Here is a 72,089-nt window from a genome sequence, read left to right on the forward strand (position 1 = left end):
AATTGTTTGCTCAATTCAGTTATTTTGCAGAGAAAAACTATCCCATCCTAGGCTCGTCTATCTTTCACATTCAAATTGTAAATATTGACAGTTGAGACATTAATAAACAACCTTGGAAATAAATTCCTAACCTAAATCTTCAAGAGCGATTTAGTTTTTCTTATGTTGTACACCGATAATTCATAACATACGCGGTTAAGGTAAATAATACACAATTTGACACGAATAAAAGCGTGAAAAGTACGAGTTCTCCGACCGTCAACGGATGAGATCCTATATGAAGTGGTATGCCACCATCTTGTCTATGGCGGTTCCAGAGGTCGGTCATGACAATGACATTTGATTTTGGGTTCAAAAGTATGATAAATAGAAATTCATCACTTAGACTCAAAATCCCGGAAAATAACGAATTATGGCCAATTTTATTTATCCATTTTAACCAACCTCGCGACACCACAGATAACATCGCCCCGTGAAGCTACTCCACAAGCAACACTTAAAGGGAAATGCATAACATTCAGGATATACATGGATAGCATTCATGCATATATTCATTCATAGCTTGCATAGCAAGAATGACATGCATAAAATTCAGGTTAAACGTTATGCAGTAACACGGTCCCGAGACGTTAGTCTCAAGTGTTACTTGATGGTTCATACGCTTGATAGCAAGCCTTATCAGATATTTTATCATGTCAATAGACCCTAGCTACATTCTAAGATAACTCTTTCTGGCCGCTGACGTCGCAATTTATGCAAATATTCCATCTAATTTACCGTAAGTTGTGAGAGTGTTCCTTGCAACTGTTCACTCATAGTTGATACCACCACTTAATAAAGAGTTTTAGGATGATATATCGGGTAATTTATTGGGTAATCGACCGCATGAGGAATTAAAAACATGGGAGGCTTCGATAAAATTCCAAAATCAGATTTAGCCTTCGAAAATTGAAAATTTACTCATGAAAAACATAAATGATACATCTCGACAAAACATTATTGAAAGTTTACAGGGACCGGAAAAGGATGCGTGTCCCTTTTGACATGTATAAAGCAATGAAAATGACACTATGATATTACCATTGGATTAAACATGAATATGAAAGAACACATTCTCCTCCAGCCTCGGTTGCGGCGGTGCTAAGTCCTCACCTCCCTAGCAAGAGATCGCGGGTTCTAGTCCCTACTGAATAGGGCGTGACATACTCGTATGACTTAAATTTTTAACTTTTTGAAATAAACCCCGCATTAAATCAGCGAATAAGTGTTATTTTCGGTGCTATATTAAATATAAAATGAAATATTTCGGGCGAATATTTAGGACGCAGTTTTTTTAAAACCAATTACAATGCACCTGATGTGCAAACATAAATCAGGCTTATGCAGGACGAGCTGGGGCCTCCTCTGTATAGTCCGATGGCCAAACGCTAAGACAGGGTGGTATGCAGGCTATAGTGTACGTGACCAGTACCCATTAAAATCGAACTCTAGGGAGTTATACAGTATAGCTTTCTTCCATCTCATTCCTAAGTATTATTCTTCCTTTTATCCCCTTTAATTTCAAACAGGAGAAAGTAGAAACGATGAAGTCGTCACGTCCTAAGCCAAAAGTTATTAATATGTTATAAACTTAACTTCAATTAGAACAATAAATGGGCTCGTTCAGCAATTTTATTTTATTGTGTATTTTATTAGTCTGAAAAATGAAGACACATGTACTTTTCCATTTTTCGATTCATCGCCTATTTCTCGAGGCATTTTCGGCAATGAACAACTTTTGCAATCAGGGATAGCGGTTGATGGCGTCACAAAATCATGCTAAGCGAACCACCGCTTGTCAGCTACTTTATTTTCGGAAAAGGGGACTGTATAGAGGGGTTCCAACTCCATTGCATAAGAGGTCGATTTCTGCTGCCACTTCGGTCACTCCTCAATCGGTTTTTAATTGCGACTGAATTTCGGCGATGAGTGCAGATCGAACAAAATTTTCCATTACATTGTAGTATAGTGTTTGCAATTGAGTGTTATACCACTGAAAAATTATGAGATTGATAATTAACATAACAAGGAATTCATAAAATTATTAATTCTTGAGGTTTAGATCCCTTTATATAAAGAAGGCATGTGCCGATAGTAAATACAAATAAAATATTGTAAAATAGCAACTAACACACTGAAAAAACTAAATTAAAGGTATCACACATAAGTTAACTTAATTAAAAAAATTACAAATACTAGTTTATAATACGTTTTATTGGATATTTTTCAATGTACAATTAATTTTTCTACTTCACCAATGTTTGTATTTAATCTAACCCTCTACTTTTAATATTTTAAAACACGGAAATTAAAATAATTCTCCGAAACGTGTACTTACATGTTTATTATGATAAGGGTGCCTAACCTAAAGACTTCATGTTAATAACAAATAATAAAAGAGGGAAAGAACCAAATTATAATATGTAATCAGGAATATAAGTTGTCGTCTCCAGCTCAAAAAATAGATTACACAGGCCAACAAAAAACATTTTGTTTGAAAACTTTTTTATTTTAATTGCTGATCTTTATAGATTTTTATGTGCCGAATCCAAACCTGGCCTTAGTTTTTTTGTATCGCCCAGAGTTTCCAAGCAATGTGTATCTAATATTTAGTCTAATACCCATTTACGGTATACAGGGAAATCAATGAAACACTGTGTTCAATCATAAAATTGTTTGTATTTACTGTTCACTACATCGTGATAAAATTGTTTGTATTTACTACAAGCGTGATAATACAGGGTTCACTTGTCAACTGCAATTGGTCTACATTTTCTTTCCCTATTTTCCTTGAAGCTTCTTGTGCAGCTTTTTCTGCGATGAATCGCTTGCTGAACTTCTCGGTGAAGTACCAACAGTAATCCCCATTATCTTCGTTAATTAGACCTACTTTTTCAATTTATTATAACTATAAAAAAGCTGTTAAATTCTAAAAATATTGCTTGATTTCATAAATTATACTGTAAAATGTGAATAAATAGTGTGTGATACAACTTTAATACCATCATATTTGGATTCAGCAACTTTAAAAACATATGAATAAGGTATTTTCAGTACAGAAGTTTTTTCATTGTTGTCCTGTGTTATTTCTTAGAGGAATTCTGATCACTTTGGCCATCAGTGACGCGAGTGGCGACTTTTGTAAACGCATTCAAATGCGCGGTGATTGGTAACACGTGGAGGCCGACTTGAGGGTCCTCTTTTGTAATATTCGTGGTCACGCGCTTCGGTCTAACGTGGCTCTTTGTTTTTTACTCATTTATGTGCGATCACTTCCCTCTTTGAAAGGTTCCCACCGAAAGAAAAAACGAACCAAAAATCTCAATTTTATTTTAATACTGCGAGAGAATGGCTAAACGTGGAGCATTTATTTCTCGTCTGAACCTATCTTTCCTTTCCATTCCTTCAATGTATGGCGATCTAGGGTCTGAGTTAACGACCCCATTCTCAAGAGTTCACACAGAGCATATTTCCTGCTAGTATTTTTCTTTCTTTTATCCTATTTAAATTCAAACGCGCGTAAGCACGAATGTAGACGTTGTCAAAATGCTAAAGCGCTGCAATAGCGGGGGCGGCTTAATATGACGAACGCGCACAACCGCCGGAGTCCGAACAAAACGCTGATTACGAGGCGAGGCGAGGAGAAAAGTACTTGGCGCCACCACATTCACGGTTAGAGGGGGGGGGGGGCAAATTTCAAGGGGAGGGAAACGGCGCTGCAAGCGGGAAGGGCTCCCCGCGGGCCTGACATCAAAATGCGAAAGAAATGGGGGCTAGTGCGGCTCACGGACACACGCCAACAAACGGCGCTGCCTCCGCTCCGATATTCTTAACCTTTATATAGTATAAACGCATTTTAAGTAGAAATAGTTTCGCAATCTACGTTATTGTAATGAAATCTTTATTTAAAACACGCAGTCCTTTTCATTTTCATCTCTCCACATTAGCTTAAATACTCAAAATAACATTCGCATCGATAAAAGCAGTAAGAATCCTTAACTACTCTTTTACTATTACACTGTTCTTCAGGTATGATAGAATGTTTCTTCACTACTATCAATATTATTATAATCATTAATGATTTTTTTTAAATATACGAGTATAATTGGTGGTCTTAGTAAGATCAAAATATATTACAAATTAATTTTTCTTGTACAGAGACTTATTTCAGGCTTAATCTGGTGGAATTTAAACATATTATAAAATATAACCCTTACACGAATGATTTCAATGAATTGTGTGCATTTACGTAATATTAAAAAAATATGTTGAAACCGATCGTTGAACGAATATTTGAAGCATTTGTGGAAAGTCAATAGTAAGTTTAAACTAATTGAGTCCCACTGCTAACGAATTTTTATTTTATGACGTTTTTAAAAACTCGCTTTGTTTTGTCATATTGTCCGGGTCAAATCTAGCAACTCAATTTCAACCCACATTCCGATTAGTTATCAACATGAAAATTACAGGATAACTCAGAACTATATGACAATGCAGTATTCTAATACTTTTGTTATGATTTTAACTGTATCTTGATTATTAATAAAAAATGTACATATGTTATGGAGATTAGTCCAAAAAATGATCACCAAAATCCGATGACGGCGCTGCGACCACTTACAAAAAAACGAGAATGATAAAGAGTCATAAGAAATCTGTTTACCAATTGAGCATTGTAGTGGGACATGCGCCCAACGTTTTTCGGTGTATATAAATCAAATTATTTAGAGAGTCTTTCATCCTCAATAGGGTAGTTTCCTTCATGAAAGAAAACGAAAGGCATTGATTGCGATTCGTTTCCCACCATTAGTGTATTCATAATATATAAATTATTTGGTTTTAGAAATCCCAGTTTAGACGAATGGGAATGGTCAATTTTAACCTCATTTGGAAAAGGCCAGATTGGCGCACATGCGATTCCACTCCACGTGACGTCATAGGGACCTAGTTTCTATACGAGTAGATAGGAGTTTTACATCGTCTGAGATTACCAGGGCATGCATGAGGCACAGAGCTCAGGGAATTATCTCTTAATAATCACCTATTAAAACTGCCTACGGTCGGAAAGTTTCCTACGCTTGATAAGGCATTAATAATCCTTATTTAAGCCAAGCGCTACCTGCTAGCAGGGTACTCTGCTACCTGCTGGCAGCCTACGTCGTATCAACGCTCAAAACCTTGCCCCAAGGTCACCTCACTTGCGGCAGCGGGAACCAGAACGACGTCACACGGAGTTTTCCCAGCATTCATACTTATCCGTCGCGTTTTCGCGAGCTTGAAAATTTTCACTTTTCCGTTAATCGCGAAAAATAGATATTGCCATTTAAAAATCTAAAATCGTGAAATGTGTACTCAAAGAGTAATAATTTTTCGATTTAGGCAGTAAAAAAATAAAAGGAAACCACCCTATTTACAAAAAATTGCATTCCTTTTAGGTTGCTATGACAATTTTTTTTAAATTATTTTAATTTTTCATTATTTACCGTAAAAATCTATCCATTTACATTATATACAGAGACCTAAGGAGGGTCTCTGGAAGGACTCCTCGCGGGTCGGGGCCGAACGTCAAAAGTGCAGGGAGTGGGGTTAGTGCGGCAAACGGACACACGCCAACGAACGGCGCTGCCTCCGCTCCTTCTCCGTCCCGCATTCCTCGAGAGAGCACTTTTCGCGGGGAGAGAGATTTGTGTGTGGCGGTGGAGAGGGGGGGATGTAAAAAAAATAAACAAGGGTGGGGGTTAGGGGGTGGTTGGATGAGGGATGGCTCGTGTACGGGCGAGGGAGGGGAGGGGGTGGGTTTTACAAGGGGGTTGAGAAGGGGACAAAGGATTAAAAGTGGAAATTCCTTCTTGGCGGGGAAGCGGTGGGCACACTATCTCATTCGGAAAAAGCAAAAAATCTGCCCGCTGATCCTTTTGTAGTCGAGGCAAGTTGCCGACTCTGCATAGCAATGGAGAGCTCAAAAAAAAAGTATGTCCTCTCACGGCGGCGCATTCATAGGTTTTCAAGTATTTGAAGTTATAAATTATCCCCGGGATTCCACATTATAATTTGTTGCTCGCTCACGGGTTTTTCTAATCGCATCTCCATTGGTGCACATTTTTCCTGTGATGCTCAACGGTACGTGGAAATGCTTAGTATTTTCGACAACTGAAACGATTAAGGATGGCACAAAATCAATTAAACGAAGAAAAGCCGTTTCTTGCAGCTGGAAAAATTGTTTTCAATCCTATTCTTTTCACCTACTTCTCTTTTCATAACCATAGGAATTATAAATCAAGTTAAACCGGAAAAGAGCACGATTAATCGAAATAAGTGCAGCAGTTACTTAAGTTTGTAGCCCACAGACATACGGAGCAAAATTGTTTCACTAGTATTCACCATATACTTAAAGGTTAAGACATCGGCCAAAATTTCCCTTAAATAGTAGATGTATACTATGACCACTTAATTGAATAGGCATGTTTTTATTTTTATTTAGGGCTGGTCAATAGAAAAATATATTATTTCTTCGCATCAACATAACCATCACCATAACATATTACCATCGACATGATATGACCGTCATCCGGAATGGGATTTTATGTAAAGAAATGTGTGCGTGCCAACCATTTAGTGCTGGAATATAAATTATACAACAACAGTGCAACAATAAACAGCACTTGCTTCAACTAGATATTGGATTACAATTTTTTTAAATTTATTTTAGCCCTTACGATTACGGCATTATTGTGGAAGCGATATCGAGAAATTGAAATACAATTTCTTGGAATATTGAATTCCTTTAAAAGTGATTTTTTTACAAAACGACATTACAACGGTTAAAAATCCTCTTTTTTGTCTTTTTCACCATATTAAGTAATTGTTCAAACATGCAATGCCTCTGAAATCTGATAATAACCCAAGTGTCCTCAAAATCATCTATGTTACAATATTTTGACATAAATAGTGTTTTCGGAAGTACATGTTATTATTAGGAGCGAAACATCCATAGGGAAATATGAATGCATTTCACACTTCATGGGGAACCTTTCACTTCATTAAATTTTCTAAGCATCAACTAAACAAAAATAAACCAGATTATTCCAAAACCGAAAGACAAGATTCCAAATAATTTGAACGAAGGGGTGTACCGCATACCATGCTCATGCGGTAAATCATACATCGGTGAAACATACAGATCCATGAAGATTCGCCTGCAGGAACACAAGAGGGCCACACGGAACAAGAAATTCGACCTCTCAGCAGTTGCCGAGCATGCTTCGAGTGAGCCTGGGAATGATATAATATTTGACGAAGCGAAAATCATCGCAAAAGAAAAGAGGGCTGATAAGGGAGGCAATAGAGATCATCAAAACGCCCAAAAATTTCAATAGAGAAGACGAATACAACAACCAATCACGGCGCAGAAGCAAGGGTAACCGGCCAGAAGCAACGCAGCCGCGAGGAGGGAGAGCTGTTATTCACTGTTATTAATTCGTAACCACTAAAGAAGAGAATTACAGATATATGTATCTTATTCCATCATCACAATTTCCGATGCAAAAGGATTTTAACCGTTAAAAAATAACGAATCACTATAATCATTCGTAACCACTAAAGAAGAGAATTACAGATTAATGTATGCATCTTATTCCATCATCATCATTCTGATGTAAAAAATTGTAATATTTTACGAAGCTAACTTATCTAAGAACCAAGCAAAATGAATCACCGAGGATAACATCGTTCCGTTCAATCCAATTTTTAAAATCTACCTGGGTATGCTTATGTCTTAGAAAATCCGCGTACACTAACAAAGGTTAAGGCGCCGCGAGCTATTACTCGCAAAACTATGGTTATTACCAGAGAAAGGCAATGAGATGTTTACATCCAGTGAGAAGGGCAACGCAGGGATACTTCAATGGGCTTGAATACAATGGGGATGAACCCCCTCTCTCTCCATTGTGCACTCTGATCTGCTGACGCTGCACACATCAGTCAACATTCGGCCGCCCAGGGGGCAGGCGTGGCGAGCGAAGACAAGGGGCCATCTATAGGGCGGATAATTAATCTTCGATGATGCTGCTGACAGTTCACGGTGTGGCCACGGATGGCGAGGCAATCGCGATGGAAGAGCTACAGTGGTAGGAAAGAGAAAGAGTGAAACAGGCAGTAGAGGCACTTACTTGTATGGCACTCATTGACATGGCAGATCGGTAGGAGACGCGTCATAATTTCCCCTAGGAGATATTCACATAGATTTAACCTTTAAAAGTGAGTGTATATGGATATATGTAACTGTCTTGGGTAGTATGAAGTGATTTATTCTTTATTTATTTATTTCTACATCTACATCTACATAATACCCTGCGAGCCACCTTTAGGGTGTTTGGCAGGGGGTGACACATGACCAACATGCAGCATGCAAGAGGACCGCCACATGCACACCGCACGGCCATAGAAATATTACGCACGCTAGCAAAATATACATGCTTATTTATAAAAAATTGCTAATTGTGAGTAATTCCTAGAACAAATACATGCAAGGTTAGAACAATGAAAAAACATGCAATGAGTGATCCTAGCGAGCGACGCCATTAATCCTATCAATTGAGACAACGTTGCTATCCTTAATAGTACGAGGGAAGAATGACATTTTAAATCTCTCTGTTTTGCATGCTATTGCTCTTTTTTTATTCTCATGATCACGTCTACTATAGAACGATGGTAAACGATATGATTCACGTCGTCTGAGAAAATACCTTCTTCGAATTTCCTAAGTAAGTTAAGCCTATACTTCGATCTACGCTCATGTAAAGTTTCCCATCCTAACTCGTTTGCCATACTGGAAACGCTCCACTTTTTGTCGTATTTATGAAGTGATTTATGATTTATGGGAGCTCGATCAGTCTACACGAATATTTGCGTCTTATTTTTATATCCATTTATTTTTAAACCATATGGTGCAATGAATGGTGCCGGTTGTAATATTCATTTCTGTGATCAGTCACCCAAACCAGTCCAAAATAAAGTTCGCAGGCTTCAAGTAGATGCGCTCTGCATGCATAGTAAGTTATCAAATGCTATAAAATGGAACATTGGTTTATCTCAGCGAGGCATGGACGTTGACGACAGCAGAAAAGTCAAGAGTGGAAGCATTCAAAATGCGGTGCTATTCAAAATTGATTCAAATATGCAAGGGTTAAATAAGTTACAAGGAAATGTAAAGAAGATGAAATAAAATTCATCTAAAACGCCAACAAAGAAGACGAGGCAACTTAATCGGCCACCGCGCAGGAAACATTGGCCTGACGAAGACATTCATCGAAGGCAAATGGACGTGAAGAAAAGCAAAGGACGATCCAAAATAATAAACGTAGAATAGACTATCCAGGACGTAAAAGAAAAGTTTTGCCTAAAAATTATTGAAATATACTCGAAAAATAATTACACTCCGCAAAGTTTCACTCAATATTTATAATTTATTAGAGTTAATGTGCTTCGTGGGAGAGTCCCCATGACGCTATGGGCAGCGAAAACTGTAATTAATTAAATATAATGGAGCGGAATATTTAAAAGAAACAATTCCTTTCCGGTGATTATGATGAAATTATGTAAAGCACTGCAGGAACAAGTGACTTTGTACGCAGTCACGCGCACGGGTGCAAAGTTAAATACACCAAAGGATGAAGTTCGCCATGAAAAAATATTTGACTTGTCACTTGTTCCTGCAGTGCTTTGAAATTCGTCGTCGCAGACCAGCGACAAAATAAGGGTTTTTCACCCCGACAGTGGCTTAGTAAGCACGATCCTCGCCACATGTGCCACAGTGTGGACTTGTGACGTCAATATCTTGTTCGGTAAAACCCATCCCGAAGTTCGCTCTGAAAAAATGGCTTGGTGGTGTAACTGGTTAACACGCCTGACCGGCAATCGGGAGATCCGGGTTCGAATCCCGGCTGTCAAATATTTTTTCTTGGCGAACTTCATCCTTTGGTGTATTTAAATTATACAAAGTATATCACTAATTTATTTATTATAGAAATTCCTTTATAATAGAAATAAGTACGGCTAGCATGTAGCAAATCAAGAGTGGAGAGCAGCGTCAAACTGATCTTCGGATTGATGATGATGAGATGTAGATAAGAATTTTCTGAATGACGCAACTCACCACCTAAGTTCTGAGAGCGGGCAATAGGTGGACACGCCAGTTTGGCCAACGTGGAGGCCAAAGTGGGGTTAACCCAACTGATCTCATTGCTGTCACCTGGACGGGTCCAGGGGTCGTTGCAGCGAAAGAGTGGAAAGGGGGAGGCATAGAAGAACCCTGCCAGCCCTGATCCGGCCGTCCGTCCACCGCGTCTTTTCAGGTGCCCGCCAGGGGGGGCAGGGGTCGCGTGTCCACCGTTGGAATCCAATTTGGCGAGTCCAGAAAGAGTTTTAGTGCGCGCCCTCCCTCCCTACCAACCACTAATACCATCCGAAATCGCTTTCTAATCAAGGCGGATGCTTCTAATTACAAACGGAAAAGCCCGTTAAGCCTCCCTCCAGATTCAAGACTCTTATCAGGTTCCATCTCCCGAAATGAGATGTCGCGTTTCTTGTTGAATAAGCGGCATAAACCGCTAAAAATATTACACCAATATCTCATGCATCATGGAGAAATCCTCAAAGTTTTCCCCCCGTTACAAGAAACTTTCACAAATTTCCCGATGGCTACAAAACAAATATTTTACCAAATAATTACGAATTTACATTTAATAAAAGTATGGAATAATTAAGTTGAGCTACTGATTTACTTAATAGGCTAACATTTTGGACACAGCGCTAATATAGTGTTAATGAAAATACACAACATTAAACCACACTGAAAAACTTGCTTACGATCATCACATAAATTGATAAAAAAACTTAAGTATTTATGGAAATGATAAAAGTTTGCAAATTTTAACAACAAAAGATGCATTGATAACACGTAATTATACATACTAGGTCATGTTTAGGTAAAATTTCTCATTTGTCGAAAGTCGGCTTGAAATAAATTCCTTTATGGTAAATTTGAAAACTTCTACCATTTCATCGGTGAATATTTTCACAAAATATTCCCTGATAACATTCGTTTTCATTTAGTACTGCATAAGCAAAACCCTTGAAGAGACAGAAAAGAGTTACATATAATAATAGAATATAAGAATAAAATTTAAGTTAACAATATGGAGCTGTAGTTTGAAATCACAGAAAATTGAACATACAAGCATTGGCTAAAATAATTCCCCGATAAGTCCATTATTTCAAGAAGAGACACTAACTTTATTCTGAGTGAGAGTTCGGTTCATATTAATGTTAAATCGACAGGAAAGAGGTATCTGACTGGTAAATTTTTCAAAGCACAGTTATTTTACGACATCGATGTAATATCAACGTTAAAATATGGTGAGCGATTTTAAAACTATTCCCTTTTAGAGACATCGTTGCATACATTATAGTATAATATAATTTATTCTTCCATGCATACATATAATTATAAGCGACAGCGAAGTTTTTCCTCCAGAATATAAAATTTACAGATGCGATCGACGCAATAGAACAGGTGGCGGAGTTTTTATAGCAGTAAAATCACATTTGCACAGCGCCGCCCACGAAATAATTGACAACGAAATAGAAAGCGTATGGTGTACAATTAAACAACGAAACAAAAGGAGTATTCATGTTTGCTCTTTTTATAGACCGCCGAACTCCGAAGTCGATGTTATGTACCTTCTAGAAAATCAAATATCTGCATTTACTCAGAGAGACAGTAATAGTGTAATAGTAATCGGGGGCGATTTTAATCTTCCATCCATAAACTGGGATACTTACACCGTAAAAACGAATTCAAGGAATAGAGAAATCAGCGAGGTATTACTCAACATACTTGCAAATCACTCTCTAGCCCAAGTAGTTGACAAACCTACGAGAGGAAATAAGATATTAGACCTTTTAGCAGTAAGCCATCTTAAGTTGATAAAACAACTAGATATTATTGACGGTATAAGCGATCACCGAGTAATCTTTGCAACGTTAAAAATTGATGTAGTGTCAGCCGTAAAACCTAAACGCAAAATTTACTTATTTGATAAATGCAACTTCACAAAATTTGGCGAGATGCTTAATGACTACTACAAAAAATTCGTAGTTACATCAAAGGGCCAAAGCACAGATGCAACATGGAAACACCTCCTAGAAATTCTGCGCCAAGGAATCAACGAACATATTCCGCAAAAACTGAAGTGTGATAATAAAGAACCTCGCTGGTACAATAACGATGTCAGAAGAGAACTTAGGAAACAGAGAAAACTATACAACTTGTACAGAAAATCCATCACGTCACGTAATAAATCGAGGGAACTTGAAGCTAAAGAAAGTTACGCTGCACAACGCTCAATGACCAAGAAATCAATGCGAACGGCAATGCGAAAGTTTAAGAAAAAAGTACTCGGTGAATTACTCGAAAAAAATCCGAAATCCTTTTGGTCGTACGCGAGAGAGCTCCAGGGAAAACATTCAACCGTAGATTCTTTATTTGATAAAGATGGTAAACTTGTCACCGAAAATATTGACAAAGCTAACACTTTAAATTTCCACTTCAAAAGTGTATACACTACTGACGATACTCAATTCAATTTAGACATCCCATTTACTGAGGAATCGATGGAAGAAATATCTATACAACGTGATGGGATAACTAAACAACTACAATCGATTAAGAATAGTAAATCTCCGGGTCCGGAGGGAATACCCGCGCGTGTCCTCAGGGAGTTAGCTCCACAGATCGCACCTTATTTAGAGATCATATTCAAGAAATCACTCTCCGACGGGAAGTTACCGCCTGACTGGAAAATTGCAAGCGTTACACCCATATTCAAAAAGGGAAACAGGCATGACCCAGGCAACTACCGTCCGATTTCATTAACATCGATTATAGGCAAGATACTTGAGCATATCGTCGTTAGCAATATCATGACTTTCTTGGACAGCCGTAACTTCCTCCATGACTGTCAGCACGGATTCCGAAAAGGTAGATCATGCGAAACACAGCTCGCGCTCTTTCTTCACGACGCTATAAAATCTCGTGAATCGAAAAGACAAGTTGACGCACTGTTTCTAGATTTTAAGAAAGCTTTCGACACTGTACCTCACAACAAACTTTTATACAAATTACAGTCATGCGGATTAAACGAAACAGTTTTAAACTGGATAGGCGACTTTCTCAGAGATCGTAAACTAAAAGTTGTTCTTGACGGAATTAGCTCCGATGTTGTATACGTTACATCAGGTGTTCCACAAGGAAGCGTAATCGGCCCCCTGTTGTTCATTATATACATTAATGATCTCTGCTCCCGCATTAGCAGTAAAATACGTTTATTAGCTGACGACGCTGTCATCTATCGCGAAATTAGTGATCACTCTGACTATGAAATTCTATCATCTGACTTAAACAACGTTCATTTGTGGAGCCAAGAGTGGGGACTCAAACTTAATCTGAGCAAATGCATGGCGGTACATCTCTTGCAGAATTCGTCCAACTCTAACCACGTTTATGCAGTGGATGGCATTAATGTAAAGGCAACAGACGAAGTGAAGTACCTGGGAGTTACGATAACCTCGAACCTCACGTGGGGAACACATATAATGAATATTTGCGGCACAGCCCTGAAGAAATTAGGATTCGTCAAGCGTATTGTGGGAAGATTTTCGGATGAGAAAGTAAAGGAAAGGTGCTATTTCGCTCTCGTCCGACCGCACCTTGAATATGCAGCGAGCATATGGGATCCGGTGCAGAAAGACTTAATCCGCGAACTGAATAAAACTCAAAGGAAGGCTGCGCCTTTCGTCAAAAACTGCTACGGGCGTACAGACAGTGTTACCCAGATGTTAAGCGAGTTAGGCTGGGAGCCGTTGGAGACGCGGAGGCTGCGCGCTAGGCTTAGATTGCTTGAACAATTGAGAATGGATATCTTTAAGAGCGACACAGAGAACATAATATTAGAGCCACACTATATTTCCAGGTCCGATAGAAGTGATAAATTAAGAGAGATGTATTGCCGAACGGATAGATATGCGAATTCGTTTTTCCCCCGAACCATAAAGGACTTTAATAAACGCTAGTCCCAACTTCGTTTGAGTACTTAATTTTTTTAAAGCTGTAAACGGCTGGTGTCCTAACACCCCCTGCCACACGCCTTTTAGGCGGCTTGCGGGGTATTATGTAGATGTAGATGTAGATAATTTATAGGTTATTACATCCATTCAAGGAAGTACGGAAGCCTGTAAGGCATTAAGTCTGTGTTTAGGCTAACTTCAATTTTCATGAACTATGGAAATAAAAACAGAACCAAAACGTAATTTTTAAATTTTTAATTGATGCTGTAATTTAATAAATAATAATAAGTAAAATTAATGCTGTAATTTGTGCTTTAGAGAAACCGTTCATTTATTAGTCTTTTACAAAAGATAGGGAACGGTACAGTGATAAGTATTTGTGGATTTCTCCATTTTCCGGGTTATCGCCGCGTTTCGTGGTCATAGGTGACGACAGTTTCGCCAGGATTCCACCAGGCGTCTTCAGGTCGAAAGTCAGGTCAGGTCACTTCGACCTGAAGACGCCTGGTGGAATCCTGGCGAAACTGTCGTCACCTATGACCACGAAACGCGGCGATAACCCAGAATTCTGTACGCCACGTAAGACTCCGAGACAACGCAGTGATAAATAATTTTTTTCTACATAAAAATAGAAATATTTTCTCCAACTGAATCCCATGCTACGGAGAGTATTTCAATTAAACTCGGAACAAAAGCCTCAACAATAAAAAATACAGCGTTTTCTACAACCTCTATCCCACTTTTTGTGTATTGCTTGTATATCTCCACATAACTGCAAAAGATGGACTAATAATTGCTTCTCATTACGGAAGAACGTTTTATGATGAATATTTTTGAAGGAACTAACCGCGTATTACCCAGTTAAGCACCCTAGTGGAGGCACACGTAAGTAAGTGCGCAAATTCGATGGTAGAAAAATAATGTGTTTTAACCGGAACTCGAACCCGGATGTCTCAAAATTTGCGGCAGGTGTTCTAGCACTTGAACTCCTAAGGGGCCAACAAAGAGCTCCACACGGGGGGATAAGATGCCATTGCTGCTCAAGTGGTAGACGCAAATTCGAGACATACAGGTTCCAAATCCGATCAAGGCGTACCTATTCTTTTTTTCCTTTCGTATAATTCGCGACCGCAATTATGAGATTGAGTGCCTTAGTAGATTTACTTAACTAAATCAACGTTAAAATGTTTAAATAATCAATGCACCATTCACTGGGTGAATAAATTGTTATTTTTCCCAACTAAAAAGGCTAGCAAGGGAGACAATTTAAGCCTAGTACGTTGAAGATGACTACATGATGGAACTTGTAAATGCATGTGCTCTTACAGCTCCGTAGCCTTTCGTCTCCAATGTCTACACTAATCAGGGGTCTGCCACTGGCCCGAAAGGTGCCTAACAACCCTGCCGTTCGCCGGAGCGCCACTTCCGTCGCTTAAGACGGAAGTAAGGAAGAGAGTGCGAGTCCTGGGGCGGTGAAAGGGCTGTGGCGGACACAGTCGGCATCTGAGAGAGGCAGGCGATGAAGCCTCGAGGGTTGTACGCTCAAGAAGCATCCTCATCTCTTCGTTGAGTGGCGTATTTCGACGTGAGGTGAGGGAGGAGGTAGAGACGAAGGGTGCGGGGAATGAAAAATAGACCCTACGTTCATGCATGTCCGTAATTTATGAAAACGTACCTTCTCCACACACAATAAATAGATTTTGATACAGCCCTGGTACTTATACTTCATGAATTTTGTTATGCTCCGACTTGTTGCTATGGGCCTAACCCCATCAGCTAGTCTTTTGCAACCTTCGACCATCAAATTCCATATTCATTCACGACCTACGGCCACTATCGGAGTCACGTTTTTCTCACACTCTCTAATTTAGCCGGCCATCCGTATTTGGGATCGGCCGTTCCCACGAATAGAGGTCCCCTGCTGTCCATATTATTTTCACAGTATATCAGGGGCGGGTACGGTATATATACCGAAATTCGGAGATCATCTCTCTCATTCTTGTCCATTCGCGCTCATCCACGCTGCTTCGCTGACGCTCGCCGACCCTGCGATCTCACCGTCTCGCTGCTCCGTCAACGTCACCTCAGCCGACGCCCTCGGCCAACGCACCGCCCCTGACGACCTCAGTGTACGTAGTTCTCCTGCCAGTAATCTCTTCGCTATGTATTTTGACGAGTGAGCCAAAACGTATTCTTATGTATTTCTAATAATTGGCATTAAATGGACTTCACTCAAAAATAGGTGTGCATATTTTTTATGATGACTGCCTCTGCGGTGTGAGATCCCTGACCCGTTTGAGCTATGCATTGCTACCCCTTTTTCTCAGAGCCGCTTGGTACGCGACAATATTATAAAAATTAAAATATAAAATATGTAAACAAGCATTATTAATGAGAATTCGACTCACGCTGATAACCTATGCTCGCAAATGACTGAACGTGTGGTACGGAGGACGCGATGTGCCTGCCTGTCGTTCGTATGGAAACTTTGCTGAGCGACCAGTTGAAAGAAAAATAAGCCTCTTATCTGCGCATGCGAGGAACTGACCAGTTCCTTTCCGTCGCACACCTCTTGCCCCGAGGATTATTTTGCCATGCTCGAAGACTTCACCCTGGATTGGTACCCGAGAACCCTCAACTTCATCTACAAGCTTATCCACAAGCCACCTCAATATACACGAGGCGGGAGGTGTAAGGGCCGTTTAAAAAACAAGGTGCGCGTTGGAAATATTTGAATACTTGAAAATATTTGAGTCCCTCCTAGCAATCATAAAGTCCTTTACTGCCCATATTAAAAAAGACTTCACATACCTATCCATTCGGTAACATCACTTTCATAACTTTCACTTTAACCTTTTTTGGTCAGTTCTAGGGGTAGGCATGTGGTAAACCAAATGGGCTAGAGCACTGCGGGTTCTAATCCCGGGAGATGTCTTCGTATTTCTCCAAATTAAATCCTGATCGTGTGATCTACATCTACATACTACTCCACAAATCGCCTCAATAGGCATGTAGTGGGTGTGATAGGACACCAGCCGTTTATTATTAAAAAGCAAACGTTCTAACTATGCCTTCAAGGGACGGACTGGGACTCCTTTTTTGATCCCTTTTGCACAACCTTAAGGCGACGAGGACTTAGGGTTGTGCAAAATTCGAGCTCCACCGCCAGTGGCGAGGCCAGGGGGGGTCCGGACACCCCTGAAATATAAAACCACAGTCATTTTCCTCCACGAAAGAAAACAAAATAGCCATTGAAAAATCATAAATTTGCAAAATATTTCTTTAAAAAATTAAATTTTCTCGATTGTGATAAGTTTTAAAATTAGTTAAAAACCTATTACTTCGAACCCTGTTTTTAAACAAATTTCCTCCCTGGTTTTTCACCCCCCTCGAACGAAATTCCTGGCTACGCCACCGTCTGCCGCCTTCATTTTAGTTTCGATAATACTTTTTATTCCACCACCATAAAGACCGATAGATGAAGAAAATTTATTTTAGCCAATATTGTTCGGGGGAAAAACGAATTCCTATCCGTTTGGTAACATATATATATCACTTATTAATCGTTTCTAACGGACCTGATAATATAGAGTAATCCAAAGTAATGGTCTCCGCAACGCTCTGAAAGACTTCCGTTCTTAATCACCCAAGAAAACTAAGTGTAGCACGTCGAATAGCAAAACCCTTCGAACAGCAGCCTCAGTAGTAACTACGCAAAAAAACACCCCTATTTAGAAACGAATAAATTTCCAACATCTATTTCGTTGTGGCGGCGAAAGGGGAGAACATACCTAGAAGGAATCTGAGTAAGAGGCTGAGGGGTGTGGCCTGAAGACCTTCCTCTGCATCTCGGGGGGCGTAATTTGACGTTCGGCGAAGGAAAGAGAAAAGGGGAGGAGATAGAGGGTAGGGAGCATGGTATGTGGGGCTGGAGGAAAAAAAAGGAGATTGCCGGGGGCGGAGACAGTGGTCAGTTGCCTCTCCGTGGGGGCTCTTGCCCGCTATAGGGGTGAGGGATCTACATGTACATAATACCTACCCTGCGAGCCGCCACCAGGGTGTTTGGCAGGGTTCAACAATGACCAGCATGCAAGAGCACGGTCATTTTATGACCACACGGTCATAAAATACTACGCACAATAGCAAGATACAGGGTGTCCCATTTATCTTGACCACCCGAAATAAGTTTTTGTCCAGATGGAAATTCAAAAATGTGTCAAGCAAATGTTCATTAGCCGTCAGGGAGACATTAATCAGCATGCTTGCCTTCCTTGTAGCTTTGCTATTTACAAAGATGTGAACAGCGGAATGCCTTTTTTAAATGGCACTCTATATTTTTTATCCGGCAATTAATTTCCTCTCCTAAAGACTTATCCAAAAATGTAGAACAGTGGACCATTAACATAAACTCAGTGTTATGAAAAATGACTGACTCTCTAGCGCCTAGTGCAGGTACTCGGGTATTGGAACTACTCCACTTGCTGACGTTGACGGTGAACAAATGAAAACATAGTAAAATGCACACCAGTCATAAGAAACTCGTCCACAGTAAGTGGACGTAAGAAGTAAGTGGACGAGTTTCTTATGTTTTCATAACGTTGTGTTTATGTTAATGGTCCACTGTGCTACATTTGTGAATAAGTCTTTAGGAGAGGAAATGAATTTCCGACTAAAAAATATAGGGTGCCATTAAAAAAAGACATACCGCTGTTCATATATTTGTAAATAACAAAGCTACAAGGAAGGCAATCATGCTGATTAATGTCCCCCTGACGGCTAATGAACATTTGCTTGACACATTTTTGAATTTCCATTTGGACAAAAAGTTATTTCGGGTTGTCAAGATAAATGGGACACCCTGTATACGCCTAATACATGCAAGTGGAAAACTTGCAAACGCTTAGTCATTCCTTTAGTAAATACATGCAAGGTTAGAACAATGGAAAAAGATAAACACACAAGGAGTCGTCATAGCAAGTGACACCATTAATTTAATAAATCGAGATACCGTTGCTTGCCTTAATAGGACGAGAAAATAATGGCATTTTATCTCTGTTTCGCAGTCTTTTTCCTTCTCGTGATTACGTCCACCATCGTGAGATGGGAAGCGAAGTATATTTTTTTCACATCGTCTGAGACAAAAATCTTAACTGGACTTAGTAAGCACGTTTTGCCTATATTTTGCTCTCTGCAAAGTTGGTAGCTGTGGTAGAAGCAAGTAACTCCTCGTTATTGATGCACCCGTTTCTCTTGCGGATACGAACCAACGCACGCTTGATCCGATAAACATTCGTTACTGCTACGGTTCATTTACTCGTTTTGGTACGTTCGGTTGAAATATATCGAAAAGTAATCGATGCAAGTTTAGGAGCACCCATTTAAGTAATCGAAGTCAGTTAAAATGTCAGATATATGAGAGTGAACGGATTGGTATGGGAAAAAATAGACAACTGCAATCTTAAATCACAAGATAATGCTGATAGCAAGCATGTATAAGGACCAACATGCCTTTTATGGACGGATTTGGACTCCTTTTTTGATCCCCTTGACTAAGTCGACGAGGACTTTGGGTTGCGCAAAATTCGACCTCTGCGCCTTCTTTTTAGTTTCGATAATTCTTTTTATTACACCACCATAAAGACCAACGGATAAAGAAAATATTCAACCGATGCAATAAAACATTTACCGAGCCGAAATTAGCTCCCATTGAACTGCTTCCATTCAATCACGCAACCTATTCTCATTTTAACCACGGTCAATACGCTTTCTTGCTCACTGAATGGCAATCTAATCCCAAGATGACTTCTAATACCTAACAATATGCAATGATTCCTGGCTAGATAACTTGGCTGACACATGAATTGAAAGACACGACTGAGATTAAGAGAACGCGATATGAAATAAATACTTGAAGGTGCATATCCTATACTTATCAGTGAGGCCAGTGGCTATTCAAGACTTGTAAATCACAAAGAGCAATACTCAGACAGTAGATCATCGCATAAGCTGCACTGTTAGCCTATATTCACATAATTAACGAAAGACATTCGAGAATGGAGAGGTTTAGGGCTTCGATTCTTCAACAAGAGAAAAAAACTTACAGAATTTGACTCGAATGATAACTTGTCCTTTAGACAGTGGGCATAAATTTTATTTTCTTCTTTATCGCCACCGCTAAAGTTTCACTGCAATGTTAAAGGTTCTATTTACACGTCATGTATGTACACGTCAAAATTACTGAATATTTTTAGTTGTGGGATGCATATAACTCTGGGTGAAACAACAGCTGTAACGGAATAAATAGTGTATGCCTGACGATGGAAAATCCAAACCAAATTATTACTCATTAACTCATAAAGTATTTGTAGCACAACGTAAACTAATCGTAGCTTCGGATGAGTGTGTTAAAAATATACAACATACCATTCCCTCTATAACATGTTCGCAGGATATAATTTAGACCACACGAAGACATCTTCAGTGCATATATTTTTGCAGATAGATTCGCAGGATAAGCACTGTCGATATGGAAATACGTCCAATAGTGAATATGATCTCTTAAAATATTTCACTACGCCATAAGGTTCCAATTATACGAATGATCTGTTCCCCTATTGTATTTTGATTATATTTTTCGTTGGTACGACGGACACCAAGGCCATAGGAAAAATCCTGGCAAACCGGTGAGTGCTTGAGTGCGCTCACGTATAAAATAGTTCCTAGAAGAAAGCCTTTCATATGAAAATAATCATTGAAGGACAGGTGGAAGGCCAAGATAAGGCTTCCGGAGATTTGTATGAGGCAATGGAGAGGGATGAAAGATAAAATAATCATTTAAAGCCTGATAGACTAGCTGATTGGAGAACTGAGTGGAGAGCTGCGTCAAGCAAATCTTCGGATTGATGAATATTGATGATGATGATGATGAAAAAAGTTTGCGAATTAGTACGCAAGCGACTCCATGTTTGTGCTATTATTCGATTTTTGGAGCTTCGCTTTATTTCTGTCCAATCCCTTTCACTAGGCCCCTTGACCTCTAAGAAGCTTGGCCTTCAAGAAAAAATTCTATCAAAAATCCTTTCTACCTTTTATATCCGTCTGTAGAGATTATCTTAGACAAAAAAGGGTATGCATACATAGGGAAAACTCTCACAAAATGGAATAATCATCACTAGTCAACAATCCTAGGATTGGTTTGACGCAGCTCTCCACTCAGTTCTCCTATCAGCTAATCTTTTCACACCTACGTATTTCTTCTCTTTCACATCCTTCTTTACCTTTTCCATATATTTTGTTCGATGTCTTCCTTTTCCGTTCTTACCTTCCACTTGTCCCTCGACGACTGTCTTCATCAGGCTACCGTGTCTCAAGATGTGGCCTATAAGGTTGTTCCGTCTTCTTATTATGTTTTTATGAGGCTTCTCTTCTCTCCTACTCTTCTTAGGACTCTTGCATTACTTGCTCGGTCGATTCATTTGATTCTCATCATTATTATGTAGCAGCACATTTCGAAGGCCTCTACCCTTGCTTTCTCCGCGTCTATCATTGTCAATGCCATAGAGAAGCATTCTCCAAATTTAAGTTATGATAAACTGTTTCCTTTCCTCTATATTTGAATTTCCCGCTTCATGTGTACGTTTCACTCACCAAAACATAAAACTACAAGAAAAACGTAAAAATATTCTCGAAAGTTGCCTCCAAAATTTCTGTTGCTGGCGACGTCAATAGGGATCCGGTTCATTAGCACATTCAAGGGGACCCGGTCTTTGAGGGAAGTAATCGCCCACAAGAATAGAAACAAAAATGAATTGCGTGAGGTCTATGCGAGATGCCAATGAGTAGCTAAGAATCGGTGACCCGTTTAGCATTTATCAGAATAGGGTTTTAGAGCGGGTGGATGACGTCACTACCTTGGTCCCAACATACCTACCTCGAGCGGCACAATAATAACGGGGCATTGAGTCACGGGACTTTCATACGAGGGAAATCATTCATGGGAAACTCCGTGACATGTGATTGCTGAGTAGAGTTTATATATGCAGCAGTGTTTCCGCGACTTTCGTCGTTTTCCTTCACTCACCCTCCTCCACTTTCTGTTTCCGTTAAATTCACTTTTGGTCTTACTCTTTTAATTTTTCTTGAGGTCCCCAATCCAATATTTGCTTAAAAGTTGCTTTAAAAGCTTCCATTTTGCCTCGTCAATTACGTATTTTTACGATTCCATCATCTTCATTATTGTATCATTTCTAACTTCATCAAGTATACTATTTCCGCAACTACTAACATATATTTAATATATTGTACTTCATTTTGATATGAACCTAATTTAACCTCTCGGACCATTGATTTCTAAATTTTCCACGTCACGTGATGCATTAAATGGAGTACAGGGGTACACTTGGCCACCCACCCTCATCTAGGGTCGTTCTCCCATAGGCGTACAAAATTATGTCTATGGACTGCCATAAAAAACCAAAACTGTTAAATCAAAACGAAACTGGCATATTATTTCATGTACCCTTTTAATGATTGTTGTGACAAATTAGTAAAGAAAAAATTATATACCCCAAATTTAATGTACACAGACTATGATTCGTTATGTCCGTGGACATTCCCACACAGATATATGAAGAGGTGTTCATTGTATTAACAACCTTTACATAATAATTTATTATCAAATCTATCATTGAACTAGGCACAACAATATAAGCATTCCAAAATAGTGTTTTTGGTTGCTTTTATTTCATATCATTTATCAATAAAAAGCATTCGTCCTACCCAAAAAAGCAATGTTTGTGAACACAGAAAAAAGGGGGAATTACCTTTTCACAGGAGGTGGTGGTAGCCCTGAACAACCAGTGTGTACAGGAGGAGATTGTCAGCTATGTTAGGTTGTTTGAGTTTGTACTTGGTTAAGTGAATGTTTTAACGCTGGAATAAAAATTTAGTTCAGTTTTTTGAATGAGCCAATATCATCAGTCATGACCGTGGAAAAGTAAAAATTAGTAAAAGTATCATCTTTTTCTAATTACAATTGAGATGTGTCAGCTACAGGATGCAAGTTCAATGTAACCATATCTTGCGGACGCCAACGTACTACGGAAAATCAGATCATATAAATAAAATAAGAGAGATAGATTGTAGAACAGACAGATTCCGAATGTCATTTTTTCCACGATCGATAAGAGATTATAACGGCAGCAATAGAACTCGTAAATAGATGGCATGACTTGTAGTGTAGCCTACTAACCTATGTAAAACTTAATGCATGTTTCTGAATTTCTATTCTATATTCTATTTCTAACAGCATATAGTAGTATAGTTTGTTATTATACGGGACGTTTTTTGGACGGTGTGGTGTGCATGTGGGAGTCCAAATGCATGCTGGTGATTGATCACCCCCTGCCAAACACCCTAGAGGTGGCTCGCAGGGTATTATGTAGATGTAGATGTAGATGTCGTAAGGACAATGTCCTAACTTGTTGCCAGTCCCAACTCTAACTTAATTTAGAGGAAATCACTACTTATGTCCGTGGACATCATGCTCGTGAAATCTGCACTTCATGGACATGACAGATGGTAACGGACATGATGGTGCATTATGTCTAGTTACAGAATGTAGGATGGCAAATAAAACAAACTTTTTCTCGTGAGTAAGCACAATATTCCTTTTTTGCTGTGTCCGTGGACTTACATATCATGACCGTAGACACCACAAAAGTAAAAATAAAAAAGTGTAAATATTACTAATGATCTCTGCCACTTACTTAATTAGATTGCATGATTGACAAGCTGTAATAACACAATTTTGGTTCTTATATAAACAAAATTTCATTTTTTTTAAAATTGCCTGAAGAAAATGAGCTGTTTTTGGAGATCAACCCATGATTCCTCACTCTAAAATTCAGAAAGACTTTGTGACGCCATCAACTTGGCAGCGAAATTATCACAGACGTCGAGTTTTCACCCCTAAAACCTCAAGAGGCAGGTGACACATCAAAAAACCGCTAAAATACTGGGCTGCTAATTTTACGAACTGTACCGAAACATTTAAATATAATGGTTAACGAGCCCGCTCCACTGCCTCTTACTTTGCAACAATGTGATCGTAGCGTTAGTGCAAAACATTCAATCTAGATTGGGACTCAAGATAGACGTCGAATATGGCGTCGCGCGCAACGGTGGCTCGCTGAACGGCACCGGCTCTCTCTCTCGACAGCGCGGGAAGCGGAGTATCTATTTTATTTTTTCTCCGGTGCGTCAAACGCTTCGATTACTTCTCCCCGAACGGCGGCACACAAATTTATTCATAATATTCAACCCATAAAGTCGATTTCCTCGCCCAGGATTTCCATGCCAGGTCGTCGTCCCCTCTCACCTAAAACCCACTGTTTCCATATTTTCCTCCTCGGCTGCCTTCGACGCAACGTCAATCACTCGCAACAATATCCCCCCTCCCAATATTACTCCAACCATGGCAACCACGCCACCCCTGCGGTACTTGATTGCAATGCGTGCTCGGAATTTCAAATTCGAACCGTTCCTATGGCACCAAATAGTTACTAGACATGAATATGTGGGAGGGCCAGGGGAGTTGAGGGGTTCAAACCCCCAGAAATGTTTGGAAGATACAGTTTGATGATGTGTACCCCATCTGAGTTAACCTTTCCCCCTGAGATTCCCTATCCCCTCCAATACCCGAACCCGAATAATTTTCTTGCCATGACCTTGTTATGAAGATACCCTAAATATTTACATATAAGATGTCTATAAAAGATATAAGAATGCATTTGAGTGCAACGGATATTCAAGGATTAAAAGAAAAAAAACCTGGAAAACTTGAAGTCTGAAAATAGATGCGTAATTTTTTATCGACGACAGAAAGTCAATCACTGGCTACAATATTCCACATCCACTCCACCAAACCCCTTCCCAACGTTCTGCCATGGCAACCATGACACCTTCACCCAACTCCCTGAAGTGCACTAAAACGCGAGCATATAACTTACATGCGCTTCTGTCAAGTACTCGAGGTTGGTTAACACCGCGTAATCGGCGCACAAAATATTCACTGGGCATTTAGAATAGGTGATTTCCAGAAATGTTTACCGTATATTGGGCTGGGTTCGAAGGCATTGGGTGATTAAATGCGACCTCTGGGGTATTCATGGTAATAAAAATAACTTCTAAATCCCGCGTTATGTTGCGAAATAACTTTGGCTTCATTCGCTGAAAATGACAAAATGCGTTGCCTTTCCAATGAATACGATGCACTTGCATCATATTATCTGAGTTTTGGCCGTCTGTACGCGACGCAGCAGTTACGCGACGAGGTTTGTCACCGGAAGAAACTGCTAAGGTGGGTGGGTGTGAATGGATAACGATTGCATTTCATTAAAAATTTTATTGACAGTCATTTTGGAGAATATAATTCATGCGCGACGATTATGTCACTCAATAAACGCATGACGAATTTTAATGCAGCCCCACCGGGAGACAGGGTGCGATTCTATCGTAGAGTGAACGAAGGCCGGAATGCGTAAAAGTATAACGCTACTACCTAGCATCTAAAGACATTTTATGCATGCGCTTAGAAAAATTTATTCGTATATAATCATCCCGAGAAATCAAAAAGTAAAGGACCTACAAAAATTGTATTCAGGAAACAGATGAAGCAATGGCATATCAAGAGATAAGATGGGGGGAAATACTTTCAGTAATACAGAGAGTTAGAAGCCGAGTAATAGAACACGGTGAGAGTAGAAAAAAAATTGACTGTAGTTACTCTAATTTTTTCGTCTGACTATCAAAAAATTGAAGATTTCATTAGAATATAGCACGAAAACTCACGAATTTTCTAGCAAACACCGTAATATGACTTTAATAAACGAACGGCTGGCGTTTTCACATATAACACCACACGCCTTTTGAAGAGGCCTGTGTGGTGGCACGAAGACGCAGATGCTGAAGCATTCCACCCCATAAATGACTCTAGTTTTGATTAACCATACAATTTTACCCTCGAGCGGGCGCGCCTGATATTCTTACACGACCCGGCGCGTGGCGTGCTTTGTCCACGATATAACACTAGATTTTTATATAAATTTATCTTTATTTGTAGAAATTAGTTCAAGCTTGCACATTTATAGGTGATACAGATATAAAGGTACAGAGGTGGTGCACGGCCCGTCGCGTGACGTAATTTGTACGCCACAGGTGTCGGGACCCTCATGTCGATCTAAAAAAAAGTTATTACAATACTTTTTACTTTAAAAACTCATGCTATACACAATCAAAATGACATTGTAAGAATACACGAGGCCATTCAATAAAATAAAGGCACGAGTTAGAGAGTCGGGCGGCGTACTTTGTACGCCACGGGTGTCGGTTCCTCTTGCCCATCAATGTTTAAATTAAATACAATAATTCGAGCTTTGAAAACTCACACTATAGACAGTCAAAGTACATTGTAAGACTATAAGAGGCCGTTCTAGACCAGAATGTACGTACAATGCTGGAATCATTGGTTTTCGAAGATTGGCGTACTTTATACGCCAGCGCGGCATCTCGAGGGTTACCTACAGCCATTTTCAAGATATCAGGGGAGGACACAGGAAGCATTGTTTAAGGCTACATGGAAACAGACTGAGAAACGTGTGCCCCACCTAGCGCGCATGAAACTGCGTACGTTCCGATTGGTGCGTGAATGATATTGAACACAAGCACGCACTATTGTTTCCGTCCTTCCATGGCGTCTTTTTGGAGACGGAATGGAGTATGGGAGGGGGAGAATAGGGAGGGGGATGGCTGTGCCTCCATTTTCAATCCGAAAAGAATTTGATCGCACATCTGCGAGGAATTGGGTAACACACCGGGAAATTTATTTTCCTCGAAGGAACACAATATGGCGCCCTTCCACTCCCCGTGCACCGATCAGAACGAAACGCAGGCAGCCATCATCTCCATCGCCTTTCCACCCCCCCTCGCTCCATACTTTTCCAACTAAATGTCATTTGTCTTTGAAATTATTTAATATAAAATCCACTGAGAATCATCTCATATTCTGGTAGGCGGCAATTCTAAATGTGTTTTGAGTAGTACATAACAAGGCGTCCTTATACACGGCCAAAGTAGATAAGTGTCCTAGTACTTGATATCCCTACAAAATTAATCGGTACTATCCATTTCAGATGCACGAAGATATTTCAAAAGTAAAAATCGGGCACGAAGTACTAGCGATTATTACCATCTTGCCTGAAATTCGATAAGGCTTGCAATAGCGGGTACAAGGAATCGTCAGTGGACAAAGACAGAGCTAGGAAACGCGAGTACAAAGTAATCACTACTTAGTACAGAATAACAAAATATATCAGCATCGGTTGTAATCGATACCTAAGTTGAAAGGGAAAGATAATTACAACGAGAGATAAGTTATGACAAAATAACTCCCCCACGTTTACCTACCTAGTCTTTTCATCGCATATAACCCGACAAGTACCAGACGTGAGGTGAATTCTTCTCGGGTTTCCAACCGAGTCATGCCTTCTGCTGCCGACGTTTCAATGGCCAACGCCGCCACCGTCCTCCGGGTTTTGAGGGGAGGGCAGTCAACATCAACGCTCTGAAGACGATGACGGAGTTAGCCATTGGAACGTGGGCAGTAGAAAACCTGACTCGTTTGGGAACCCGAGAAGAATCATTAATTCACCCAAAAAGAGTTTAATCCTGCTGAGGTATTAAAAAATGGGAATATTATAGGTCTTCTGTAGTTTTCAAACTATCATAAGTAAAAGTTGTTTAACTTAGTTTATTAAAGCATTTTAACTCTACTTTGAGGCGATATTTTAAATAAATGATTGCACTTTGCAAGGGTAAGCGTATGGTATTTGAAAGAATGTTTCAGTTGCTAACATAATATCTAAAGAGGATATGTATTACCAACCCGATTGAACCATTTATCTCACAACTGGACAAAACCAAGTAATCTTTAGGAAGAAAAGCTTTTTCCAAACCTCACTGCGGAAATTAGATAATGGCATTCAAATCCATCGAAAGTGTACCACTAATGTCAAATTTAGGTGACGAAAATATTTTTTTTTAATTAACCCACAGATACTATTTATCCACAGCATTGGAAAATGTACTTGCGTTTCCATCACTTAAATACAATTACGCCCTCTCCAAGAACCTCTGTACGGAGAACTATGGAATAAATGCTTCTCATGTTCCAAATTTGGGTCGAAGATCGGAGGAATGAATTTTCATATTGATCTTTTCACTCGGGGAGAAATATTAATGAACTCTATCATTTTCAGTTTTATTTTCGTCAACCTCAAGTTTATGAATACATTTTTACTTCACTACGAAACGACGTTTAGAAACAATTATTTCTTTAACGGTAAGAGTTTGGCATTTGAAATGTTTTAACGCAGATTGTTCATCATTCTAGGGCATGCAGTGAATCCATTATAACTGAGTAACGAAACGTCCTTACTCCCTTGACAATCATGAGGCTGCATCCTGGGATTTCATATTTTTTCCATTCTTTTTCTTCTCATTCCAGAATTTTTTTCTGTCGCGCAGTATTTGGGTGACAATGAAAACAATTGCCGTCGCTGCATAAATTTCCAGAACCTCCGACAGCTGTTTTAGCTTATTGTAAATCTTGGGACAGCTTAATTAATAACAGAGGCAGTTTATTTTGCTCTCTCCTATGAAAGCCATAATTCCTCCCTCCCCCCCTCTCCCTCTCTCTGGGTCTGGCCGTCTAATAAATTGTCTGCTCTATAAACAACAGGGCTCGTGATCTCCGCAAACTCCGGGAAAGGTTCAACCAGAGAAATCTGCATCGCGTCGAGCTACAGCGAAAGTTTCCTTGAATATTAACTCCTTGAGAATAGTTGTAGAAACAACTACCTTTGTTTCCCCTATTCAAATATTTAGTATGGAGTGCAAAAATTCACGAGCTATGAGAGAAGATTGTTTAACCTTTTCACGCAGGGCTGAGTATAATGGCTTAATACTTATTGTTCTCAGTGATTGTGTTTTAGGCTTAGCTTAGCTGCAATAATTTTTAGATAATATTGTACGGAATTTCATAATTTCATTCGTATCAGGAAACAACGAGGCCCTTAGAAATACTTTACGTTGGTGTCCCATAGGAATGATTGTTATGAAATCATAAGTACGAATAGGTTAAAAAGGTTAGGAGGTCTGGATTAAAATCTCCCTCCATGATTCTATCTTCAACCAAACCTGAAGAAGAGAAAAGGTACCTCCACTCTTGTGTTGCCACTTGACGATTTTGTAGACTTCCAATTGCGTAGGAAAACCTATAGATGAATTTATACCGACGCGTTGCGACGTAGGAGTAGAATTTACTCATTTGTAATCAATTTTATTTAGAAAAGAATAGAAGTAGTCCTGGAAAAGTTATAAAGTCAACTCATTTCATAGAAAGTATATGGTCGTGCAAACTTGTATAAACTTAAACCTGAGTGAAATCTGAATTCAGAGTAAATTTAACTTATATACGGAAGATATATGCACATAAAGTAAATGGGAACATTGATTAATGGAAATTTAAGCAAACGATATAAAATTTTAAGTAAAAATCATTCTAATCCACAGTAATCCAAACATACTCGCATGAGCTTTCGTAAATTCAAAAGAGACGGTAGTCATGAACTATACAACACTATGCTGAGTCTACTGTTTTTTTTATACGGAGATTTCTATGCCCGATAAACTTTCATTGAGGTTCCCCATATAATTTCTTTCAAGTAAAACGCACCGAACACCGATCAACGTTGTAGAACATCCTCATATTAACGGCATTAATGACGAGTTGGTAATTTCCCAAACTTTTCACTATGCCCAACAAGTTTCAACAGCAACTATGTCATTTTCAAGGGTAAAACTTCATTATTTTAGTAGGAAATAAGTTCGGATTGTATTTTGAATTCAAATCGTGAGAGTGTTAAGTGATGGAGATAACTTATTTAAACTTTTACTGTAATATCAAACAATACATGTCTTGAAGAGTTTCATTTTTTGGTTTCCTTCCGTGCAACTTCGACCGTAAATTTTTAAGCTTAAGAGGCCGGACTATCACCACGTTTACCAGCCGATCTCAGATCGGTCTAGCCGGCTCGGTCCGGGTTAGTAAACGCAGCGGCCCGACCAGGCCGGCCTGTAAGCGGGCTGGCTCAGTCCACTTTCGAAACCAGTCTGAAATCTCAGATCGAGCCGTAGAGCTCGGCCTGACTGGTAAACGATTCGAGCAGATCAGCTCCGTTGCGTATTTCGTTCCTTCTTTGTCATCCCATAACAGACAAAATGCAATCGTAACTCTTCAAGAGCACGTTTGGTTGTTGTGATTCATTGAGTTGGCGAGGTGAGAAATAAGATTTTAGAAATGAGTTTGGAAAGGAAGAGGAACGTATGGAGCGAGCAGGAGACGATGCATTTAATAAATTTAATCAAAGAAGAGGACATTATGCGTCTTCTAGATGGAAAGAGGTAAAATAATTGATAATTTGTTAACGTGCTGCATGTGCACAAATGCCGGTGTTCCCTCCTCCTTCGGGTTACAAAAAGCTGGTACCTGCTTAAATTCGCCGAGAAAATTTCCAGGTTATGACTCCATAGCAATGCCAATATCGCTGACGATTCCATGACTGAAAAAGCTTACTGCGATTTCCACAATGACAACAAGCAATGACAACAAAACCACTTTCCAAACAGAATCGATGGGTGAAGATCGATGCTATGAAACAATCGATACGTCAAATCCATGTTGGTAAACGCAACGCGCCGAGTCAGCTCACTTTCTAATTTCAGCTCGGTCTGAGCTCAGACCGATCTGAGATCGGTTGGTAAACGTGGTGTATATCTTCCATGCGATTGAGTTTTTTTATTATGGATCACCGGAGAGTAGGAAAAGTAGGTATGAGCGCAGTAATATAGTTCCAATAGCTGAAATAGTGAGTACAAATAACCCTTTCGGCATTTACTATTCACCAAGCAATGCCAAGAAGAACTTTTAATTTCGAATGAACAATTCTCATGGGTAAAGAAATCCGTAGCATATTCAGCGAAGAAAAAAATCAGGATATGAAGCCCAAGAACACGTATATAGTACATAATTTGTTAAACCAAGGGGCAAGAAATGAAACACGACATCCGCATTTAGTAGGTACTCCCCACAAGCGCTGAGGTAAGTCTGTCAAGCGCAAAAATCAGAGTTCAGCTTGGCTGGTGCTAATGGTAAGCCTGGAAAAACACTTTGGTATATAGAGCGAACGCACCGTTGTAAATGGATAAACAACCTTTCCACATCGACTCTGAGATTCTAGCCTATTCCCGTTATACAACTCGTGTTTTGTCTGGGCTCAATTGCCAATTCCTCTTGGTATACGTTTAACATTTGTAAACATTCTAACGGGAAAACAAACATAACGCTACCTGAGTTATGTTGCCCCGGAGATAACAGAATTAGCGTAACGATCGAGAATAGGCCCCTACGTTAGAGTCGACTGGAGCAAAAATTCACTTCAAAGAAAATATTTCTAAAGTACATGAAAACCTGCATCATAATATCATACTATGCAAAAAGATGGTACGTGCAACGGGAGATATATTAGCGATATTGAGTTAAAACATCATTTTTAAAATTTTTATGCCGCCTGGCACAAGTGAAATTCTCATTCCCGTAATCCTATAAAATATACATTCAATTTCCTGTGATGGATTCCCGACGTGTCGGATGGTAAATTGAACCTCATATCTTATAAAGAAATAAATTTTAATATTCCTCCATACATCCAAAATTATAATGGATTCTCTGGTACACGTGAATTTATAAAAATGGTTGACCACTGTATAGATACTTACATACTCCACAAATTTCTCAGGCCGGTGTTGCCCAATTCCATTCTCACCTGCAAAATAAATGAGAAAATATAGTTGCATTAGTTTTGCGGTAATATTGAAGAAGAATAAGCAATTAAGCATCACTGCATAAAGTACTGGACATTCTGATATTTCCTTTCCATAAGGAATAAGATGCAAGGAAATCCACGACTACTTAATAATGAATGAAGGGCTATACGAAGTGAAAGAGAAAAAAGAAAGAAAATATTTGCTAAATAAAAATATTGAAAACTTATTCAATTACACACCGGTTGTTCGGTACAGCGTCGACAAGTTTCAACACTCCCATGTCATTCCCTTTCCATTTGCTATCATGGAGAATCGTAAATACACTTATGTTTACGGAGTTGAGGAAGATGGAGGGGGGAGAAAACGAGGGTTGTAGAGGAAACTTAGAATTAAGATGGTATGGAGGTCAGCCACGATTCTGTGGGCTGGGGGTAGACGTGACTAGATATTTTCTGGGACGGATGTTTGTCCAACAGTTTGACATACGTCATGGCTTCAAAATTCTCAATAAAAGTAGTTTAGCACCTTTTCCAGATAAACGTAAGTTATCCCCTAATAATTCAGAAACATGAGTAAAATTTAAAAACTTTTTTGTAAGCTCATTTGATCTTTACCAAAAAGGCGATGGAGGCCATTGCAGAACGTCCCATCCGACGGACGGAGTGATCAGGGACGCCGACTAACAAAAAATATTGGGGGGGCCCTAACCGGGGATCTTACCCCGGGAAATTTTATAAGAAGTGAGTTTTAAGTTTTTTAAGTATGTTAGAAGAGTCGTATGATCAACATTAGGACCCTTATAACTCAAATCTCGATATCTGGTCACTCCGGGGAAAATCGACAAGACTGACACATTTTTTCCTCACACCCATAACGAATTTTTGAGGGGGCTCGGACCCCTTCAAGCCCCATGGAGTCGGCGCCACTGGGAGTGTTGTACTTGAAGTACCCTTCACAAGGCACATGAGGCAGAGATCGGGCAGTCACAGAAAATGTCAACCACGGTGCGGATTTGAACCTGGACACCCCTTAAGGTAGGAAGCCAGCCCACTAGTCTCCACACCAACCCGGTCGCCAAGAAAGGAGCAAAAGCAGTTCAAAAATAGGTGTCTCCTTCAAAAACCGCAGCTCAGGAATCAGAGGTCCTACATTCGTTATCGCCTCCCATTTTTTGCAAATTTGAAGGGCGTAATATTTCGCGAGGATTGATCTCTTTCCACAAACATGATCAATACCAGCTTTCCACTATCTATTTTCCCGAATTTTACCTGATTTCCACTCCGAAAATTTGATTTCCCTGACTCTATATCTTCCGCAAAACACTTTTTTACAGGGAGTCGGTCAATGTATACAGAAAGGTTCATTAGAATATCACATTTTTTCATTTCAGAAGTGTAACATACTCATAAGTAAAAATATAATTATATCCTAACAATTTTTCCTTAAAATCTGAGATCGTTGAAATCGCATAAGGAATCACGAAAAACAAAACATATTCTTCTGTTTGCAGCCATTGCAGCAATCTGATAAACGTTTGCGCTTACCTCCGCAACCGTCTCAGTTGGTAACTTAGCCCTATGCGCCTTCACGTGAGCTAAATTTTGCGCCAACTGCTTTCTCTTTGCTTTCACATTTTTCTTTTTCTGAACGCAAACAAAAGAAAATGCCCACCTCACCGTACAAATACACCAAGGTTCAACTATTGTATTCACCTCTATGCTCAGCCTCACAAGTTTTTCCCTGACTTGTATCAAATTTCCCTGACACATCCCCGACTTCCAGCTCCGAATTTAATTTCGCTGACTTCTGTGTTTTCAGTGGCCGGTACCAACTATGATACGTAATGCGGGGTGGCCGGCTGCGAGGACGAGTGTGTGAGTGAAGGTAAGACGAGGAGAGGGAGAGAGAGATAGATAGAGAGAAAGGCGGGGGTGGCGGTGGGGTGGGGTAGACAAGTGAGGCGAACACAATGGAGAGGAGCGCCTAGCGATAGGGGCGCCTCTCGCGTCCCAAAGAAAAAACATCAATAAAACAGCACTTCCGAAACGCGAAAAGAATGAGCGCGGGATCCATTTAATGCTCTCTCGGGAAATGGCTGCGCGCGAGCAAGATGGATTATTTTTTCTCGATATCTCCGCCATTATTTTCCCTGCTCCTTACATCCGGAGGGTAGGGGGTGGGGGTGCGTAAACCCCCATCTTTCCACCCTCTCCCTCCCCCCCGAAGGCGCCCCTTTCAGCCTTCTCCATCCGGATGATGTTAGAGAACAAACTAGGAGTCAGCTCTTCCTGGGATTAATTACACGCTCCGCCGTGGCGACGACGGCAGCGCTTCTCTCCTTTGAGATGTGGCGGCGGCGGCAGGTACTACTCTCGGAGATGTGTCAACACTGCGCAAGCAGCCGCGCAGTTTGTTAGAAACTCTCGCCATGGCGACCGAAGATGGTATATGGAGCATAAACTAATCAAATGGTGTCGTTAACCCACACCGGAAATTGCAACTCAATAAAAGGATTGGGGAGATGGAAGAAAAATATGAGATACAAGGTAAAAGATATTCCCTCCTTCAGTTTAGCTCCCGTAAGATAAAAATATAAAGGACGGTGCCGCTCGGTTCCCGTGTAAAAAATATGATGAAAGATGCCGCTCATTTTCGATTATTTGTTGAAGCGAATAAAGAGTTGGTTCATTTACCCGTTCAGGAAGAACCTTTCAATGAATAAAGGAATCGTTCATATTATTGTAAAAAAACAAAGAAACAAGTTAGGACCATACTCAACAGTAACGCAGCGAGGGGGGGGGGTTTGGGGGTTAACAACCCCCCCAGAATTCAGAGAAATGCTTTATTTTTAACCAAGTTACTTAATTGGATTGATATTACTAACAGAATAGTGTAAGGATTAATAATATGGATGTAATATCCCTCAGAAAGCCGCAAAACTCACCATCTTGGGCAATTTATCTTAAAATTCCGCAATTTATTAATCTCACACCTACCGCTTATCCTGGTGGATATTCCATACTCCCACACACCCCGGTATTGGTTGCACCTAAGTCCCCCCCCCCCCCCAGCTTTAATTCCTGGCTGCGCCCCTGACACTCAAGACCACGAAGCAAATGAGAAGTGGCAATCTATTCAACATGAGACAACTTATCTGTGAAAAGGTTACGGCAGCAGATTTTTCACTGTGTATACGGTGTCGGATATATTACACGAAAAAAAATGTGGGTACATTTATTATTCAAACTATCACGGCAAATACATGACAGAAAATTGGTGCCCGAGACAATTTTCGGGCTCCACATACCCACCGCCGTCTTGTGCTTCGAGCCTTAAGTCCCTCAATCAAAAACGCTGACACTGTGAGAATTTCCCCATACCATAAGCGTTAAGTATCGTGTGTTTAAATTCACCGGCGGAAATTGGCACAAAAAGTTCCTTCCCAAAAAGCGTAGGGTAAATCGACGTCTTTTCGGTTGCCGACAATTTCATTTTGAAGTAGGCAAGCCCCAGTCTATAAAAGACCCCTCTTTTACAAAAGGAAATGTTCATCCACGACGAAAAAGATAAGGCAGATAAGGTCTTATCTGATTCAAAAAAGGAGCAAAAGGCACAGTTGTAAAGTCAGACTCCGTAGAAACTGGCTATCTCGAATCGTGAGGAGATACCACAAAAATATGGGTGAGCAGAATCATTTCAACTGATCCTTAAAGATTAAAATAATGAAACCCATTGAGATGTAAAACTTTAAAATTTCACTCAATATTTGAGACGAAAAATCATCTGAATGAAGTGGATGCGCAGAAATACTGAAGTTTTCCTGGTTCGCGTCATATGCTCTGACTTCGATGGGGAAAAATTTCGGCTTATCCTCCAACAGTCGTCTTGATATCTTAGATATTTCAAGATAGCTGGCCGACTTAAAGACAATCGATGTGATTTTAGGGCAACCAGTTTAACGAAAAAAACTTCAAATTCAATGACTAATGCAAGTATAAGGCTTTGTTGTGCTTCAAAATAAAAAAAAACAATGGGAATCCAGTAGATAGGAATCTTCATGAATCTTCAAGACCTGGCGTCACAGAAACCTTTGCAGTAGCCTAAGTACCAATCGCCAATGACAGGTAAATACGAATCACCTCAGCGCTCGAATTAGAATAAAAATATATATGTGCTGAAAAAAGTATCATCTAGCAGGAAATTGGAGAATACTCACTCTGAATTTATCGCAACGGATTAAAACAACACTTCTGGCGTAGGACGTCCAACTGTCCTCATGTACGCACATTGGATGGAGTTAAAATTTAGGCGTCAGAAGAAGTCAAATATCATGGACCACCAATGAACTCAAAATTACCGTGAGGAACACATTTAAGAAACATTTGTGACAGAGCAAGGGAAAATTTAGGATTTGTGACGCGCGTTTAGGGAAGGTCATCCCACGATAAAATGGAAGATAAGTGCTTCTTCGCACTTGCTAGGCCGCACCACGAATATATATAGCAAGTCCATGAGATCCGGAAAAGAAATATTAAATCAGTTCAGCACATAGAACTCAAAAGAAAGTTGCAAGATTATCCAGTAAAGTTCTGCTAGCGATAAAAAGCGTAAGCCGTACGCAAATTAGGCTAGGAGCCGATAGAGACTTGGAGGAGGATTCGAGCTATTCTTAGATTACTTTGGCAAATAACGACGGATTTCATTCTGACTACGCGTAGAAAACCACATTTGAAACCACTCTTCAATTCCATGTGCGTCAGAAACAATAAATTAAAAGAGATATTTTACTGAACGCATATGTCTAGGAATTCGCTGTTATCCAGAAAAATAAACGATTTTAATAAATACTGGGTCAAACTCCGCGAGTGAAAAATCTCTCACCAGACGCACCTGTATTTTTGCTTTATTTTGCAGTAATTGAAGTCCTATTACCAGTTACAATCTAGGGAACAGTAAAGGTTAGCATATAAATACAAAATTTTACATATTTTTTTATTTTTCGTACATCTCATGATGTTGGAGCCTTATTTGATTAATTAGCCATTGTTTTAATTCTCTGGAGAATTGGTAAGTAAAAGAGTATATTGATTCATCGCCAACTTTGTAACAGTGTAATGGCTATCTTAAGATTTGAATGCATATATTTAAAACTGGGAGACAAAAATCTACCATTTAGTTTGAACAAAAGTTATATAGGTCATTACTAAATTTATAGCTGATATAAAGCACAGAGGTTGAAGTTTGTTTTCAATATTCATAAATAAATTCACAGGATCAAAATATACTTGTCGTAACGGTTTAAAACATTAATAATCTCTTCAATTCAGCAGTCTTCTAACGAAAAAAAGGTACTTATTTATTAAAAATTTTGTGTAAAGTCTTTGCTCTAAAAGTCGCAGACACGAACCTATCCTCGTACAAAACCAGAAGAAGGCACGATTTACACTTCAGCTCGGAGGACGGCGGTCGTAAGTCTCGGTGAAGCAACAATTCAAGGTTAAAAAACAATCAATCAGGAGAAGACGCCGTGAGGCAGAGGGCGCACGTCACCACGACAACGAGGAAAGGATTCTTCGGACACTTGGGAGGCGGATACGCGCCGATCAACTCAGATTAAGACAAACGATGCAGCCGCTCGGGTTGGGCCGAAGACGGCTCCACGCAGCGAAGGGGAGACCGTAAAGATAGACCGAGGAAACTGCGGAGGAGACTGCGTCAGAAGGAAGAATATGCGTGAGAATATTCCTGTGATCATGGGTTCCGGAACTCCACCGCGTTGTTTTCTGTCTGACGTCGACTGCCTCCGTTGTCATGGGTTTCTGACCGGAAGATGCTGGTGAGTGTACCGGCGATACTCACGTCATCAGAAATCACAGAATACGGTGGAATCCAAGAAACCATGATAAAATCTACTACTCGCAGCGGACAATTTCGCAAGAATAAAATTATAATATTTTCCGTCAAAATGTTTTTAATTATATAATAGTTTTAGAGCTTATCTCCATGCCATGTGGATAATTTCGGCCGTCGCTTTGCGGAAGTGCCCAGCACTGATGAAATGAACTTCAGAAAGACTTGTCGCAAATAATTTCATTTGCTCCGCCAGAATCAGCGCCACAGTGTCACTCCCTTGAGAATGACACATGATTGCTGCAAATGAGTGTGCACACAAAATTACGGCGAACAAGTACAAAGTTAATTTTTTCCGTGCGTGATTTATTGACTATTACCTCATACCTGACTAAAACATTGAATTTTATGATTGAAATTTATAATATATACCAAAGGCTATAAGTTATTATAAATTTGAACATCTACGGCACCATCCACAGTAAATGGCAACTAGATTTACCTGATACCCTCCCAATTTCGAGGTCTCTGACGGGTAACTCCCTAAAAAATTACGCTATCGTCATAATAAAACATAATTTTACAATGTACTTTTATTTGATGCCAACCGATCCCTGTTTTGGCACCTCAATACCATTTCCCACGGTTCTAAGCTTCTGAAACCCGGGTCGATTAATATGGAAATAAGTATCTAATTTACACCTGTGTTCTACCATGAATTAAATAATTATAAAAAGCATCACCTGAAACGTTTTTAACGTTAGTTCCGCTTCCAACTTGAAACTTTCAGGGTAACTTGACTACCTACACCCTGGTCAACATTTGCCTGTAAGTCAAATGTGAAGATTTTACCGCAATATTTTTTCTGTTGCAATTGATGTATTTGATGTACAGGAGAATGATAACTAACACAACTACAAGAGTCAACTAAATTTGTACTTAGCTAGGTGCGTATCTGCTAATCAAAGGTTATGAGGTTCAAATTTCGTACTTCGCACACCTCTTTACAAAAATCTTCGAAGTGCGAGGTTGCTAAGAGACAGTAATCTCATCTGAATGTGTAAATTTCACACGCCTCAGCTGAGTTTGGGGTGAAATCTACCATAACCTTTTCAAACAGACCAAATAATTATAAACCTTAAATTAAAATACATGAACTTTCAGGCGTTAGAATGGTATCATCTTGACTGTTGACTTACTCTCACGAAGATTCACAAGACAGCATGCATCACAAAATGCACTCACGCGTATCTGTTATTTCAACTGACCTATGATCATTCCATCATCACTCCTTATCGTGCATTTTAAATAATGCATTACGTGCAAACTGAATTAGTAAATAGGTTTTATTATTGAGTAAGGTATCCATATAACTAGTTATATCAATCCATTTACTTCGTTTGGTTATTGAGACAATTTTAATACGATTTATTTAATTGCATTCCTTTTCATAAAATTTTCATTTCCCACAACAATACTGGAGTAAAGGGTTCTCAGTGATACCTTCGGTCACTGGTGACTACGGAGTCACTTGAAGTGCGCATTTACTCTGAGAGCCTTCCAAGCTTAACCGCACGGAACAAGGTAAATTCAAATTTTCACGAAATAAGTAAAACAGCTAGGGATTCTCGACCACCGGGGGGGGGGTGGGGGGGAGCGCCATAAATTTCGGTCAAATATCGAATTCCAATGGCCTTGAGGCGATTTAAGAGAAGCCCACGCGATGTGATTGGCCTGTAGGACAAAACAACAGCGATTTCTTAGTGTGCGCTCGCCTCCTTATTTGAATGCTATCTTTTATTCATGCACCTCTGCTCCCGGCTAAGCCCAGGAATCGCGTTCGCTGGAAGAAGTAGGAGCTGTGGGCTCGCAAGGGGAGATGTTGCGTCTCAAGCCTTTTGATCGACCATCGCCGATCACCTGGCCCAAGGCGCCATCGTCAGAATACCTATCGAAACACGAACCACCCCCCCCCCCAAAGTTCACACTGAAAATTACCTGGTTAGAACTTATCCCAATGATTTTAATGTCTTTTCTATGTTTGAGCCCTATTTACTATATTTAATTTGATAAAGAAACACCTCTCTCAGGCATAATCAAAGGGTCGTTCAAGAAATAATATGCACTCTTGCCGGTAGAAAAAGGACAACAATTTTCAATGCTCAGTGAGGAAATCTTAGTTCTCAGTGTACACTCCTTTCTTTACGGTCCACCAAAATCCATGTTTTCTGTTAAAGGTCACTAAGGAAAGCAATTCTTGGCTCCCGCTAAGGTTATTGCATCATCTTCTTCACCTACCCAGGGATTCAACCAGAGGGTTACTTTGGATAGATGAGAGTAAAGCTCACCCCAGACTTAGCCACAGGTGTGTGAATTTAACACATTCAGGGAATGGGGGGGGGGGGGCAGTTGCTTTCCTTGCTTCACCTGAAACATGGTAATTTTGTTTTTGGGGTGCCAAACAGGTTCGCCAGGGATATGAACCCGGAACCCTTCGGTGAGCACCCAAGTTCTTTACTCCTTTATTTTCTTTGCGCGAGCTTTATCCAACCCTTAGAGACGAAAGAACCAAATTATACCTCAAGAAAATAAATTCTGGTTACTATTAGAGGACGCCATATAAAGTTAGTGAAAAAATTACCGATTTTTGCAACGATTGTTTTCTATCACTTATTTTTTATGCAGCCAGGCAATGCACAACCCTTAGCGCAAAGAACAGGAATAAATGCCAAAGGGGTTATGTTCCGGTTATTATAAACGGTTGTTCACTAACGTTAGTGAATAAACTTGCGAATTTTTCAAGCTATTTTTTGTTACCTTCCTATGGATAGCAAATTTGATAAATAAATAAATAAATTTTAGCTTCCATGGCTTACCCTTCGCGACGACAAAACTGGTATAAATGCCCAGAGGGTTATCAGTAGTGGCCGACGAACCCTGGGGTAACGACGAGTTTTCATGTAAATTTCAGTTTCGCCATCTAGAACTCTTCGGCTCAACACTTCCTTCTACGTCCCTCAGAACTCTCGTTTGCGTAATCCCGGCTTTCTTACAAAACACAACCACTCCTTCCTCACCCCCCAAACAACCGATTCCTCATTTTTCTCAGAATATATTTCCATCCTCCACGTATCCCTACATACGAGAATAATTGGAAAGTGACGTAGAAAAATGCAGTTTAAACAAAAGGACGCGTAAACAAAAAGGACTCGTAACTTCACTTCAGGTCATCTATCGTGCATAGCATTTTCTTGTTAGTATCTTAGGGATAGTTCTACGAGGGGAATTCAGTAAGTATTGCAATAATTTTTTTTTCTGGAGCAGGGATAATTTTATTCAGCATTAAAATACACCACGTTATTCCCGAATCTTTAGCTTCACAACAATTTTTTTCATCCCAAACTCCATGCAATGCTTGGCTTGCTAATGCAAGGCTTGATGCCGCCTCGAATGGAAGGCACGCATGCCTGGTCAGTTCCGATAGATCCGGATTTAGAATATACCGGAAGACGTTATTAACTGTAAATCTGTAGATCAATTAGAAATGTAAATGTAAGTTCATTTACCTGAAAATTTATAATGAATTTATATTAATACCATTTCTGAGAAGAATTTGAAAAATATTCTGATTAATATGGGTAGGGTAATGAGTAAATATAAACTGAAAATAAGCACGAAGAAAACCAAGATATTAGTATATAGCAGAAGAGAAGAAGTCAAGACTAACATTAAAATAGGGAAGCAAAAACTGATAGAGGTGGATGAATTCGGTTGTTTGGGAAGCGAGATAACTAGTGACGGGAGAAGTAAGAAAGAAATTATCAGCAGAATAGCTCAGGTGAAGAGAATATTCCACCAAAAGAGAGACCTGCTTACAGCGGCAAACATAAATACGGAAGTTAAGAAGCAATTTATAAGAACCTACATTTGGAGTATGCTCCTATACGGAAGTGGGGCATGGACAATGACCGCAGCGGAGAAAGCAAGGATAGAGGCCTTCGAAATGTGCTGCGACAGAAGGATGATGAAGATCAAATGGATCGACCGAGTTAGTAACGAGGAAGTCCTAAGAAGAGTAGGAGAGAGGAGAAGCCTTATGAAAACCTTAACAAGAAGACGGAACAACCTTATTGGGCACATCTTGAGGCAAGATGGCCTGATGATGACAATCGTCGAGGGAAAGGTGGAAGGCAAGAACGGAAAAGGAAGACCTTGAGCAAAATATGAGGAACAAGTAAAGAAAGATGTGAAAGAGAAGAAATGCGTAGGTGTGAAAAGATTAGCTGATAGGAGAACTGAGTGGAGAGCTGCGTCAAACCAATCCTAGGATTGTTGACCAGTGATGATGATTAATACCATATATTATTAATTTTGTTAAATTGTATTATGACTTTTTCTTTTATTTTTCTCTGTCGAGACTTATTGCACATAATGTATTACGTTCCATAGAACAAGATACTAGGACAATGAATTAATTATTATTATTATTATTCTTTATTCCACAAGATTTACTTGGAGGTCTGCCAGCGTCGGGCCTTGCCAAGATGCTGCCTCAAGTTACAATTCATTTAAAAACAATCTAACTGTTCTATCCAGTATTACAGATTTTTGAATGTTATATATTGTGCTTCTTTTAATTTTTAATTGTTCAATTCCAAAATTGAGTGATGAATGTATTATTCCTGTTGATGAGATTACTATGGGGATGATGGTGACCACGTCCTGTCTCCAGATAGTTTTTATTTGCCTTGCGAGGTCTTGATATTTTTGTTTCTTTTCCTCGTATTTCTTCTTAAGGTTGTGGTCAGCCGGAACTGCTATTTCAATTATAAAGGTCTGCTTTTCTTTTTTTTTTAATCCAGATTATGTCCGGTCTGTTATGCTGGACAGGTTTGTCTGTGTAAATTGTGTTGTCCCAGTATTTACCTTCTATCAGCATCTATCAGTATCTATTCTTCTTCTTCTTCGGTATTATTATTATTATTCCATTGGTTGATGTCGGAGCTAACGTCGTACTGCCGCAATAACTTCTTCATCACCCCCTCAGCGGCGATGATGAAACACGCATAGCCCAATGGCTCACCGTGCTTTTGTCCATTGCCACATAAAGATATGCTTCAAGGGCCTATGAATATGTGAGATATCCTTGTTTACCGCCAAAAAAACTCAACCACTGTCCGTTGCTTGGAACACACCTACGTTACAGATGTCATTTTAACAGTTCATAACAGCGCGGCCACCTGCCGGAGGGAATAAAAGGGGAGGAAAACGTTATAACCATGGGCGACTGGAATGCCGCGGTCGGAGAAGGAAGGGAAGGAAAGATTGTTGGACCTTTTGATTTGGGTAAAAGAAATGAGAGAGGTGACCGAGTAATAGAGTTCTGCTCCCGATATCGTTTAATAATAACAAATTCATGGTATCAACATCATCCACGCAGATGTACCTCAACGGAGCCGCGATGCGGGGTAGCGCCCTGGGGGGTGTATTGCATTACGATGGTCGATATCTCGTAAACGCTTAAAGATAGGTCAAAACAAACTTTAGTTTTACGTTTTAGAAGGTCTTTACTTTTACGTTTTACATAGAAACAGCACTTTTTCATCCCCAAAAATCTCAATTGAGGGTCCTCAGTACTTAGGGCCCTTGGGACACGGGTTGCCGTTACTTTAAAGTAACCAAATTTTAACACATGAATATGAACCTCATTTGGATCATTTTGAGACTAGGAAAACATAAATTTTCTCAATTCTGAAAAATAAGGGCCGGCCTAATTGTACGTGGAAAGCACCATATGGACAACGAAGACACCATATTGATTATCTGCTGGTGAAGGAGAGATTTAGAAACCAAATTAAAAAAAGCAGAAGCTATGCCGGACCGGATATTGACAGCGACCACAATTTAGTCTTATCGCTTTGTAATTTAAAGTTTAGAAAGCTTCAAACTAAGCATACAGTTAAATGGGATGTAGTAAAGTTTAAAGAAAAAGGAGCGATTTCCTTATTCAAAGAACAAAAAAATAAACAGAGAACTGAGAAGCCAAAGACTATTAACGAAGAATGGGAAATTATAAAAAAAGAGAGAGCAGACAACAGCAGAAGTAGTATCAGGCAAGCGGAGGCAGGAAACAATGGATAACTGCTGACATCGTACAAAAAATTGAAGAAAGAACAACATTAAGAAATAAAAATACAGTCGAAGCACAAATACAGAACATGGCTCTCAGAAACGAAATAAACACAGAAACCATAAAAGCAAAAGAGGCCTTCTGGGAAGGAAAATGATAAGAAGTCGAAGGACATATGAAACGTAATCAAATGGATTTGGCTCATGAAATAGTGAAGCAATTCTTTGGAAATCATAAACCTAGAGGCAATTGACTACGAAACGAAAATGGCAAAATAATTTATGAACAAGATTAATTGGGAAAAATGTGGAAACAGTACATAGAGGAGTTATATGATACATGACAATAAGTACAAGCATAGTGATAGAGAAGGAAGGTGAAGTCAATCAAGAAGAGGAAGGAGACAGCATACCGAGGGGAGAATTTGAGGAAGCACTATCTAAACTCAAGAATAATAAAGCGCCTGGCATAGATGACATACCAGCAGAACTCTTGAAGATGCATAATGCAAATCAGCCATCAGATGTGAAGAATACCGCATATTGAGCCTTGTCCTACGTACCTTTAAAATACTGACTAACATTGTAATTGAAGATAAGGTTGAAACTCTCCTCAGCGAAGACCAATTTGGATTTAGAAAAGGTCGATGGACCAGAGATGCAGTATTTTTCATTAGAATAATGCCAGAAAAAATACTGAGGAAAGACAAGAACACTTACATAGCATTTGTCGATCTTGAAAAAGTTTTTTATAGTGTAGATTGGAAGCAGCTCTTTACGAGAATGAAATAAGCGAAGATAAATTAGAAAGACAGGAGAGTTATTTATAGAATTATTTAGAGTATCTATAGAGAAGAAATTGCAGGGCTGAGATGTGCACAATAGGAACAGCAGACCAAAATAAGAAAAGGAGTGAGACAGGGATGTTCATTGTCACCTGCGCTATTTAACTTACCTACCTATTTAAGCTACCTACAAAGAGCACTGGACGAGGCAGAGAGCAAGTTACCGGAAACAGGGATTAAGGTCCATCGGCAGAGAATATATAAGCTATGCTTCGCGGACGACTTAGCAATCTTGGCAGAAAGTGAAGACCAAGTACAGGAAGTGCTTACAGAGATGGAAGTCACGCTGACTAGATACAATCTAAAGTTAAGCAGGACCAAAACCAAGACACTCGTTGTAAGCAAAACAGGAATACCTGCACATATAACCTTGGGTAATACGTGGTTGAGCAATAAAGAAGAATTCACGTATTTAAGAAGCAAGATCACCACGGATGCCAGAAGCAAAAGGGATATTAACATTAGCAGGCAAAAATAGTTTTCAAGAAGAAGAGAAAGATATTCGTTTAAAAAAACATGAATATCATGATTAAGATGAATCTACTCAAAACTTTTGTATGGAGCATAATGCTTTATGGTAGTGAAGCGTGGACAATAGGAGCAGCAGAGAAAATAGAATTGATGCTTTTGAGTTATGGTGCTACCGTAGAATGTTAAAAGTTTCATGGGTAGACCGGGCTACGAATGAGGAAATACCGGACAGACTGAGAGTGAAAGCTGACCTGTGGAATATTTTTAACCGCAAGGAGAAATAAGTGGGTTGGTCATTTACTGAGACATGATGGATTGGTAAAGACAATTTTGGAAGGCACGGTGGAAGGAAAGAGCAGCAGAGGAAGGCCGAAGTTGAATTACATTACCCAAGTAATAAAAGACAAAGGCTGCAACAATTACCAGGAGCTGAAAAGGCTGGCGGAAGACAGACAACGATGGAATACTACTGCAAACGGACCCAAGTATTGGCTACTTAGAAGAGGACCTACCGGAAGGCAATGCAACAATACGAGACGAAGTGCTTGCCACGAATATTACAAAATAAGATCCTTAGGTCGTCCTCTAAATGTGTTGCCGCCCACCGCGCACTTAAATGGGTTTACATAAGTGGCCACACGCGTCGCTGACGGACAAATTGATCCGGGTTTCACGGGGAAATAAAGTATAAGTAGAGGTGTTAACCGATATTTATACACACGATGATTAATATCTATCAAGTTCATAACTTTTCAATGTTAATCCTTGCAATTGACAACATTAGACTGAAAATTATTGGAAAAAGTGGATCACATTGCCCTCATCACCGCGCCGCGGACATTTTTGAAAACAGGTTAAAATGCGACCGAAGCGGCAACAGAAATCAGCCTTCTGTGGAATAGAAAGGGACCACCTATTTGCATTCCCCTTGGTGCTAGCTTAAGTATGGGATGTTTGAAAATGTTCCACAGGAAATTCCAGTTTTTTCAACGAAGAAAAAATATGCTGCATTACTTATTGAACTCACGCAGTAGTATTACATAAGCACATTTTTGGAAATTTTTTGATTTTGAACTCCTCCCCCTCCAACTTGCTTGCGTACGATTTTTCGATTTTATGATTTTTTTAATGCAAAGAAAGCGAAATATTCTACTACTTTGCACTATTCTATTTTTTTCTTCATAAATAAAGCAATATTACTAGCATAAACAAGCGCACTAATTACGTAATTTTTTACTACTTACTAGTAAATGATATTCATTTATCAATTATTACTGCGCCATTTCTGCGCTTTCTGTCAGCATCAGAGGCTATCACGCAAAGAGTTGTTTGCGGCTCCTTTTGTTAAGTTCCTTCCGTATCCACAAATATATCATTGAATTAAAGCCTAAGAATTGGATAAATATATGTCCCAAGCATTGGCCACACATTCATTTTTAATTTATAAAAAAATGAGGGACATTAATCCACGAAAACGTCTAACCAATATAACATGTTGGAATCACGATTCGGTAAATTCTCATACTCAAAGGAAGAAGTGAGGGAGAAGTCTTGGGCATACTGTCGGCCATGAGCATCTTACGGGAAAGAGGGAAAACGTATTGCGAGGGCAATCTCTTTGATGACTTGAAACATCTCCTCCCCCGAAAAATAATATTAATAAGCAAATAATTTGTCGAAAAGTAATCGAGAGCCCGGGAGGAGGTTTCCATGGCTTCCTCCCCCACCCCCGCACGCGTCTTTCCTTTTTGCGCCTTGAAATATTCATCAAGTGTGAAGCGAAGTGGATGGACTGACTGCTCGAATACATACATTTATAGCGGCGGCCGCCTCCGACTCTGAGATGAAGGAAGGAAGGAAGAAGAGAGGACGACGACGTCTGTAAAAGCAAAGTTATCTCTCCGGAGTATTAAGGAGAAACGGAGCAAATTAAAGCCAAAGACGACGGCGAATGGCTGAGAGAAGACCGGAACGCGAGAGGTGGTGGGTGACGTGGGGGAAAAGAGCGGGGGGAGCCATTACGACTCATTTCGGTGATACGAGTCGTGGTATTTCGTGCAAATGAATCGTTCATTCTCATCGTTCAAAATTAACCGAGTGATCACAATGAAACAAGCGAAGCAATATGGAGTTTCACTATGTTCCATACTATATTTGAAGACTTTCTTTAGCAATGTGACACGGTGCCTGAATTAAAGCTTACTTTTAATGCCATTTAGCAACATTTATCAATAACATTTTATTTTACCCGAACGATATTGCTACACTTTTTAAGCGTCATGTCTCAATTACTTTGGATTTTGAATATTTTTATACCGTTAAAAATGTAATTGCTAATGGAAAGCCAACATTAATTACTCAACTACTACGCATTCACTCATCCCGAATATCTATAAGATTATGAGTACTACATATCCTAATAATTTATATAGTCCGATATATGCTAAAAATTTGCATTCTTGTAAGTCATCATCATAATGTTTGCGGTCTGGACTAAACAAAACAACGAAATTGTTTCTTAAAAATTAACTTCACTTAAAGTAAAATCAAATACATCACGGATGTAACCATAATTACCATGCATTATATTGATATATTCCTCTACGCAGTTTCCAAGGAGTGCGTATGAGTAATAAAATCCGGGTATGCATACAATGAGTTAAAACAAATAACGTTTATCAATGAATGACTTCGCAAATCCTTCTATTTCTGGTAATATGAATGATTTTAATCATGTTTCAACCCCACATATTCATCTAAATCTACATATAACCCCGTAAGGCACCTCTTTAGGCCTGTGGAGTAGGGTGTTAGGACCTCAGCCGTTCATAAATTAAAAGGGAATCTTGCCTAGTCCTAACCTACTTCCACCTAGCATTTGTTTAAGTCCTTTATTTCTCGGAGGAAAAAAGAATTCCCATTTCTATCCGTTCGGCAAAATATCTCTCTTAATTTATTGTTTCTGTCGGATCTGGAAATACAGCGGGGATCTAATATGACGCTCTCCGTGTCGGTCTGATAGATATCTATTCACATCTGCTCAAGCAAACTAAGGCTAGCGCGCAGCCTCCTAGTTTCTAGCGGTTACCAACCCAATTCGTTTAGCATCTGTGTAACGCTTTCTGTACGCCCGGAGAAGTTTTTGACGAATCGTGAAAATTAGGCAATGGAGATACTCTGTGATAGTTACCAAAGATGCTTTTCGCCACAAATTCAAGTAAACTTAGTACGATAAAGGCTGATGGATTATAGGATCTGGAACACATTTTTGGGGGTTACGAGGTACTTACCCGACTATGCTCACTCCTTTTTTGTGCATCCGTTGAGTGCACGTTTTACACCATTAAAATCAATTCATTCGGCTCACGGCAATGAACGATTCACTCATTGAACCACGAAGATTTGGTGTGGGTGTGAAGGGGGGATGAAGGGGTGGGTGGGGGGGGGGGTTGGGAAAAGAGAGAATTTGGGGATATATAGATGGAGGGAGGATGAGAGATTCATTTGCATATGAATATTGAGTGAAGGAAATGAAAAGAGCGGGCATTGAGTGATGTTGCCCGGGGGATGGAGGAGGGAGGGTGTTGGAGAGGGTGGAGAGCTCTGCTCCTCGGCACCCGTTTTGGGCGGGGCCCCGGATATATCATCACCCCTCGCAGCAGCCTCCGCTTCATCTCGCCCGTCAAACCCTTCGATCGAGAGAGGCATCCCGCCGACGAAAAGCGCGGAGGAGGTCATCGGGCAAAGGTCAAGAAATCGCCGAGAGATGGCATCGCCGACACCATAGATTGCCACGCAATAACTCACTCACTCAGTGATTCAACCCAAAGGTTGGCTTGAATCAGTGACGGTAAAGCTCACTCACGCAGTGGTGCAGCGAGGAGGGGTTTTGGGGGTTAAACCCCTCCCCCCAGAGCTCGGAGAAATTTTAATTTTAATCCATTTTGCTTAATTGGATTTATATTATTAATAGAATAGTGTAAGGATGAATAAAATATCAATCAGAAAACCGTAAAACTCACCATTTTGAACCATTTATCTTAAAATTCCGCCATTTATTAATCTCGCACCTACCGCTTATCCTGCAAGGTACTCCGTACCCCCACACACCCCGGTATTAGTTGCACCTAAACACCCCCCAGCCTTAATTCCTAGCTGCGCCCCTGCACTCACGGGCGTATGAATGTCCCTTATTCAGGATTCGGGGGCGAGTTCCTTTCCCTGGGCCTCTTTGCACTCAGAGGATTTTGGTGATTGTTTTTCGGGTTCATTCCGCGTTGACTCATATTTTGCGGACGACAGTTTCAGGTCCGTTCCAGCTCCCGTATTCGGGTCCTAAGTTACTAACTTTGCGGTATTCCATTATAAGGTTTCTAGGATATTTCACTTTTAATTATACCACTACTTTTTACATAATGCGACACGGGTTTCGATGAATTATCAATATCTTTCGGTATAAATTATGATGTATTTATCTCGTTATTGTTATCTAGTTACCTAACGGAGGAATTGATTAACTTTTAAACGGACGTCAGAAAAGGGGAAATGGATGGGTACAGATATTCGTTTATCAGAGTGCTGTTCTGACTTTCAATATTTTTTAATCATTTCCAACTGCTCTTCAGAGACCAATTCACGGCGGTCGTTGCATAAGTTTTAAAATATTCATTTAAAAATCACTCCAATAGCAGTTATCGAGTGTTTAGCAAAATTACTTTTAACATCTGTTATTTTTGTAATCACTTTAATGTTCTTTCTTCCTGACTTCGAAGCTTCTTCCTTCGGAATTTGTCTCTAGGTAAATGATGAGCCTCTTTCATAGAAAGTGTATCGAGGTACGTCACTGTGCACCACTGCTTCTTTTCATTCTCGTCCGTCGAAAAAATTTGGTCGACAACCAATCTTCTCTGTTTTTTAAATATCAATTTGTCTATTAAAGTTTGGAAATAACCATTGGGTAAAGCGATTTGTTTATCAGTGATAGCAACTTAGAAAATAAATTGTTTATTCCTTTTAATAATTTAAAATTGATAAAAATAATAATTTTTCATTGTTAAAAACATATAGGGACAGGCTCGTTGGACGAAATTCGTTTGATTTCGGAACCATTGACGCTAAAAATGAGGAGAGACCAGCTCGTCAAAGATAAAATTCTTTTTATTTTGGCCCGTAGTTAATTTAATTGGTATAAGCTACGAAAATATATGAAAGCACATTTTTATTAATTATTTTTAATATAATTCAAATAGTAATAAATTCATTAGTTATACAAAATAATAGCGATTTGAACTTAACGAAATGAGGCGCATACGCGTGGGTGTTCTGTTCCCAGGTGTGGCCAAGAAAGTTACTTTTCACAGCAGCTGCCAAATTCTTATCTTTCGTGTTCACTGAGCGTTTGAAGTGTTTTTATATTTTTAGAATAGGGTTAGTAATCTTAGTGACCTCCCAATATATATTTGTAGTTTTTTCTATGAGTATACGTTTCATATTTCTTATTTTCATTTAAACAGCACACAAATAAATAAGTAAAACTTTTTTGGTCCGTTCTTTCCATTTCTATTGATTCCTCTGAGCTGCAATATCACTCCCAATTAGTCAGTTTATTGATAAATATAGGAATATTTTTGATCACCTCTGTGTAAGATTTGTTTCGTTTCTTGCGAGAAAAAAGATCATGAATGCATACGAAATCATAAAATGGTCATTGGGTTCGGATTTTTAGCATTGCAAGTAACAGTCATTGATACTATTTTGGCTGTCATTTTTACGAAATCCTGATCGCTGAATAAATGCAAACCTTTGTACTTTTCCGCAGTAATTTTATTTACCGAAGGTTTTCAGCACCCCTGTGAATGTCCTTGAAAATTACTGAAAATTGCTGGAACGGGTGGAGAAAATAAAGTTAATGTTAGAAAAGTACTAAGTTCATATATATTTAACATTTTTTTCCTCTTCTATTCTTGACCTTGTTTAAAACATTTTATAATATTTATTGGAGTTTAGGTCAATGTAAAACAAGTTATAGCCAACGTTTCGATTTATTTAAAATCATCCTCAGGGCTATGAAAGATAAAAATAAATAAATTTAAAAAATGTATTAATTTTTTAAATAAATTGCCGAAATTTTAGATCATGAGATTATATTGAAAAAAGACTTCAAAGAAATGGTTTGCATATAAAAAACAAAAAACAGTTGTAATAAAATAACAGACATTGATAACCTCAGTAAAATTTATTTTTATTTAATCAATCAAAATTAATGGTAACTAGGTGTGGCAATACCTTAGTAACACAACATCAATAAATATGTTCAAAGTTAAGAGGTATGTCAAAAAGTTTTGTGTATTCTATTATGTTCTTATATATATGTGTGTATATATGTATGTGTATGCTTTAAATTATATTACTATATAAAAAACGCGATCGTAACATTTTTATGTAAAAATATTGTATATCGTTGTCATCTTTGTATTTTATATTGTTCATGTTTTCTCTTTCATAGCCCTGAGGATAATTTTAAATAAATCGAAACGTTGGCTATAACTTGTTTTACATTGACCTAAACTCCAAGAAATATTATAAAATATAAATTTAACTAGCTGACCCGGCGAACTTCGTACCGCCTAACAATCAATGAACTTACAGTTTACTTACACCATTTATAAATCAAGAGCGGCTGTGTCGTTTTTAATCATGTTTAATTAATTATAATAAAATAAGGATACAAAGTCAATAAAACTACGTAAATGAGTGCCAAAATTGCTTGTCAAAAAGACATTTTCTTTATTGAATCAACATAGGGTGGATCGGAGCGTTTACGCGGATTTTTTTTCAATGAATTTTCTTACGTTTTAGCTTATGAAATTTTGAGCATAGTGGTTTTTTAAAGCAGTTAATGAAATAAAAATTATACGGATTCAGTTGTTGGATATTCGTGTTATTAGCCGTAAAAAAATGTTGCGTAAACTTGGCCCGTTCACGGGGCAGGTTAATACAACGCCAGGCCGACGCTTGACCGATGCTCAAAATCGTGTAAGAAAAGCCCCTATGAAGCAGCATTCGTATCAAATGATTTTAGGCGCGCCAGTTATAGTATCTCTGTTTGGAAAAAATGCACTGCGTAAACGTGCTGCATGCGTAAACGCACCACGGTGAGCCCTACACATTCGGGTTTAATGTCTTGCGTCAAGCACCTTCTGATAAACAACAGTTTCTGTTTTGTTATCAGGCGCAAGATGAAGCGGATGAAGCTAAATAAATATAGCGAAGCAAAGCAGTGACGCAGCGAGGGGGGCTTTTGGGGGATAAACCCCTCCCCCACCCCCCAAGAGCTTAGAGAATTCTTTTATAAAAGATTTTGTTATTAATATTAGGGGGACGGATGACTAACAAACAAAACATATTTAACTATTCACACAGCCGCAAAACCCACTATTCTGAACCATTTATCTTAAAAAATGTCTGGGGGAAGTGCCCCCACACTTCCAGCTTACCATAGCGAGTTTTCTATACCCTACACACCTGTAGTATTACCTCCGCCCAAAACCCCCTATCCTATCTACGCACTTGAAGCGAAGGAAGAAATACAGAGGATGGTTTATCGACTCGTAAACATAGCACGTTAAATTGACCATGAGAAAATCTTGGGTTTTCATTAGCACATGAGCACAAACAACACAAAAACTGAAAGACTGACCGTGCGATTTTTTAATCGTTATCACAAATGCAACACGAATTGGAAATTGAATAAGTTTAAGCTCAAAAGGGCATATGAGTTGAGATCATGGAATCTTCGGAATGAGGACTTCCTCACCTTTGAGTTTTCCTTTGAGTAAAGTTGCGTGAATCACATTCATTACCAATTTTTTTAACCACCAAACCCGTTCCGTTGGATAGTTACGGTTGGTTTAGGCTTCGAAAGATCATGAACACAGAAACTACATTTTGCTGTAAATCGTGCCTTGGTAAGCCAGGTACGTCCAAGGACTTAAAATATTCAGATAGATAGTTGGTGATTTCGTCTTCGTTTGTCACACATTTAAAAGATTCGAATTCATGCAGAGTACGAACTATTTGAATTTACCTCGTTTTAGTGAACCACATCTTCGTTCTTCCTCGCTAAATCAACCATTTTTGATTCTTTTGGTTATCAATCATATTATGGAACTCTTTGTTGATGAGCTCACCTTCCGCTGAAACTAATTTGCAATCACTCCAAGGAAATGAGTTAAAACTACTCGATTCCTCGACAGGAACACGGACATTACCGTTTGTCAACAATTGCTTGGAGATTTGTTTACTAACACGGTAGTGAAGTGTCAACTCGAGCTGGGCCACGGCTGGGCTTACAATTAGCTCGAATTAAATTTTTTAAATGTAATTTCAGTTTAATTAATATTTTGAATATATTTAGTAATTAAAATGTTATATTGCTACGAAATTCAGTTATTAAAGTGGTAAAACAAAACAAATTATTTAATTTGTAGTTTTGACCGACTTATCAATTGTTGTGTTACTATAACTCCTAAAAGCATGTCCATAGGAAAGAGATGAATTTTTTGTGAAATTATCCTTTTCTTAATGACCTATATGTTATCCGGGCCTGAGACGAATCCAAAGAACCAAATCTCATTGAAATCGGTGCAGCCGTTCTCGAGTTATAAGTGTTCTAACTAACACGATTTTCGACTTTCTTTTATATATATAGATGGGAAAAACCGCAACCTATTTCTTTCGTCTGCATTAAAGAATGTATAATTTTGAGTGAATAAATAATATTGGAACTCTGAGAAACCAGTACCATCAGGACTTGGCGTGAAATTTATGCTGAACATTTGGTTATATAGTAATTAGTACTTACATCACGATTATATAGGATTTGAGGTAAAGTTCCACGTCCAATTTGCTGGAACACTTTCACAAAGTACTGCTGAATGAATCCACTTTTTATTATTCGGACGTCTGAAGAATTGGAATTGCATCAAGACTAAGATAATACAATGTATTGTAAGTGCTCGTCTCCTTAAATTGATTTTGAAAAAGTGAGATATTGAATTTCATTCAGCATTTCATCACAAATCTGGAATGCACAAGAAACTTGGGTCGCAGCTCATAGCGATTGTGTTCAGCATAATGCATGGGAATCAGTTAATGGCTTTGTGGTCAATAATGTAGGGAGAAAGACTTAGACGAAATGCAATAAAAGGGTGTGCTAGCATTCGGATCTTGGTCAGGAGGAGAAGGGGAAGGTCGAGGGTAGGGTAGGGGTGGGAATTCCCGGCGTGGGTGTTTCGTTCCTATGGCAATGCTGTCCTGGGGGAGTTTTGACAGCGAACGAGATCTGGGAGCCGGGAGCTAGAGGAGGAACGAGAAATGAAAAATTCATTTGCAATGTTTCCCTTGCAACGTGGTGGCTTGGAAATTGCCAACTGCTCCGACCCATCGTGCTGAAGTCATTCGTTTTCCACATGCACGAACTGCGGCTCAGTTTTATTGCTGCGGTTGCTCTTGAAAATTTACTTCGCTGCGAAACGTAAATTTACCTGCGCACCATTCCTTTCTTTAGAGAACTCATCATACCGGCTAAATCGGTCGTACTTTCCCATTTTTATTAACACATTTCTTGTTTAAAAATGTATGATATCGTCTTTAAAATTTCAGATACACTATGGAGTAAACTCTTACATTTACATTTAGCAGAAAAATTTTACGCATATCATTTTATTTTTCTCAAGTGCAAGTCTTCTTCAAGAATGAGAACCTTTATGTAAGCCTTAAGTAAGGAAATAAAAAATCGTTATACTTTCGAACGTCAACCATGTTTATGTTAATATAGATTATGTTCTATGCCTCAGCGACTGATTTTCTCGGTTTCTTTATTAAATCCTCGGCCCATGAGAAGACGAAATTATTATAATACATAAAATTGCACACGTGTATAATTATTTAACAAATACTGAATGGCAATAAATACATACAATTAATACACATGTAATGAGAGGTACTTCATATATGGTGGTCATAAAATACAACAAGGAATAGTAAAAAATGTACTTTTGGAATAATACTGCAGTTAAGTGTTAATTAATGAGATGCAGAATTTTGTTAAATAGGGTGTACTTGATCGACGCTGAAAGTTAGTAGGTGGTTCTGCAAGATATAAAAAAGCAATACGTCATGGCGTAAGACCTGTCTAGCGGGAGTGATGCGTCTTCTTAAGCTTGCGCCATATCTATACAGCAAGCACACTTTGACGGTTGGCCTCCGCTTTTTCGTTCGTAAACATTTTGTCCTTTTGAGGGAGTAACATGCCACTAACACGCCTTATGATACCAAGAGCCAAATTATTGTTTGTTTTTTTATTGGCGTATGCATACTTTCAGAAGTACGCGCTGGGTTTGAGACCCACTGAAAAGTTTTTGTCCTTGTTCATTGGAATTTATCGATTGAGTAAATCATAATTAAAATCCATTGACAGATAAGAGCTGTCATTTTTATTATTTTTAAATCGATATTTATGGTGAATGCTGCTAAAGGATGCATAAGGAACCTCTGAAGAATGAAGTGATAACCTTAAGTTGTCTTGACGCCGAAGTCTTGATTTAGATAAAAGGGTTGCACCATACACTATGCTTTTATGCCTATCTAAAAACAGGTACTACATATTTGCCGTTTTACGTGACAATTATAGTTAGATTACAGGTTTAATTCAGAATTGTTAGCCCACAAGGTATGCAGTATCGGATTTTGCTGGTGTTCAAGGTCTAAAAGTTATTACCAGATTACTATAATTGGAAAACGTGGAACAGAAAATAATATTTTTACATGAAACGATTTAGACCGGACATAAAGGAGATGTATTGAATGCGGCTAGAAGATTCCTGTCAAAGGTATATGGTTAGTAGTAGTAAAATTCATAAATTACATGCAGTGTAGAAATTATATTGTTAAAGAAGGTTTGCTATTTGAAGAAGAAAAGGCTCAAATTCGTTGTTTTTTGATAACAGTCTTCATTTCAAATAGATTAATTATTACTGGTTTTACCGGTAAATGAAATAAATTAAAAATCCAGTGGCGTGAAATTAAATCTCCTTTCAATAAAATAGCGAAGTTGAACTAGGCTTATTTCTTATGCTGCCAGTGTTCATTGTTACATGGTGAACTCCATGGTAATGATTGATAAAAACACATGCACCCAGGATAAAGTCTAATCTAGGAACAATTTCCTCCTCATGATTCGTTAAAACTTGTTAAATTTAGACACGTGTTGATAAATCAGACTGTGGCAGGAGTCTTTGAGTCAGAAATCAAGTCATGAAACGCTTTTCCTCAGTTATTGTATTCGGCGCAAATGACCTCGATTTGGAAGGATCTCCGCGTTTTCCTGGTGTCTTTTCCTTCTACAGGAGTGGTAAATTCTCCTATGTTTGATCCTTGAAAGGCGCTTCTTCTGTATTCAAAGTCTACCCACACATATTTGTGGAATTGTTGGGCGTTTTCATCTTGCTAAGCATCGGCATTTTCTTTTCCTGGAGCCTTAGTGCGTTCCTCTCTTTACTAAGTTTTCATGTTGCCCAATGCTGAAAGAAAAGTCGCTCTTCAGTTTCTTTTATTTTAGCCAAAGCGTCATGCCTTTTTTCTCCGAAATAGTCCAAAAAATTTCTGCTTGCGCAGCTTTAACTTATGTCTGTTCATAAATTATTTTTCTAAGTACATCAATCACATTTATTTATTCAGTCATGAGGTAGTTCCAAAATGTTAACTCACAACCTATTGAAGATTCACACATTTAAGGTGCTTTCAATGTGTATCGGTATTGACGCCAAATAGGGATTTGCCACTCTTATGGTCTTCTGATCTCGTATTGATTGCATGTGATAGTTTTATCTCGGTAATCATAATTATAAAATTACATAATAGAGTGTAACTGATGATGTAATAAATAGCGAGACTAGTGGTTCACTCCATGCTTAAGTCGACAAAATTATATAAAAAGATATAAACTCGTCTCAGGAACAAATTAAATTACTCATGACTAAAACCATAGATATGTTACACAATCCAGGTTTTATCTACATCAGCACCCGTGTACCAGGATGTCCATGAGTATTAGAGAACCCCAGGCATACCCGAACGGGTTAAACCATATGGTTTTTCTGTTTAACGATTCCAGTTGGCTATTGGTGCCAGTAACATCATATTGATGGGACTTGCATAAGAGCTTTAGTGTAGAACACACTCTCGACTGCATCCGGAGCACTTTGTATCGGTGGTTGCGCTAAGCAGGTGCGCCGAGAGTGAGTTGCTTGTACTAAACCGCTGGGGAGAGAGCCAGTGGGATAATGGCCTTGCGAGTCCTTATCCAGCGAGTGATATCGCCTGTGGCGAGCAGATTTACACTGCAATCGACGTAAATCAGTGAGCGGGCTCTTAAGGGAACGCACATCTCCAGCATGTTCGGTCTTTTACCGTGACGAATCACTCGCTTACAAATTATTATAAAGCTATCTTGGAGATTTTCATAATACTGAGTAAGTAAGTGACCTTACGGTTTATCTATTGTATGTATTCACAAACACTTACACACATTAGCACATCTGAGTACTAGGATACTCACGTAATTAAAAACTAGAATTTATACTGGCATTATCACGGTTTCATTAACTAGTTATTTCAATACGCCCTACTCGTAGAATTATAATTTCTATTTTTTTTGTATCGCTTGACAACATTATGAATTCATTTCATTACTAATGCATGGCATGTAATGTACTCACTTGTTGCTGAATTTTACTTTCACACATCCTCAATTTTGGGATGAAATTACGACAATAAGACAAATAATGGTTTAATCCATTGCACCCTCTGCAAATGTAAAAAATAACAATTTTTACTGTCTCTGATATCACTCAAACTTTGTACGTACCTTTATTTTGAAAATTTAATCCGATTATTTTGTCAGATTTACCTGATTAATGACACAAGCTTATGTGGAAAAATTCATTACTTACCCTGTAAATTTCAAGATAATGTCGCAAGGAGTATCTCGCCACTAAATGGGACACTGTACGACCGGTCACGAGGGAGCAGGAGAATGAGCTGAACTACCTCGGCGTAAAGCTTCGCTGCAGATCATTTCCCAAGTTATCTAACCTTGGCCATGTTATACTTAAATACGTCAGTATATTTTACGATTAAAATGAATATGGGCAGGCAATACGAAACATTTTTATATTTTAGCGTTGTTAATGAAAAAAAAATTAACAACGAGTCAACAACAGAACAAGTAAATGCACCAGAATCCTAATGAAGTCGTCACTAACTTACGAAAGCTGAGAGCGGAAGAACACCCCATTAAGGATTAACTGGGAATATAACGCTGTGCTGGGCGTTTCCAAAATATTGGGACCAGTTCACCAAGAAATTAGTTGAGATTTGCTCCAATGGCAATAATATCAACAATGATCACGGTCTTACCCTTACCAACTTGAAACTCAAAAACACAAAGGACAGCACTGACTAGGAGAGATACCCCCAACCAACGACGACCCCGTTGATACAGAATCATTTATGTATCGGAATTGTAATAACTGCAATATGTTACCTAACCCCCGAAAGATATTAGAAAATAACTATAGAAAAACGCCGGCCGACATGAACCATCTGACCCGGTGAATTACCCGGGAAGAATTCTAGCAATCCATTCTCTAGAAAAGCATGAAATCTTTCATAGATGCGTGACAAATTCACAATTTCTTTAGTGCTTTAATTAAGTAGTTTCTTCAAGAACTTTCTATTTAATTTATTTTTTATTTATTTCTTATTTCTTCATTTTTAAAAGTTTTTTTGATAATAATTAGCCCCGGGAAAAGATGATTGAGATAAAACTTCGCGAATCCTACCAATATAGTAAGAAAAAAGGTTTGTTGAGAGCGTATGTATTTTAATGTATTGACGAGTTATGTCCATACATTTGACCAAACAGCACGCATTGACCCTTTGGAGATTGTCAATGTTTTAGTCAAAGTAGGCGTGGCTCGTATACTTCCCAAGCACCCCCATTCCTGCCACACTTCGCTCCACGCTCAGAAACAGTGGTGACTCGTCCAGTATATCCCAACCTCCTTGTTACTATGTCACTGCCGGAGAGAAAGCCCTACATAGCTGCTCTTATGCGACGAACATTTTCCTAAGGACTGGATGGAACAAGTGACTTAGTAAACAATCACGAGAACGGGTGAAAAGTTACTTGCACCAAGGGCGAAATCTTCCATTTAAAAAATTCTTCATCTCCATGCGTTGGGAAAATTTTACGACCAATGTAATCTTCGAGGATTTCACTCTTCTCTATTTACAGTTATGAAAACATAGAGTTTTTGAAAGCGTAGGGCTTACAAGTAAATTCCTCGAGCTAAAAATGTTCAAACAAAACGTTGAAGAGGCGTCGAAATTATCTAATCATGCCCCAACGGCATTCACTCAAACGTAATTAAAATACTCACCCATCCGTGGGGAGGATGGGCGGAGTGTTCCTCCATTGAGTACTCCTCCATAATTATGAGCATGGTTTCTTCATTAAAAGAGGAGGCCGAGCGGAGAACAAAAACTACCTTGTTATCCTCTTGGATAATTATGAACTCGTGAATTAAATAGGCTTTATTACTTTTCCTCCTACATTTCCCGAGGTACGCTTCATGATTTCTTTCCCCGCTCTTGTTATTATCGCCCTCGGAGCCAAGCAAGTTCTTCTCCCGCGAGACCCCTACTCGCATCTGGAGGGGGGGAACCTCCCTCACCCCCTCCTCCATATTTAAGATCCCTTCCCCAAATTCCCTTCAAAACCTCTTAAAACTTCCTCTTTGCATTTTCTCCCCCCCCCCCTTCCTTTTGCCTCTCTCTCTCTCTCTAAATATTTCATGCACTCCTTACATCCTCATCTTCCTTACCTGAGCAAGAGTTCATCCTAGAAGCATTTACCTTCCCTTGCTGAATACTAAGCCTTTCCCTTACACAGTCTAGCCGACCTTTTGAACGAAAAGGTGTCTTACCGTCGTGACGACACGAAATTAGGTCGTTCCTTCGAGTCCCTGATGTTTGGGTTTGTTCCATTCATGAAAAGATTCCAGTTAATGTAATGGGAAGATATGGTACGACGGAAAAACAAGAAGTAATTATCTCACGCGTCATCTCCCAAAAGTTGCCGACCACTTCTCGTGCCTTGGTGACGTCATGAGAGTTTCGGTTGATATATTTTCTGGCAAACGCTCACAGAGGGGAGAAATTGCTCACTTGAAGAAATGTACACCAACGAATCATATTTTCCCTCCCCCTCCATCATAATAAGGACCTTCCCAGCCCACAAAACCTCGTAAAACTTCCTCTTTGCATTTCACTTCCTTCCTTTTGCCGCCCTCTAAATATCTAATGCACAACTTACACTCTCGTCTTCCATACATCAGCAAGGTTCATCTTCATAATTAACCCTTATTATATGCATATAATATTACATAATTATGAGTAACCACGGGTCATCCTTATATTTTTTATATATAAAACTTATATTTTTGTGTTATTAGTATTGAATATTTTACATTTTTTGTGTAAACATCTACTACTTGCTAGCCAAGCAATAATCTCCATAATGCCTTATTTTTGTCAAAATGCCTTTTATTATGAGCAGAACATTTTCTGTATTTTCTATCTTTTGCTCTCGTAGGTTTTACCTAGGTCATAATAAAAATACTGTATTCTATTCTATCCTTTTCTTGCAACTTCATAAAGTCCCAAACACGAAAAATTAATTTGACCCTACTTGACTCATTATGAACCAGGTCAATTAAGGACAAGTTACTTAATATACTCTTAGATTGCACGTGATAATGAGACCTGGATACTTGCTAGGGGGAGAGTTCAGGGATATGAAGTATAATTCGATTAGAAAATGCTGAAAATACCCTGGGTGGTGAGGGTCACGAACGATGAGGAGTTAAAACGAAATTGGGAAAGACGATGTCTACTAAGAATCACAAATAAGATAAGGTATTCCGGGTTTAGCTTTATCATCCGGCACTAAAACTTTGTTAAAAGAGTTACGGCTAAAAGAAGGTACGGAAAAGGAAAAAAAAACTATAGGTACAGACCTACACAAGACTACATAAGACAGTTGGTGAAAGAGCTTGGTTGATAACCATACAAAGAAGTGAAAAGATTGGCCCAAGATCAGATAAAGTGGAAGACAGTTGCACACCAATTATGGAATTATATCCAGAGAATAAGAACTTTAAACATTACGAGCCACACTAATCAATCAAATATTTCTTAAATCACGGCAAAAACCGCGCACCAATCGCAAAATTGATTTTAGAAGACATATATTAGTCAAAACATCAAATTTTTACGCGTTATGGGTCCAATGCAAGAGAGTTCATTTTTGGTTTCCCCTAGTAAGTTTTCCTATTTTTTTCCTGACGCCTTGTCAAGGATAATAATACAGCCTTAGCTGGGAGTCATCCGCTATTGGGTTAAGTGAGTGGATTTTTTGGAGTGATTGAGTTAAGCGAGTGGATTACAAAAATGGGCTTGTCACTAATTCCTTGCCCGTTTTCAGGCTTTAATTCGCTTGTATATACTTGGGTCCGTTTTCATGTTTATTTTATTGAAGTCGGCCCCTCTTAAAATTGACGCGGAGAAATGCAAAAATAAATAAAACTTATATAGTTAAAAATATTTTTGTCCCCATACGTATAGCCACAACTGTCTTCCTTGCTACTGTTAATTGTCAAGATAAATTTGATTTTTTTCAAAACTGAAGCCTGTCATATGTGGAGCTACACCAAATTTAACAGTTGTAAACCTACACTCACACGTTCAACTCCACAGTTGCGCAAAATTAGGTCAAGCTAAGTTCTTTTAACAAGACCTTTCTTGAATAATTCCTCCCATTTTATCCATAAACAAATTATCCATATATTTAATTAACCACGCACAGAAGATTCAAAACGCCGGGGAGTAACGGAGAAGCGGTGATCCCGAAGACATGGATCCCGTCATTAACTTATCAGCAAATGCATTATGCCCGTTTTGTTTTCGTCGCGTATAGCTCGAGAGGTGGACTCTGGAAAAATAAGAGTGCCTTTACTTTTCAAACTCTATCACAACCGAAAGTTAAAAAAAATGGTGTAGGAGCCGTTGCACTTCTAACGCCAAGTATAGATATAATTCAATTTCACAATTAAGTGTTTATGCTAGGTGTCATGATGCCCGTGGCAGAAGGAATAAAATATCTTTCCCAGTTTTAATGAAGGAAAAAAGTCCACGTCTTCATGCTTTACAGAATAACTTTATGATTATTTTATGTCTCACCGAATTCTGTTAATTTCATAAATTAACACTTGCAATTTAACATCATTTCATGCATTTAAGTTTGTTTTGAGTTAATATATCATTGCGCCCTTAAAGACTTTTATAGATTAGATGTATTCTTATAGCTTTACAAATAGCGATACATGAAATTTTTGTCGTTATCCCTCTACTGAGTTGAAATTACATTTAACTGAGAAATACTGAATATTTTCTTGCAATAGTCACATGGGAAAGGCTATAGATTTTGTAAACATTCAAATATGAAATCGAATTTTATCTACATTTGGGTTTTAAAATACATTCCTGCCGATATCTTGAAAACTTTATTATTAGCTTTTCGATATGGAAAATTATTATTATTATTCGTTTTTTGTAGTCTTAGACTCCATTTTCATCAGATTTGCTCTTAAAGTAATCGCGCACTGCAATGAGAAGAAGTTTCTCTAGTTGATTCACCTATTTTCATTCGAGAATAATGATATATGGCCCCCCTATGTTGCGAACTATGGCAGGAAGAGTAAGGGGCCTCGATGGTGTCCGCGCCATGATAAACGCTGAGCTGGGGACAAGCGAAGGAGGACGACCAGCGCGCTTTTTTTTATCACAAACGAGGGCTATTCAAAATGCAAATGGCAGCGCCCCCGGGAATAAAAAAGACATATTTCAGGATGCGCCAAGGCTAACATTTTTCATTTTATTTTGAAGCGAGTTGTGTTGAAAGGACAGGAGAAGCGGAGAATCTTAGACAGATGAATAAGGTCTGAAGTCGGCGATTTGCATCAGGCGAGAAGGATCGATAGAGCGAGAAGAGTGATGATAATCTCGAGTAAATGAGAGAAAAGAAGATTCAAAATTAACCCCTTATAACACAGAGTGAAATATAAAAGAGATTATTCAATACAAATCGCTCGAATGCATTAGAGAAACTTTTAATGATTCCTGCGTGCCATTGCTTGAAGAACATAGCTAATAAAATTGGACCCAAAAAATTAAAACAATGAATACAAATAGTAATATTCAATTTTGAAAATCTAATAAAAACGTTTTCAATATATTGGAAAGAATACATTTCAAATATCAAATGTAAGTTAAATTCAATATCACATTTGACCGTTTATATAATCTAGGGCCCTTCGCATATCTCTAACGCACGAAAATATTGAATATTTCATAGATACTTTTTTTTTGAAAGTGATTAAAACTGAATATTGTTCGAAAGGCATCAGAATGAGAATAGGCTAGATGTTTTTAATACGTTGATGACGCCCCGACAACATTTCCACGTATCGCTAGATGTTATGCTGTAGGAATACGCATATAAAATGTATCAAAGCACAAAATGAGATATTAAGTAACTCAAAGCATAATTGAATGATTGAAATGATATAAAATAGTTATCGTTAAATTATGGCGTTGACAGAAGCCCGTGAGACATCAAAAAATTAAAAATTTATTCTGTAAAGAATAATTTCATGACACCTCTCTCTCTACATTTTTCTCTCAGCTGCATGGGCTTTGAAAACCCGGAAAAAACCTCGGCTTTCCTAAAATGTTTCCTACTGTTTCACGTGAAATATGCCACGGGAATATTTTAGTTTTCATTGAAATTGTAACATTTTATTAATGCAGACATTTAGAATTCCTGGAAAAATGCGCAGAAAATGGATATGATTAATCTTTCGAAGTGATCTATATCTTGCGTGGAAGGTGTTGATTGCATTAAAAATTATGAAATAATGGATAGATGTAGCGGCTTCGACTCCAACACACCGCAGAGTATTACTTATAACATCACCAAATCCCCCCCCCAAAAAAAAAACGTTACGGCACATGAAATTTTTATTTGGTATAAACTGAATTTACGACATGAAAGCTCCAATGCTTTATATCATCACTCTTCATTCTTGAATACGGGAATGATGGTACGCTGGAATGAATATCGAAATTTATTGGAACTGGAGTGAACATTCGAACTTTATGAACATAAAACTTCACATTTTTTTCCGATATATATGGTGCCTACACAAATGCCACATATTATAAAAATAAAAATTTATATTCCACCCCTTCGATTCAAAATTTCGAGGTCGTGCACTCAAAGCTACACATTCATCAACCTACAACCATATATACCTATATGTGGGAAAAATGTAATTTACGTGCATACAAGCTTTTGTCGAGTCAAGCAGAGGTGAGAGGAATATTGATGGAGTAGGAACGGGCGGTGATTGAAAGAAGGGGGCAGTAATTAAGATGCAGGTGAACCGGAATTGGAAAAAAAAACTACATTCCTGACTGGAAGGAGTTATCAGGGCAAGAAGAATCGAATGAGGCAAAAGTAGACTATTAAATGACCTCTCATGCATTGGGCGAAAATTATAGGTATTAAATACAATTGAAGCGAGGCTCGGACGTTGACAGCAGCAGAGATGAACCACAATACGAGAATGAACCATTATCAAATAATAAAATAACACTTGTTCTCATTCCGCGTAAGCATTTGCTCCATATTATTATTGCTATTGCTGAGAAAATTAGTGCTAATTATGAATTACGAGCCTGCTACGTGATAACTGGCTTTGATACGCAGCACTTGGCAACATATAAAAGAGGTAATATACAGTAGCTACAGCTAGAAATTAATTAAGCAACCGTAACTTATCATTAATAGGTACTTTTAAAAGAAAAGACCTCACTCAAAATTGAGTAAAGAAGTATTATTTACTTTGGGAGTGAATATTCCACGGCATTGTATATGTTTCTCTATGGTAACTGAAGTTGCAGTTAGCCGCTGAAGTAAGTTTGTATCGGAGATTCTGATTCGTTCCTCGCGTCCGCACAGCTACCAACATAAGAAACTGAAGTGATCGTTCGCAATCCGTCAAACATCTCACGACACAGGCTTACAGGATCGCTTGAACGTCTTTCACGGTGAGAGGCGTGAGAACTCCGCTGTGGTTCGAACCACGCGAAGCACAGGTATGACATTTACAGAATCGAGCTGCTGGAGGGCAACCTTGAGGAGACATGGGAGTTGCCCTTCAACCTCCATGTCTCCTCCCCTAACTGGACAATTTCATTCCAAAGCGCCATTCCTCATAAATATTCCGTGCGGCAACGGTCATAATGGAAATTGTAATTTCTGAAACGCATGGGAAAAATTAAAGAATATTTTTAGGAGACATTACGTAAAGAAATGACTATAGAAGCATTAATATGGTAGAAGTGGAGCAGATCAAAATGGTAAGTTACTTCAAATCATAAAGAAAATAAATGGTTATTTGATTCACAATGTGGAACAATAGTTAAAAACGCTAGTATCATGGAATGGAAACTTTTATAGACTCATTCAAATGTATGATTCTATGATGATCAAAAGTATTTTTAACCTTTTGCTTTGTGCAATTTGAGATAAGATAAATACTTGATATAATGGGTAATTATATAAGTGAAGCTAACATGTATGCATTTATTTGTACTTGGAAAAGGCGATAACCCCAAGCAGGAATGTTAAAAGTCCTATATTTTGCTGAAAAAAAACTGAAAGATAGGTTAGTATGACGTACCATGTGAGGAACAAATTTATTAGTATTTTTATTACTTTTATAATAAAAATTGCCTACTGCATAATGCTTAGAGTAATTTATAGCCACATGCCTGACCATTATCCAGTGAGCTAACAATTGACATATCCTGTTATTCATCTCGATTATCGGAATCATTTATCTAGAAACGCGCTTTGGAATTTAAGAAATTTAATATTTTATAGCAAGTTTGCCGGATGATGGCGTAGCAACTGAGCCCGGTAAAATTTTAATATGATACATCAGTGGAATTACAAAGCTGTGTTCTTGCTTAAATGTGTTAACTACAGTAACGAATCATTTAATTTTGATGTTCTTTTGCAATAATCTCACTTTCCCCCTAGCGGCCTACCTCAGACAGTTAGCTCCTTCATTCCTTTGTTTTTCTCCCCAGCCGGAAACTTTGATTCGAAAGCGCCATAGTAGATTCCTCCAACTTTAATAATCAGTCGGATCACCTATCTTAGTATATCAATGAACAACATCCTATGTTATTTTGACTCCCAGATAATTATTTCAAAGTAGGTATGTAAGCGTAAATGTATTGAATGCCATTTTGATCTCATATCTATTCGGCAATAACCCTGATGAGAGATGCGTATTGTAATTGAATATCGCGCTAATTTTTTCCCACTAGGTTATCGTAATAAATCCGCACTGAATTTCATTCAGAACTGATTTTATTTTGTTGTTATAATCCTGATAATGGGCCATTGCATAAATTTCATATCGGTAAAGCTTGATCAAATTATGAGGCGATTTTTTCACAGTTCGTGAAATCAATAAATATGCATTGACTATCATTCAGATCATATTTTGATTTGATTACAACTCTGGCGATTGGGTGTACTTGCATGCGTGGTAGTAACTAATAAAGCTTTTAATATTGATGGGCTTAAGCTGCCCCGGAAAGCAATGCCCTCCATCCCCCCAGCGGTTGACCTCAAGGGGTCAAACCCCTTCATCCCCATTTCTCCTCCCTCCGTTAGACACTTTCATTCCAAAGCGCCATTCTAGATAAATAAATCCATGCGCCCTTTCATTTCCGCCTGCGAGCCGTCCACCTCCCGGGAATATGGCAATCTCCTGGGCCCCACTCGCCCGCTGCCCGACACCAACAGATGGCCCTCGCATTACTTCCCATTTCGCACTACTACGCCGCGAAACAGCGCTCCCACTCGCCGGTTAGGGAATGTGGGAGGGAGTTAAGCACCAGACACGCGGATAGTTGTCACTCTATCCAGATGATGTACAGTAACGGCGACTGAAGTTATATTCAGAAATATCCCAAACGGAATCATGGTGTAAGTATTCTACCGGTTAACCTCCCGACGGGCGCAATGGATCTGATAATCACAGCACGACTTTTTAAAAATTTTTTCGCGTCACTAGGAGTCATAGAACCCTGAAGCTTGCAATAACTTTTTGTTTTGAGCAACCTTTTTATGCACTATGCAACCTTTTACTTTTCGACTTTACGTCGACGCATCAGTGGCGGATTATTCAGCATAATTAAGTAAAATAATGGCAAAATCAATCTAAATAAAAGAATTCACGAAGATAGCAGAATAAAAAGCACTGGTTTCATAGAATTAGCATGCTAAAATAAATTAAATATAATAATACTTATTAGCCTACAGAGCACGTTAAATCGCACCTAGCTGGATCGGTCCGGGGACTTATGAGGGCATGTAAAGTGGTCTATGCATAGCACGGAAGGCGTACGGCATCTCTCCCCAATTTACCCTATTCCTAAGTCTCTAATGTGAACATTTAACCGCAGCATTTTGTCAAACAAGAAATATTTGTATTTGAGATATTGTTTTTGACAGGCAAATATCGACAAAGGTCTACCCCACTGCGTGATTCAACCCGAGGTTTGATTCGGAAAGATGAGGATAGAGCTCACCTCGTACTAAGCCATAGGGGAGTGAATATCGCGCATTTAGAGTTAGGGGGGGGGCATATTCCTGTCCCTGGGTCTCCTCGCACTACGGTGATTTTTGTGTTGGGGCGCCCGAAGGCTTTACTGTGGGTGTGAACCCGAGACCCCTCGATCAGCTGCCGAGTGCTTTAACCCCCAGGCTATCACGCTCCCTGAGTCTACCCCATATATCCTGAATATTTCATTATGATATCCAGAGTTATCAAAGGAGTCCTTTATAAAAAAAGGATAAAATATGATCGCTAGAGAGGGTGGGATGGGTCCTCTTACAATGTTCGTTTAGGAGCACTCATCCCTTTACGGCTGAAGTAGTGCGCTCGGCTTCATCGAAACACAGCGAGAATACCAGCCTATAAAAATTCTTCTTCAGTATTACGGCGAATATAGCGCCCTGCCTCAAAATTGGCGCGATTACACCTACTGATATACATCCACATACTGACGCGCAAGTCAACAAATTAGGCATGTGGCGGGGGTGGTTTTAGACATCAACATTTTACAAAAAAAAAGAAAAGAAGGTGATATTTGGAAAAATTAATTTAACTTGCTATTTATTTGTGTCCTTTTTCAGGGAGAAACGAATTCCTGAACCTACATGTCCATTATAAGCAGTATAACTCACAGAAACGTTGAAGCCATCAATAGATAGCGGTCGAGGGAAAGTTGAGCACCCTCTTAAGAAGGGAAGTAAGGCGACATATCGTTCAAAAATGAATGCTTAGAGGATGGAATATCGTTAGGAAAAGGATAATAACAGGATGTTGACTTCGTGGTAGCAACATAATTGAAAAGCTGTACATTTAAATTTGGGAATCGATGCTACAGTTTACAACATTTTAGGTCGCATTAACACATTGGTGTGAGAGGGACCGGGTGCATAATTGTGGATGTTAGGCAATGAAGTTATAGGGAGATATTCCCCGTGTCCTTCCATAAAATATCTGCTCGTAATTGATCAAGCAATAACAGCTACTAATAGGCGTATTTTTCCTCAAATAAAAACCAATAAGTTTACTATTACAGTATAAAAATCCTAAGATTGGTGTATTGCAGCCCTACATTTCGTCTTCCTTCCCTCACTAAGGTAACGATCATCATCATCAGTCAACAATACGGTTTGAAGTAGCTCTTCAGTACGCTATCTGCTATGTTTTCGCGATTATTTTCCTTCTCATTCTTAATAACTCCACCTATGTAATTCATTCGGGATTGTAGCTCATTCTCGGACGTCCACACGTATCTCCACAATTGTCTCCAACATGCCATCATGCCTGATGATGTGCCCGAGGAAGTCTTGTTCTTAGTCTTATTCTTAGGGTTTTTGTGAAACTTCTCATTTAGACCTCTCTTTAATTCATTTTATCACCACTCACTTGGTAGAACCATATTCTATTCTTTGGTAACGCCATATTTCGAATACTTCCAATCTTGATTTTGAGCTGCTGTCAAAGTCAGTGCCTCGCACTCATATTGAAACATGCTCCAAATATGGAATCTAATGAATGATTTTCTTAATTATATGCTTTTATTCTCTTCTGCAATTGGTTTTTTTTACGTTAAATCCCCTCTTTGGCTGACCTAGTTTCAATATTTCTGTCTAGCTTCGTCCATTGCTGATTACTCAGTTTCTTCGGTAGGAAAACTATTTCACTTCTTCGAGCTGTTTTCTTTCAGCCTTACTCTCTCTCTTTTTATCTCATATTCTCTCTCTGCATTTTGCACGCGGCAGTCACTATACAGCATATTCGCCGTTCTAATTATCATCAATCCCTAGTTACATTTTTTCCTAGTCTCCTCTCTTTTGCATCATAGTAATAACTTAGTTTACTTTTCGTTCATATTCAGCTGATATTTCGCCATTGCTCTTTCCATATTTATTAACCTTCTTCAACTACTTCTCTGCCTCAGCTATGATTGCTAAGCCATAACGATGCCGAGTGAAAATCAAGGAAACATATTTTCATACTTATAATCATCTTTCTCTATGTCTGGATCCGCCAACTAAATTTGAGAGCTCGTAAAGCGCTCAGAAGTTGATAAAAGATTTTAGACTTTCCCGGCAAATAATTTCGATAAAATCTTTTCGGATTTTAAGAAGCTATTCCACATTATGTCTTCTTTCTATGCAGACTACTGTGGCAACGAGCTTCCTAAGTACGAATACCTTCCTATAAAAATTTTTCTGTCGCGTTAGGGTTAATCTAGCATCCCTCCTTAAATTTGGCAATGCGTCGGCCATTAAGTTAAAAAGTAAGCGCAGCGGTGACCGCGCGCGGAGTCATAACTGCATATATATAGGTGTAGTGTCTCCCTTCAGCCCCACCCCCGCTCCGCTGTCGAAAGGGTCCACTGGGGCCTTCTACTCTTAATAAGAAGACTCGGCCCGTAATAGAATATTTAATGAAGGGCTCCTCTCGTCTGAATTAACCACCGACTCTCCTCGTCCTCCCGAGGCAGCTTCACCATTCTTCCCGCATTGGGGCCTAGGGGGGGATGGGGCCTTCGCAAATAAACGACATACACTTTCGGCCCCTTTAGAGGGCCTCCAGAGCGGTGTACGGGAACATGCGCGCGCTCTGGGGACGACCCCTGGAACACCACACAGCGAGCGAGCGAGCGACGAGAAATTCCGCGCGCCCCAGCGACCGTCTTTTATTCGAGAGGGTGGGTGGGTGGGCGGGGGATGATTTCGTTCGTTGCACGGCGAAAGGACGTCCCAGGGGGGAGGGCGGGGGGAGGAGGGAGATGAGACAAAAGACAACGGCGCGGCGGCCCGCGGGGAGCGCTCTCTTTCCCTGTAGGAAGGGCGTGTATCCAGGAAACGAGGACACGCACGCACCCACGCAAATAGAAAGAAAGAGAGAGGAGGGGAAAAGGCTTACTCTCTCTCTTTTTCTCTCACATTCTCTCTCTCTGCATTTTGCACGCGGCAGTCACTATACAGCACATTCGCCGTTCTAATTATCGTCAGTGGGAAACGATCCTGAGATCGGCCCTGTTGCGATTTAGAAAAAAAATCTTTTAGCGATTTCCGATTAATAAATACACTCGAATCTAAATAATAAGTATTCATTATGTATCCTCTGATAGAAAAATATGAAAATAGATATTCCTTTAAAAAAATTGTCTTTTCAAATTCAGACCAAGTTGCAATCAAAAGATATGTACTCTTTCTGCATTATGGCCGAAACAAGTTTGCAGATTTCTTGGTCAGAGAAAAAGTGCTCCAGAACAATTTGTCTCCTGAGCGAATATATTATGGGCAGTCAGCATAAGGAAAAATTTCAGGGGTGTGTGAGAAGGGGTTGAAGCCGAAGCAGTTGCGGGATGCATTACATTGGACGGAAAGGAAGAAAAGAGAAGCGCCACCTGCACGAAAATGGGAGAGTTGTGAAAAGCAAAAATCTTTATCCTCACATTCAAAAAAACCTGTACTTAAGACACAAATTCAACCCAAATCTCATGTCAATATCAGTCGTCAAAGAGCCTATATAATTAGCCGCCTAAAATGCTGAAAAGTAGCGATTTACTCGCCAATTCAAACGAAAGGCTTTTCAATTATGCTGTCTTCTCCTCTCCCATGAAGTCTCTTATCAAGGTATTATCCTTTACTCCAACCCCATCCCAAATTCATTAATATTTTAGTGAAATGTCTTCGGTGAAAGCGGCGTCTTCTTCATAGGCTGGTCGACTTTGCCTTCTATCAATCGTAGACGGAAGACCTCAAGGGGCTGCCGACATATGTAATGTTGGCCGAAACACCGAATGAAGTAGGTAGAACTTCTATCTCAAGAA

Source organism: Ischnura elegans, chromosome 4 (assembly GCF_921293095.1).
Source record: "Ischnura elegans chromosome 4, ioIscEleg1.1, whole genome shotgun sequence".
Lineage (NCBI taxonomy): Eukaryota > Metazoa > Arthropoda > Insecta > Odonata > Coenagrionidae > Ischnura > Ischnura elegans.